Below are 72,089 nucleotides of genomic sequence, written 5' to 3'. Positions count from 1 at the left end.
ACAAACTGGATAATGGGTCTAAGTTAGCAATCCAAACAACAACAAGAAGAAGACGAAAAAAGGAAAAACCCAGAAAAGCTGAGACTAATGAAGACATCTTGGTGCCATTACATGACGGCCCTAGGGAACAACTTGATGAAATCTAAGTCAATTTTAATTTCATCTCCCCACATCCTTTTCTCTGTTCCCTTAATTTAAAATAGATATTAACATTTGTGCTGGAGAAAGCATTTCTTAAAAGAGCTAAAAATCCTCTTCGGACTTCAGATTCACTTTGCATAATTTGTTTTTTGGCTTACTGGAAGTTTTACTGAGTTATGGACAAGACATTTGGGCTGCTTTTCCGAAGAAAATGACTTAGTATACATTAAGGGAGTACAGATAAGGCAAAACAGTAAAGTTACTGATGCCCAAACACTCAGCAAGTGGGTAACAGCTCTGATGATGAATGGTTCTTCTGGAAATCTCTAGTATTCACAGCCTACTGAAGGTTATAGACACACTATTCTTCAGGATATCAGGAGGATTCCAATCAGCATAAATTGTTACTGATTTTTCCAGACCTCTCTGAAAGGGTGACATGTATGTGGTTGATTGTTTTTACATATGTAACATCTGTAATCATATCAAATGTGTGTATACGTATGTACAAATCATACATACTCTCTATATGGATACCTGTCATGTACACTTTGAAAATTTGCCACTCATTGCCCTCCATAACATTCCTGCATTTCCATAATCCCTACTCTTCTTTTCTTTTTAGATGACTCAGTCTTCTTCCTTCCTCACAAATGTGAATCTTTTCTTTTTAAATCTTTATTGTTGAAAGTATTACACATGTCCCCCTTTTTCCCCATTGACCTCTTCTAGCCCGCCCTGCCCCCGCCCCAGGCCTTCACCACCCTATTGTCTGTGTCCATGGTTATGCATATATGCATACAAGTTCTCTGGTTTATCTCTTCCCACCCACCCACCCTCCCCTGCCTTCCCTCTGAGATTCCACAGTCTGTTCCATGCTACAAATGCGATTCTTTCCACATTTTCCATAATTTAGTTATTTGCTGTCTCTTCCATCTACATTCTTCATAGACCTCATTTTAAATTATAGCTTCAACTATCACTTTTATGGGAATGAAGTTCATATATAAATGTATTCATTCAGTCAACCAATATCTACTAAATATTATACTCTGAGCTCTGAGCTAGTGTGGGAATAGAAGTTTAATAAAAAATGGTGTATTTCTGTCCATGGTCTCTATCCCAGGCTCCAGTCAACTGGAAGGTAGAGGTTTTCTCATCGTTTCAGTATCAACATGTTTGTCTTAAAGTCTATTTTGTCTAGTATTGGTATAGTCACTCCAACTGTCTTTTGGTCAAAATTTGCCTAAAATATTTTTCTCTTTTTTCAAATTTTCAGTCTGGCTTTGTGCTTGACTCTAAAGGTAGTCTTTTGTTAACAGCATATAATTGGTATTGCTTTTTAAATCCATTCACCAAACTCTCCCTTTTAATTGGAGAGTTTAATCATTAACATTTAATGTAGTTACTGTGTCTGCCATTTTGCTTTTTGTGTTCTACATGTTTTATGTCTGTTTTTCCCTCAATTCCTCCATTATGTACTTTCTTAAGCAAGTTAGTAGATAAATGTTAAATATGTCCTAGTGTAACATTTTAATTTCCTTGTAGTTTCTTTTAAAATATAATTTTGAGTTACTTTCTTAGTGATTTCCTTGAGAATTACAAATACCACCTTAATGTATAACAAATTATTTCAGATTAATACCAATTTATTTCAACAGTAAACAAAAACTTTGCTCCTACATGTCTCCATCCCCTTTTATACTGTATAAGTTACATCTTTACACATATGTGCCCATCAACTTAGATTTACAATCATTGCATCATATACTTGTCTTTTAACTAAAATTGGAAAAAAGAGGAATAACAAATAAAAGCACATGAAGCTGCCTTTTATATTTACCGATGCAGTTATCTGAACTGGTGTCCTCCATTGCTTTGTGTTGGTTCGAATTACTATCAAATGTCCTTTCATTTAAGCTGGAAGGACTCCTTTAAGCATGTCTCAGAGGGCAGATTTACTGGCAACGAACTCCCTCCATTTCTGTTTATGTGGCAATGTCTTAATTTCTCCTTCCTTTATTAAAAAGCAATTTTGTCAGATATACAGTTCTTGGTTGAGAGGGTTTCCCTCTTTGAATATGTCATTCCATTGCCTGCTGGCCTCCATGGTTTTGATGAGAAATCAGATGTTAATTTTTTTGACAATCTTTTTTACATGAGCCTTTTGCTGCTTTCAAGATTCTTCATCTTTGGCTTTTGACTGTTTGATTATAAGTGTGGATCTCTTTGAGTTTTTCCAACTTGGAGTTCATCGAGCTTCTTGGAGGTGTTCATTCATGTCTCTAATCAAATTTGGAAAGTATTTGGTCATTATTTCTTCAAACATTTTTTCTGTCCCTTTCTCTCTCTCTCTACTCTCCTTTGGGGGGGTCTCATTACTTATATGTTAGTATGCTTGATGATATCACAGAGGTCTTTCAGGATGCATTAATTTTTAATTCATGTTTCTTTATGCTCCTCAGACTAAATAATTGTAACTGATCTATCTTTACGTCTACCAATTCTTTCCCTGCCTACTCAAATTTACTGTTGAATTCCTCTAGTGAATTTTTCATTCCAATTATCATATTTTTCAACTTCGGAACTTTCATTTAGGTCCATTTTAGAATTTCTTTCTCTTTATTTATATTTCCTATATCAGTTGAAGGTGTCCTCATGTCACCTTGGGAAGTTTCTTAATCTCTGTGAGGCTGAAATTATTTAGTGATATAATGGGAATACTACCATTGATCTCACTGGATTGTCATGAGAATTCAATGAGAATATGTATGTAAAGTTAGTGCAGTCCCAGGTACAAAGTTAAGGCTTAATAAATTTCTCCTGCTCTTGTCAATTCTCAAAGCAACAGAGGCACTTTCAGTATCAACTTATCACCTGTCATATGCTATCTTTATGCCAATTGAGTGCAAAGGGTCTCACTCAATATTTGATTTGGTTTTAAAAACATGGCTATGAAAGAGGTATTAACAGTATTAATTAACAGAGACAGATCATAGAGAGCAGGCAGACAGTTCTTGTGGGGGGAGTGTTAGGGTGGAGGGATTGAGCAAAAAAGAAAAAACAAACAACTAATGGACATGGACAACAGTGTGGTGATGGCAGAGGGGAGCGGGCTGGTGGAGATGGAAGAGGGCAAGGGGGGTAAGTGGTGATGGAGAGAAAGAAAGAAAGAAAGGAAGGAAGGAAGGAAGAAAGGAAGAAAGAAAGAAAGAATTTCAATCTTTATTAGTTCTCTCAAAAGGAAAGCCCACTGTACTAATTCATTAATATAAGTAGTAAGTATTAATAGTAAAATTGAAAGTGGCTCAAAGAAATTAAACAATCTGTAAAGCCACACAATTCCTAAAACAAGGTTGAGAATTTGAATTCAGGCTTCCTTCCGTCCAGTACCTACGTCCTTAACCTCTTCCTGCATCTCTGCTAATCCCAGCACGTCCTTCACAAGATGCCACAGGCCGCACATCCCTGAGGAAGTGGTTCCAGACCAGGGAACCTCAGCAAGGAGCACTGCTCCACCGCCCGTGGCCGCAGGGGGCAGCAGTGAGCCAGATGGTGAAAAGGGCGAGCCCTCCACAGTGTGGAATCAGGCTTACCTTCTCCACTGCTGCTGTTTCTAGGCTATGTTCATCTGCACGGTGCAAACTTACACGGGCCTAAAACTGCGGCATGCGTCCTGGGAAACTGGGCCAGATGGATAGGGTTTTCCAATTTTAGTTATTATTTATTTATTTACCTACAGTTTTTTTTTTTTAAAGAATATTCCTCCTTTTATTTCAGAGAGAGAAAGCAAATCTGAGCCAAAAAGATAAGCCGATAACAGTCCATGTGTGGTGAAGAACGCTCCCCTCAGTCGCCATTTGAAAAGTCAGCCCTTTTGTAGCGTAGCTCTTAGAACGAAGAGTTTAAGGTCGTATTTTCCAGCTAAGGTTTACAGGCGATGGAGCTATTTTGTGGCTCTGTTTCCCCTGTAGATGTCGGGGGGGGGGGGGGGCAGGACCAGTGCACCTGCCACAGCCCAGGCCTAGGGCGCGGCCGGCTCCGTCCTGCAGAGCGCCCCCTGCAGGAAGCTGGCCCGTGGCCCCAGCGCCCCCTTAGACCTGGGACCCTGTGCGCACGTGAGCTCCTCGCTCCTGAAACGCTTTTCTCTTTAATGACTTTAAAGGTATTTAGGAAAGTAACACCAGACGTGGGTCAGACTTGTGTTTTAAGGAGTAAAAATATAATTGCTAAAATTTTAAGTTTCTAAAAGTATTGATAAAGAAAATAAAGTCCAAGATCAGAATATGTCCTTGTACTGAATGTTTAAAGTACCATTTCTGGACGGTAAAATCATGAACTTCAGAATATAATGAGCCTGAGCCTTCCGGCAACAGACTGGATTGTAAGGTTGTCAATGGTGAAGGGATGATCAGAACCACCCTCGTCGAGTTGGTGGTCTAGGGGGTCAAGGCCACAGCTGCGGACTTCGATCCTCTGGTCCAGGGGTCCTCGTCACCACGGCTGCGTGGCTGTCGCCTCGGGCTCCTTGGGAGGCTGAGGATGAGAGCCCGTGCGGGAGGCTCCTTAAGGAGTGCTTTGGGCATCGGCCCCACGGGAAGAAAGGGCAGAAAGGAACACTGAATAGGGGAGGTTGAGCTCAGTGATCCCACGAGACACTCTGAGGTGACGTCTGGTGGAGGCGTGCCCCTGGGGACCGGGCATGGAGGTGGTGCCCTGCAGAGAGGGCATGGCCCTGGGCGAGGCTCCCAGGCCACACTCCCAGCAGGCGCGGGAGTAAGTCCGTTCCTAGGGGATTGGAAGGTCCCGTCCAGCTTCCACCTCCATGACCTCAGATCATTGTTTCACTTTGTTGACCCTCATTGTCTTCATTTGTAAAACAAGCATTTAAATATGTCTGTACAGGGTGCACAGGAGGCTTAACTCTGACAGTCTTTGGAGTCAGCACATTGCAGCTGCGGGGGAGAGCCAGGCCGCCTACCCGGTGGGAACTGCAGCTGAGGCAGGGAGAGGGAGGGGATGGGGTGGGAACTGCAGCTGAGGCAGGGAGAGGGAGGAGCAGGGGTGGGAACTGCAGCTGAGGCAGGGAGAGGGAGGGGATGGGGTGGGAACTGCAGCTGAGGCAGGGAGAGGGAGGGGGTGGGGTGGGAACTGCAGCTGAGGCAGGGAGTGGGAGGAGCAGGGGTGGGAACTGCAGCTGAGGCAGGGAGAGGGAGGGGTAGGGGTGGGACCTGCAGCTGAGTGGGAGGAGCAGGGGTGGGAACTGTAGCTGAGGCAGGGAGAGGGAGGAGCAGGGGCCATCCGGAGGGGTTCCACTGCTGTGCCCCTGTGCTCACAGTGAGGAGTGTCCGTTCCCATCAGCCAGGGACCAGTGATCCTAAATCACCGGCAGGGCCTCCTCGCTCAGACACCCCAGTTCCCTGGGAAGGATGGTACCTGAGGGCTGGGGTGGGCTAAACATTTTTTAAAAAGGAAAATATGGAGGAAAGGGGAAGCCTTTTACTTTTTTTTTCAAAATAAGGTGACACGAAATGATTAAACCGACCACTTTTAGAAAACTAGCTGAAATAGGAAAAGGAGCTAAGGAAGAGGAAAACTTTCTGTGAAGGAATACACTAGGGCGCAGTTCAGGTGGAACCACTCAGGTCCTTGAAAACAGACTCCCTTCCGCGCTGTGTACCTGGCTTCCTAGTGAAACAGGTAAGACAATAGAAACAAGTGGATTGAAAAGCTGGTTACCGTTCAAAAATAGTTGATAACGACATTGAGCCTTTCAGCTATAACAGTGGGTCGGGCGAGGGTCTATTCATGCTCCTACCTTATGAAGGTAAAGGGGAAACTTCACAAAATACAGTAAATGACTATACGCCAGCTGAGGCCGCCTGAGCGCTATTCTGCTGAGCTGGGAAGCTTCCTTAGACGAGGGAGGACACGCCTCTCTGGGATGTGCCTCCCTGACTGACAGCCTGGGGGACGCAGCCCGGTTCGGGTGCGGCTTTCCTGACACCCCTGGTGGTTTCCCGGCCGAGCAGCACCAAGTGCTGGCACCCGTCGCGGCCACTAGGGCGCGCTCTGAGCTCACCGTAAGTACAAGTTCCCGCGCCCCTAAAATCTGCCAGAACAGTGTGGATTCTATTAATTGAAATTTTAAAATGGAAACTTGTTCTTTATAAACCAGACGACAAGGCAGGCCGCATGCTTTAACGGCGCCCGAGAGGCAGGCGTGTTCGGAACCCTTGCTTTTGCTGCGTCTCCCTCTGGTGCCTCCCGGACAGTCCCAGGTGGCTGTGCACCCGGGCCCTGCCTCCCCGGGGGCAGGGGGCCCTTTGGGGACTGTGGTACCCGGGAGAGCCGACTGCTACTTAGGAAGGCACTTACAGGACCCAATGACCTCGCTCGGCCACTCGCGTGCAAGCCTGCGTGTGGGGGCGGCACCTGGACCCGCGGTGAGGGCTGCGCAGAGGCTACGCGGTGGGTGGACTCGAAGGACATGGAACCCCGAGCAGCAAGCGCCGCGCTAGAGCAGCGGGTCCCAGCCCTTTCATCTCACGGCACACACAACTCTTACTAAAATTCTGCAGCACTCCAAAAAATATAGTATATTTCTGCTGACCTGACCCCCCAAAAAAGGTGTAATTTCGATTTATTCACACCGGATGGCTATTGTGTTGGCTGGCATCATTTTTTTAAAAAATTAGCCGTATATTTTTAAAAATATATTTTTGTAGATTGCAGAGAGGAAGGGAGAGATAGAAACATCACTGATGAGAGAGAATCACAGATTGGCTGCCTCCTGCAGGCCCCCCACTGGGGCTCCAGCTTACAACGCAGGCATGTGCCCTTGACGGAATCGAACCTGGGACCTTTCAGTCTGCAGGCTGATGCTTTATCCACTGAGCCACACCGGCTAGGGCTGCCACCATCTTTTTATTTGAGAGGCTAAGGGAAAAGAGGTCAGAGGCCCCGACTAAGTAGTCAGGTATTGCATGTTTGAAAATGTTTGCGGCACACCATTGAACGTTGCCGCACTGGAGGATGTGCACGGAGATGTGGGCCAACTTTCTGGGCATCCTCTGGGAGCACCACGCCCAGAGCGGGGACACAGCACGTCTGCGGGCAGGCTCCTGGCGGGATGGCAGACCAGCGGGCGTGAAGGGCCTTGCTCAGCCGCTCAGGAGGTGGCCAGGGCTGAGGGACGCCGATGACACAGCCCTGGGCCGTTGAAAGCGATGCCTAAGACATCCGACCTCTTTCTGTTGACAGAGCCAAGGCCAGCACAGGCTGTCTTTGTTGCCATATTTTTCCAGAAAGTTCATGGACTTGGGCAGGAATCTCAGCATGGATGGGGGTTTACTGATTGCATTTAAAGACATTCCTATTTCCCTATCTCAAAATGCAACCTCTCAGCGTGTTTCTCCTTCTACTTCAGCAGCAGCGTGTGAAAAAAATAATGTTTTCTTTCAAACATTTCCAGGTGTCAAGCTCTCTGTGTAATTGGATGAGGAACCAACCAAGGCGCAGGCACACACGTTGTCACGGTGACAGTGAATTTAGGAAGTGGCTTCCATGTCACCTGTGGATGCCCGGACAGCACAATGCATCAATATTATTCCTTTGACGTATTTGAGATGTGAGATGGAGTTAAAAGAAAAAATGTTCCCAAGAACAAGTTTCAGGGAATTTGATGTCTGACCACCAGGAGGTCAGCTTCCTTATTTCCCTCTTTCTTTGCGTCTTACATAACATGCCTGTGTGTTCCATGCATGTGCACTGGAGTTTCACTGGGACTTTCAGTGTTCATACCCGATCTGCAGGCTGCCCTCAGGAAACAAGATCTTTGGAAGGACTGCACAGCAGGACGCTGAGGGCTCCTTGCTTACGTTGGCTCGGTCCTGCTACTGAAGGACACGCAGGGGGGTGCGGCTGGCAGGCTGCGAGGTGGGGGAGCTTTGGGAACATTCCATGAACTGAGAAAGGCTCAAATGGCTGGTGAGTGACGGGGAGGGAGTGATGCCGGAGGTTGAAGACGCGAGCTCCAGTGTCCGGTCACCTTGTGTGCAGTGAAAATGCACTTCCCGGGGATACTCCATCAGGCCGGCCCTCACTAAGACCGTGAAGGCAGGAGTGCGGAGGGTTCTGTCTGCAGGTGGCTCTTTCCTCTCTTCAGGCTCCCCCCCGGGACTGAGCAGTTATCACCTTACAACAGCGTGGTGGGCACTGACAGGCACACACCTTCCCGTGTGCACAGAGCGTGGTGGGCACTGACAGGCACGCACCTTCCCGTGTGCACAGAGCGTGGTGGGCACTGACAGGCACACACCTTCCCGTGTGCACAGAGCGTGGTGGGCACTGACAGGCACGCACCTTCCCGTGTGCACAGAGCGTGGTGGGCACTGACAGACACACACCTTCATGGTGCACAGAGCGTGGTGGGCACTGACAGACACACACCTTCATGGTGCACAGAGCGTGGTGGGCACTGACAGGCACGCACCTTCCCGTGTGCACAGAGCATGGTGGGCACTGACAGACACACACCTTCATGGTGCACAGAGCGTGCTGGGCACTGATAGGCACACACTGTCCCGTGTGCACAGAGCGTGGTGGGCACTGACAGACACACACCTTCCCGTGTGCACAGAGCGTGGTGGGCACTGACAGGCACACACCTTCCCGTGTGCACAGAGCGTGGTGGGCACTGACAGGCACACACCTTCCCGTGTGCACAGAGCGTGGTGGGCACTGACAGACACACACCTTCCCGTGTGCACAGAGCGTGGTGGGCACTGACAGGCACACACCTTCCCGTGTGCACAGAGCGTGGTGGGCACTGACAGACACACACCTTCCCGTGTGCACAGAGCATGGTGGGCATGACAGGCACACACCTTCCCCTGTGCACAGAGCGTGGTGGGCACTGACAGACACACACCTTCCCATGTGCACAGAGCGTGGTGGGCACTGACAGACATGTGCCTTCATGTGCACAGCCGCACGCGGCCCCTCAGCACCCACGCCCCCATGCTGTCCTGGGCTCCGGTGCTATCCCTGAGCTGTTGCTCGCCCTTCCCCGCGCTCCTGTCCCGGTGGCGCTGTGACTGCCCCGTGGGAAATGAGCTCCGAGGCCCAGAGGGGTGTGAGCTCCCCACTGGGGAGAAGCAGAGCCCCGTCTCCCGCTGGGGCTTGTTCCGTTCAGAAGAGAATTCTGAAATGGAGTTGGATGAAGGGCAGGTGAACTTGGAAGGTTCTGAGGTGCCACGGATTGGAGGAAACAGGAACCGACAGGGGCTATGGCAGTGCAGGAGGCAGACGTGGTGACAGACAGACCGCGGCCACGTCGCTGGGCCACGCAGCGTGGTTGGCGGAATAAAATCATGTTGGGGGCCATGTGACCGGTCTGAGTTCTGTGATATCAAACGCCAGCGGAGACCTTGGAAAGTAAGCAGAGAAAAAACATGATAGGATTTCGGTGTTTCAAAAAGAGCCCCTGGCTGCACGGGCGGCCAAGCTGGAGGCAGGGACAGCAGAGGACACACTGTGCCAGGGGCTCGCTGGACAGGCTGGCGACCTGGGCCAGGGCGGGGGCGGCGGCGAGGAAGAGAGCTGGAGAGACTCAGGGTGTAAGGAAAGCCGCCTCTCCCCCCCCAGCCCCCCGCACACACTTCGCCGCCGCCGTGCTCCCCCTCTGTGGAGTGCACTCACTGACCCCCACGACCCTGCGCGCTCAGGCCGCCCGGCCCCCCCAGGCACCCGCACACTCCGTCCCCACGCCCCCACCAGAGCTGCGTGGAGACCGCATGTGCGTGCCTGCCTTTGTGTACACTAGCTGCAGCAAGTTTAACTCCCAGTAAGTGTATTGGGAGCGTAAGCAGCCCTGGCTGGATGGGAGAACAGCGGGCCGTTTCCGGGAAGACCGGGCCGATGGCTGGGGAAGAGAGAGCAGAGCCGGAGCCCCAGCGGGAACTGCTTGCTGCACAGACCCTCCTGCTCCCGGCTCCCCCTACGGGAAGCAGCGCTCGGAGCCCATCAGGCTGCGGCCTAGCAAGGAACCGGGGACGCCCTGGGGACGGCACCAAGGAGGGCCTGGGACCCCATCAGACGCTGGGAACGCATCCCCCTGTGCGTGCGTGAAGCCGGAGTGAAACGTGAGGTGCACGTCATGGTCGGAGTTGCTCTTCGCCCCGCCTCGCCAGGTAGGTGGGCGCCGTGGCACTGGGTGAGGGGGAAGGACCGGGGACATTAACGCTTGTCACTCGCAGCGGCGGGGCTGACTCCTGCTCCGCTTGCCGCCTGAGCCACTTTTTAGGAGCCGATAAAGCCCGGGGCTCCTACTTCCTGCCCATCTCTCCCTCCTGGGCGGCCCTGTCGTCTCTGCAGTCTGTCCCGCACGCCTGTTGCCTCTCCCCGATGCGGCACCCCGCGGGCGGACCGGCGGTGTAAAAGCCGGGCCACCCCGGACTCCCTGAAGGGATGGCGGTTGTCACCCAGAGCGACACAGTGGTGCTCCATGTGGCTGAATGAATCAAGGCAGGAATGGGCCATCGGCCGGCATCTGCCCACCTGAGAGATGTCACAAACATCAGTCATGTGACAGCCATCCTATGCTGTTAGGCGGAATGTGTTCCCCCAAAAGCCGTATGTAGAAGCCCGAACCCCCAGTGCATTTGGAAGTGGCCTCTAAAGCAGTAATTTAGGGTCAATGAGGTCTAAGGGTGGGGCCTCAATCCTGGAGGACTGGCGTCCGGAGGAGCCTGCTCTGTGCGCAGCCTGGGAAAGGCCCTGGCACACGGGAGGCGGCCCGCACCCCAGGGAGGCCCCCGGGCCCAGGCCTGCTGGCACCTGGATCTTCCCCCGCCTCCAGAGCCCGGTGGGAGCAGCGTCGCTGTGTGAGCCCGAGCCCGGGGTGTGCTGCAGGGGCCCGAGCAGACGATGCACACACAGAGCAACAGGTCGTTAGTTTTCCTCTTTCTTGTCTCGTTGCCAAAGGAGCCCCAGAAGGAAGCGGCTGCTGGCATGTCAACAGGAGCTGCTCTGCCCTCAAGAAAAACACTCCCCCGTAATGGTAATGGTTTCCTTGCTAACAAAACACGCACCAGCGCCACAGGAGGGCACGCCTCCCCGTCCCCGTCAGCCTGCATTCCAGACGGAGGGAGCTTGGGAGGTGGCACAGCCAACAGAACACGGTCTACAGGGTTTAACCGAGGCTGGGCTCCGACCCATTCCTCCAGCACCGCTCACCCCTGTCTGCCAGGCGGCCTCCACAGTGCTCCGGCCAACACCGAGAGCAAAGCAAGAGGGGGAGGCTCACAGCAGCGTGCCTACCTTCCTACGGGAAAAGCACGCCATTCCAGAACCTTCCAGCAGACTTCCCTTGTCTCATTGGCCCTGGTGACATCGCAGGCTCAACTCTGGTTGCGAGAAGCTGAGAAAAGTACGGTCAACCTTGAACAACACGGGTCCACGCGCACGCCAGATTGTGTCAATAGTGGGCCCCTCCTAGCCATGTGTTTTGTATCTGCAGATTCAACCAACCACGATTGGAGACAGTGTTGTCTATCCAACCTTGCGAATCTGTGGTTACAAATGTGAAAATTCTTTGGTTCTCAGTTGTTTGAATCCATGTGTGGGAAGGGCTGGCTGCAGACTCCAGAGTTATTTGTGAATTTCTGACTGATGGGGTTCAGTGCCCTTGACCCACATTGTTCAAGGGCCAACTGTCCTTAGTTCATCCACTTCCCATTTCAGGGCGATGCAACCTCTGCTGGGCTGGCTCGTCCTTGAGTGGTGTTTGCTGTGCAGCATCTGGAGGCCGGGCCCGCAGGTGAGCTAACTCCAGGGGTCCCCCCGTTATGGCCTTGGTCACCCCAAGGTGTGCTTACATTCCATACTTTAGCAAAGGACTCGCGCCGTCGAGCACCGATACCTTAGGCTGCAGTGAGCGAGGCCGCGCTGTACCTGAGGGTCACACCTGTCCTCGCCTCTGTCACAGGGGAGCCCCGCCTTCACCTCCTGCCAGCGCCTGGCTGTCCTGTTCGGTGGTTTGCTGTGGGGGACGGCAGTCCCTTTGCCAGTGCGCCAGCGGCAGTGGGTCTGCTCTCATGTGAGGCTACGCTGAAAAGCATCGTGGTCACCGCTGCTGTGCCCTGGCCGAGAGCCTGCCGGGCCAAGCCGGCACTGCCACGTCCATTCCGCAGGCTGCTCCGGAAGGTGCTCCGCAGAGCCCGCGAGCTCCGGGCGGGTACTGGCCTCGGTGGCGGTGCAGCGCGTGCTAGGACAGGCTGTGACAAGTTCCCACCGCACGTCGTCTGAACACTCACATCTGGGCTTTGTCAGAACGCAGATACGTATGCTGGAGCAGAGCTTACACAGGGAGGAGACTGGAGTTAAGGGAAGAAGGTAGAAAAAGGCAGTCCCGTCTGCGCACTAGGCTGACTCACGAGGTTGCGGGTCACGAGCTTGTGTGGCTCAGATCCGCCCAGCGCACCAGGAGGGAGGGGACAGCAACAGTCCCCAGATTAAGAGCTGCCCACTGCTCAAGGTTTACGCAGAGCTGAGACCAAGGACTTGCCCGCGAAACACAGCCTTAGCCTCAAGGACACGCCCTGGAGTGCAGCTAGAGCCTGCCTCGCTAGCGGAAGCGACAGCGTGCAAGGAGGGTGAGGCGGACAGGTAGCTGCGAGAATTCAGTGTGTCTTTGTGACAACTCTGTGAAAAGCTCCTGAGGACAAGTTAATTTTGTCTATTTCCTAATCTCCAAATCCCTCTGTTCTTCTAAGTTACCAATCCAAATCCTTCCTAGACTAAGGCCACTGTTCACTACAATATTGCAGACAGTTGAAGCAGACTAGGAAGATGGTTTATCGGAGGAACATGGTTCGCTAGATAAACGTGCTTAAGATGGCTAATGTCAGCATGGCAGACGAACGAGCGTTTAAAATGCTACGTTTCATGGTGGTACTACCTATACGTTAAGTGAATTTTTCGAGGGTTAAAAGATCACCCAGGGACGAGCTGTTTCAGTTTTGTTCAGTCTTTTATTAACCTGGGGACATTTGAAGCGCCTCCCACCTTTTCACGAAGACTTGCTATGAAGTGTAAACTGGAAAACACTTTCCCATCGTGGAAAGCAGCCGCTGACTACAACCAAGTTCACACGATGGGCATGGGGAACAGGACGAGGAGGCCGGCGGGGGGGAGGGTATCAACATCGGACACAGCTTCTGTCGCACTGAGAAATAATTTATTAAACAAATATCACACTGGGAATCAAATGCATTACAAAAGTAAAAAAGTAAATTCGATAAAGTGATAGTGGCTGACCTAATTAATGAGAGTTTTCCTTCACTCACCCCAAATTTTAATAACCATCGCCCGAAAGGCCGGATTGTGCAAGCGTGTGGATCACTGTAAACAGATGTGTAGTGTTACAATATCTGGAATTTAGTGTAGGTCATTTCCATTAGAATAGAAATCGTACTAATTTAAACGATTGGTCTCTTTACGCCTTTCTTCGCCTGGAAAAATGTCTGAGACGAGGGAGCAGGTGTCGGTCGCTGCCCCGGCAGAGCACATCAGTGGCCCACTCTGCGGAAAACAGTCCGGGACCGAGCACCCCGGTGGCATTCTGACACAGACTTTTAAAACGTGTGGAACTTGGTTAAAACGCAGTCTCCTTTCCAGATCAAAGGCCAGCAGTAGCCGCTGGATCTGTTCATCTGCGCGAGGGGAATTTTAAATAACCCCGTCTTAGCACAGTCATCGAGACATGGCAACTTCCCGCAGTGAACGGAAACGGGGCTGGCGACTCCATTTCCCAGCAAGTGCCCCTCCGTTTCCAGACAGTATATGGAGTTCAACATACCAACTGGGATCTCAAAATGCTAGCATGAGTACGATGCTTATTGACAGCAATAGGCAAACCAGCAGAAATAAGGTAACTTCTTACTATAAAAATGAAACAAGGCACTCCGACAACTGTCCGCGAAGCTGAAATGAACACCTTTCCTAAAGCTGACTCACAGACCCCAGGAGACGTGTAAAAAGTGCAGGCCCTCACTCTACCCACTAAGGAATTCACCAGTTCAACTTGGCACGGAAGAGTTTAATTACCATAAAGTGCATCACTTGGCTAAATATATTAAAAAGAAAACCGGCCAAGAATAGATTATAGTAACATATGTACACATATGGGAATAAAAAGGCAATGCCAGGAGCCAACACAGTTAGGAACTTTGTAGTATATATATGTCTTTTTTTTTTTTTAATAACTCCCTATTTACTCAGAATCTCTATTTTCAAATGAGTATGCCTTGATTAGCAAAAAGAGGTAGTATTCTGAAAGAGGCAAACTCCTGAATCTACAGGTAAAGATTTAAGATGAAGATTATGTGGAAAATAAACAAGTATAACAATAACCTGGGGTGCTTAGTATAGTATTTTGATATTAATGAATTATAGGCTATTTAAAATAAAGGCTATTTTATGTAATTACAGCTCTTTCAAATAATTTTCCTTTGGTACCAGAAAGTTTTCTACTTATAAATAGCAGTAATGTTCTAAATAAGCAATATCTATTTGGAGATGGTAAACATGTAAATATTTAGAACAATTCTTCACCACTGACGTAAACTGTCAGTGAAACTGTATCATGTCAGAGGCACAAAGGAGTATATGATAGCAACATGCAGTTCCTTTCCATCTGACTAACATAACTGGTAATTTAAACACACATTAGTTTGGAGCAATATACTGGCAAAACACCAAAATAACTTATGCACACTATAAATACAAAGCTTGAATAAAAGACAATTTAAAGCATCAGTGAATATATTTCCTATCCCAATAACCTCTCTTTATGTAAACTTTATACACATGCATTCTTGCTGTTTTCTGTAAATGCTTCAGTCTTTTTGTTTTTCAGCATTGGCCACTCTGCTGGGAAGGGGCCGAGCTGCAGAACGGAGGGAGCGCCACATGGCTCAGTCCTCCTCAGCGTCGTAGGCCACTTCCGCCACCTCCACCTCTGCCGCGCAGGCTTCGGGCGCACTGGGCCGGCAGCGCGGCTGGGCATCAGCTCTGTGAAGAAGAGACGCGTCAGTGTCAGCTGGGTGAATGCTATCACCTTTAAAAATGGAAGAACACTGAAATATTAATCAGAAATGTAACGTTTTTCACGTGTCAGTGCCAGAGAACTTTCTGGAGATGTATTTTTAATTCCTCAGCTCTCCCAACAAACACTTATCAATAATAATTAGTAATTACCCTACAAACAAATTTGTTGTCATAATTATAACTTAACCATTATCACTGAACTATTAATAATTAACTTGAACTTATATGCAATAAAAATTCAATGGGCTTTAAAAAACACGATTTTTTGTCATTCTCGTCGTGTAGGCAGGGTGCTGGCGAGTATAGTGCCCATACTGAGAATGGAAAAAGATTGACATTGTGGGAGATTAAAGTAATTTATCAGGATTTACAAAAAATTAATTATCTGACTCACAGCCCAGTTCATCAGGCAGAGCTTCAGTTTCAGTGATACGAAAACGCGCAGCGGGATGCCCGAGCCTCGTGTTAGGACGGCCCAGAACACCCACCGTCCTCCTGTCTGCTCAGGAGGCTGAGGACGCAATGCGCAGGGAGTCCATAAAGATACCCTATCGAGCCCTGGAACTCTCCCTCCAATGCCTCAGGCTCGGCTGCAACAGACTGAACGTTCCACACCTGGACTCTTCCCCCAGGACTTCTGGCTCAGCCTCGAGCGCAGGGGCCGCCACCTTCGGGACGTGCTCGCCTTCGGTGCCTGACCAGGGCGGCGGCTCCTCGCGGTCTAAACACAGCGCTCTGCAAGGGAATGACAGCCGCAGGTTACCTTCTTACCACCACTCCCGGCTAAGATGCTCACTGCGGGAATACTGCAGCTCTCCTGGCTGACACTGTCAGGTCTGAACGCAGTCACCCGGCTCACGAACTGCTGACTGGGAGGCCACAGAAACATTAGTGTTCATGCTTAATTTAGAACGAGTTTAGCACCAATACATGGTGACGAGCAGGCAAACTGGAAGTTCTGCATGTGAAAATTTGGCATACATGCCTGGAAACAAAGATACCATTTACATAGTTAAAATGAATAATGTTTATCCTGTTGAACAGATAGTGGCTTATTATCCTGATGTTTCCCATCCTTCAAATGTTCAGGCTCCTAAATAAATAATCAAAAGACAATTTTCTCAATCTACAAGGAAGTACGCCTGAAGTCTATGACTTTGGGATTAGAAATTTCCTACATCATACGAAAATATAAGGCATCTACCCCAGAGTATTGCGAGCTGACTTGGTCTGGCTACAAGCACAGGTATGGCAACACACCTGATCCTGCTCTCTAGCGTGTCTATACGAAGTTGCTTCTCACCGAGCAGTTTCTTCAGCGATTCCACCTCTTTTTGTTTTTCAAGTAATTCTTTCTGAAAACGGTAGTTTGTGTCCTCTAAAGTTTCGCAGAAAGCCTTAGAAACAAACAAACAAAAATCATGTGCAGGAAAAGAAGTTAATTACGTATAGAGTGTCTTTCTAAAGATCATGAGAAGTCAAGGAACATGGACAATCAAGATAATAGTTTGCAACCTAAACAGCTTGTCTGTACCTTTTCTGGTCTCTGCTATCTTAGCTCTCCGTCTGAGGAGAATATGTGGTAGATCCCTCAGTGTAGAATGAACAATTACTAACCACCACTGTATGAGTTTCTAGTCTCCTTAGTCTATTTTTGCCCCGTCCTAAATAATTATATATTTTAAAAAACCTGAGGCTATTGATTCCATTTGTATTAGTTTGGTAATAGTAAACAGAAATAGTAAACAGTAAATCCAAAAGAATATATAAACTAATGAGGATTTTAATTCCTCAGCACTATTAACCAAGGATGTGACATATAAAATAAATATACAAAAATCAATAATATAAAAGCAATAAATCAGAATATAATAAAAATATCAATTATGATATAAAAACATGAGAATAAATCCTATAGCTTCCCTTAGAAGTTTAAGGAAAAAATTTAAACCTTTACTGAAGGACTTAAAAAAAAGACCTAAGTAAGCAAAGATCTCACAGGAAGATTCACTCCTATGAAGGCAGCACTCCTCAAAATTATGGAAGAGCATGTAGTCAACCTAAAGAACAAGGCAGGAACCCTTACCTGCCAGACACGGAGATGCTAAAGCCACAGAATGAACAAACCATGGACTGAACAAACAGACAACCTCAACAAAAAACAGAGTGACGAGAGAGAGAGAGAGAGAGAGAGAGAGAGAGAGAGAGAGAGAGAGAGAGGAAAATTCTGGATTTGAAAAGTACAATAATTGAAATGAAAAATCAGAGATGTCAGATTGAATCAGTGAGCTTGAAGATGGATCAACATAGAAACTGTCCAACCTGAAGAACAGAGGAAAAGAAATGACTGAAGAAAAACGAACAGCTCCTCAGAAACATGAAGTACAATATAGATTGTACAGACAGACACGTCACAGGAATCCCAGAATGAGAAGGACTGAAAAACAAATCATGGCCAACAACTTTCCAGGTCTGATGTTGAGCATTAATCTGCCAAATCCAAGAAGCTCAATGAGCCGAAGTATGATAAACACAGAGAGAGCCGTACCGCAATACATCATAATCAAGCTGCTGGAAGTGAAAGAAACAAACCACCCGGAAAGCAGCAAGGGCACCGTGACCGTCGTGTACGGAGGACCGAGGATATGATCAAAGGCAGACTTCCGCCAGGAACAGTGGCGTCCAGAGGCACGGGGATGACACAGCACACCGCAGGAAAAGACCTGTCAACACTCTATGCTTCGAAAATGGACCTTCTCAGAAGAACAGAGCCTGGAATTTGCTGCCAGCAGACCTGCCTTACGAGAGATACTACGTGAGTGAAAGCCTCGAAGCGGAAAGGACTGACTGACACCAAACGTAACGCCAACGCGCAGGGAGGAAACAGTAAATCTATGAGGAAAGATAGAAGAGTGTGTAAGTGCTTTTTCTCATTTCTTCTCTTAAGTCCTTCAAAAGACAAAGGATTGTGAAAAGAAGTAATTCCTGCACTGTATTGTTATGCATAGGTTATAAAATATACAACAGCAGCAACACAGAGGGAAAGGCAAAGAGAACAGTCTGGAGCCAAGTGATTAATTCCTTGGAATTAAGTTTTATTCTGAAGTAGACTGCGTTAAGATGGACACTATAATACCTCGAGCAGAAACTAAAAAATAATGAAGAAATAACTAAGAAAAACGTAAAAATTTCTACAGAGGAATCAAAATGGTATACTTATTTGTTTCACACAATTAAATTAGGCAGTTAAGGGGAAGAAGACCCAAACCGATGAGAAAGAGAGGAAACAAATTGCAAAATGGCAGATGTAAAAGGCAGATGTGTCAGAGCGAATAAAAGACCAACACCCAGCCATATGCGATGTACGACAGACAGACTTTAGATTGACAGACACAACAGCTTAAAGCAAAGGATGGAAAAAGCTACGCCATGTAAACAGTAGCCATGAGAGTGGCAGTAAACAGGACTGTGGTGTCGACAGAAGGACAGGGAACCAGATCAATGAAGAAAATTAAAAGTCCTTTTATTTTCATTTGACGTTTGATAAAGGTTTCAACACAAATCAGTCAAGGGAATGACACAATTAGATATCTATAGGAACTTAAGACGCTTACCTCACACCTTACAAAAACATTAGTGTGGGGTTGGGCCAGAGACCTAAACTATAAAACTTCTAAGAGAAAAAGTAGGAAAAAGATCTTTGTGACCCTGTATTAGGCAAAGAGTTCTTATGATACAACACACAAAGCATAAGCCATAAAATAATAAAGTGAACTTCATTAAAATTAAAAAACATTAACACTTCAAAAGACCAATAAGAAGATGAAAAGACACATACAGACTGGGAGAAAATATTTATAAATGATGTATCTGATAAAGGACTTGTCTCCAAAATAAAGAACTCTTACAACTCAATAAGACAAACTAAAAAAATGGGCAAAAGGCTTAAGTAGACAATTCACCAAAGAAAACATGAATGGCTAAAAAGTGATCAACATAAAAACGTCATTAGGGAAATGCAAATTAAAACTATGAAATACCACTACACACCCACGAGAACGGCTGTTATCCAAAGACAGACAGTATAATATTATTTCATCAATGCGCTGGTCATTCAGAGCATGCCCTAGCCTCACTCCTCGCTCTGCAGCCTCCTCTTCCACTCTCTCTGCATACACTTGGTACAGCCCACGTGTAGGGGAATAGGGAGTGGCGGGGATTGGAGGATGCTTGCTCTTTTGAAAAGGGCAGACAGCTCATCTTGAGATACTTGAAGCCTATGGGAAGGGAGACCCAGTGGCGCCAGCTCTACTGATCTTTCAAGAGGAGCTGGGATGTAAATTTTAAATGTAAAATCACCCTAATTTTTAAAGCCTAGAAAAAAAGAAAGAAAAAATATTTGTGAGGAAACTGGAACTTTTTTAAATTTTTATATATTTTATTGATTTTTTACAGAGCGGAAAGGAGAGGGACAGCGAGCTAGAAACATCGATGAGAGAGAAACATCGACCAGCCGCCTCTTGCACACCCCCTACCGGGGATGTGCCCGCAACCAATGTACATGCCCTTGACCGGAATCGAACCTGGGACCCTTCAGTCCGCAGACTGACGCTCTATCCACTGAGCCAAACCGGTTTCGGCGGAAACTGGAACTTCATACACTACTGGAGGGAATGTAAAATGGTACAGACATTTTAGGAAACACTTTGTAAGTTTCCTAAAAAAGTTAAACATGACTTGCCATATAACCAAACATTCCTCTCCTAGGAATCAACTCAAAAGAAATGAAAGCACAAGTCCTCACAAGACTGTTCCTAACAGCGTAAAACTGGAAACAGTCCCACTGTCCCTCAGTGGTGACCGGGTAAGCAAGATGTGGTGTATGTATACAATGGAAAACCACTCAGTAATAAAACAATGACAGAGGCTATAGCGCAGATGACTCTCAAAAACATTATGCTAAGTCAGTGGTCGACAAACTGAGGCTCGCGAGCCACACGCGGCTCTTTGGCCCCTTGAGTGTGGCTCTTCCACAAAATACCACATGCAGGCGCGCACGTACAGTGCGACTGAAACTTCGTGGCCCATGTGCAGAAGTCGGTTTTCGGCTCTCAAAAGAAATTTCAATCGTTGTACTGTTGATATTTGGCTCTGTTGACTAATGAGTTTGCCGACCACTGTGCTAAGTAAAAGAAACTAGATGCAAATATTATGTTTATATGCAGAATGTATATAATGTTATAAATACCGTACATATAAAATTATATAACTGAATACTGATCTTATGTAGGAGCACACACATACATATATATAGTGTGACTGTATTTATATGAAATATCTAGAAAAGGCAAATTTGCAAGTGAAAGCAGACAAGCGGCTGTCAAGGGCTGGATGGAGGCAGACTGACTGTAGGATTTTTCCAGATGATGGGAGTTTCTGAAACTGGATTATGGCAGAGCTCTAAAAATGTACTAAAATTATTAAATTGTACATTCACAATGGAATAGCAAATAGCAACTTTTATGGATAAAGACTTCTAGACAGCCATGGTATTCACTCTAATACAAAGAACTGACTCAGTTTAATTGAAAACATTACAAACCTACCAATTAAATCTCTTCCACTTAAGCACCATTAAACATTTGGGGAAAAACTTAGAGAAAAATTCTAGCTAATCTATTATTACCAAATCTGCTTGGATAATCTAGCCAATTGCTTCAAGAAATAGGCCACTTTACCACGTCAATTAGTGTAATCTGAGCAGCATCAAGCTCGGGCTGAACTGATAATAAGACAATACCTTCTCCCTCTGAAAGTAAGTTTTCACTTTGATTTTCACTGTAGGTTCTTGACTTTGATACTCAGACGGAAGAAAACTCAACATACAAATAGCCCCTTTAAATGCAGTAAAACAAATTTGCAAATAATTTTTTTTTTGAATCAGTATAAATAAAGGATAAAATGCAGGACTTAGTTTTAGAGCTACACTGATGATGTGACATGTATGAGTTTTATGTTTTCACTGAACCAGGCCCATGCATTTCATTGAAAGAAACCTCTGGCTCAAACACTAGAAAGCTTTCTGTGCAAAACCACCACGGTCTGCAGTTATGATATTTGCTGTGTGCTATTCCAATCCAGGACAATGCAGTCACTGTGCTGAGTTATTGTTCCCGCTTCATGTGACAGAGAACACGGCACTCACCCTGCTTTCTTCCAGGCTATCGAATGGACCCGGTGGATCGTCCAGACAAAGAAACTCTCTCACCGCCAGGCTTTTCAGAGGGAAAAGAAAATTAGCTGGGGTACAAATAAGTTTACTAACGACTGCAAAAAGCGAGTGACGTTGAAGCTAGACAGTGTTTTAAGCAAGTGGCTGCTGATATACCAAAATAAACGAGCTGGGTTACGTGGCTTCATACAAGTAATCAAACATAAACATAAAATATATAGAAGCTGTAGAGATTTTAAACTATTTTCTACGATCTTATGATCACACATAGAGATGGGGAATTTATACGACTTAAAAACTACAGGATATAAAACATAATTCGGAATAATGCTAAAGGGACCAATCTAAGTGGTGAATAGATAAGAGATGTCAGCTGAAGCAGTCTAAAAAGGCATTCTCCTGTTAGGGAGAAATACCATTCTAACTTACATGTCATTTGCTTCTTTTTAGGAGATACACCTACAGTAACATCTAAAGTATTTACTCTGAAAAAAGTTAAGAACTTTCTTGCAATCTTTTTTGTTATATTAATTTACTTAAAATATTTTCCCTTAAAGAGTTCAAGGGAAAAATTCTGACCAGGCCATTGCTGAATTACCATAACTTTTGAAATAATGAAATATGGTATAGTTGTGTTTATACTCTGGAATTATCAGAAATAGGTTAAGAGAGTAGGAGATTAAGCTCCCTTTTTACAAAAATAGTCCACTCTCTAAAAGCAATTTTGGACAGAGACAACTCTGTGCATGTTAAAACAAAAATGTGGATATTTACCTTTTAAGGCATAACGGACAGGAATGTAATTTCTAATGCACTTTATAAAGGAGACGCTGACCTATGCTGAAAAGGGAATGGGGACTTTGGGTTCAGTTCAGGACAGATAGGTTGATGATGACAGGGGATGGCCATGAAGAGAAAAATGGAATTTTTAGTGAAATCTTCCCAAAGAAAAATAACATGAATTAATACAGAGGAGTAGTGTCAAGAAAGCAATCCAGAAGATCCGAAAGAGTAGCAAATTTCTGGGCTGTAAAATCTTGACAATGTAAGTAATAAAACACACACACACACACACACAGTCCAGGAAACAGAGGAAGCTGGAGGTCCCATACCCATGGAGGAACAGAGACGGAGGGATCTTAATGTGGTGGAGCTTTGAGCTCCATGGCTTGCTTTCCAACCTTTAACATGTTCGGCCAAGAAACACGTCCCGAAATGGGGACTATTCCTTCCTGTTTGAACCACTGCAACGTATCCTTTCCCTGAGCTGCAACTTGCCTCCCGGCAGCTTCTATTCAGGAGTCAAGTTCTGCTTCTTGGGACCCTTCAAGATAAATCTAAGTCCTTTTTCTCATGATTACCCTAAAATATGTCAACAGTGTTATATTTCCTCTAACCTCAGTCTCCACGAAGCAATACTGATACACTAACATTTCCTTTCCTTTTCAGATCACAAACTTAATTGACTACTTAAAGCTTACAGGGTCTCTGCATTCATGAAGCCAACATTTTCCCCAGATTTACTGAGGTATAATTACAAATGCACACATTTAAAATGTACAGCTTGATTTGATATATGCACATGCTGTGAATGGCAATCAAGCTAATTAACATTTACATTACCTCACATTTTCCAAGTACGTTGTACACACAGGGCAACATATCTTACTTTATTTAATTTTCACAACAATCATGTACAGTGAGGATGGGCACTATTTCCAATTTTACAAATGATACCAAAGTTCAGAGAGGTAAAATGACTCACTCAAGGTCACACAGCACAATGTGGTAGAGGCAGCTCTTAAATCTCTTCTGAGTATAAACATGTGCCTTTTCTACCTTTAAATTCTCTTCTCTTCTATTTTGGTTCATTTGGATTCTCTGCCCTTGCCAGGCACCTCTCTCACCACACTCAACCAGCCTGTGTCCCTCATTGATCGAGGTTTCTGGAACACTGCCGGTGATCTGACAGCACAGAGAACAGGACCACCTTCGTTCTTTTGGTTTAGATATTATACTTCCCACCTACCCGTTATTTATATCGGAAAACCATCTATTAGGCAGAAATGAGCTACAGGAAATAAATTATCTCGAGATTGAGAAGTCCAAAGTTTGGATAAACCCTGAGATAATGGCTTTTAAGATTGAAAAGCAAAGTGCTGAGCAGCGTGGGGAAGGGCCTTTTTAATATTTCAGTGTTTGGCAACCTAACATGAGACATTATTTTCTCATGGGCTTAGACCCCGGATGTCCTCATCCTTTAGTAACAGTTTTATGTTCACAAATTACTCTAATTACTGGAAAGCTGCTGGAGGAAAAGAAAACGTGAGTAAGGAAATTCACGTCTCTTTTTATACCTTTAGTTTATAGTAGCAATTCAGCCACGATCAGCAGTGATGCCCACAGGGACTTGGCTGTAGGAATCTGTTTTTGGAGAGGTTTTCCATTTCATTCTCCTTCCCTAAAAATCCTCATGACCTAGGGCTCACCAGAGCTCTACTCAGGTGAAACCCAATGGACTCCCTAAGTTGTTTTTTTAACATCACCTGAGGATATGTTTATTGATATTTTAGAGAGAGAAAGGTAGGAACGAAGGGAGAGAAAGAGAGAGAGAGAGAGAGAGAGAGAGAGAGAGAGAGAGAGAGAGAGAGAGAGAGAGAGACTCACTCCAATCAACTGAACCACCTGGCCAGGGCTATGGGGATAAGTTTTTTTTTCAATATAGCTCTGAGTTCTATTCCATGCCCTGCTTTCTCTAATCTGCAGCATTAAGGATGAAATGTAAACTGGTTTTACAACTCTGACTTACAAAACACTTTTCAGTGGCTCACATATGTTCCTTCTGCTTCAAAGGCCTGGGAAAGGCGCGTCAGACTCGCCAGCTGGCCCTGCCAAGCAGAGGGACAGGCGCTCCCGGAGACCGTGCTGGAGAAAGTCCCTCCTCAGAAAGCCCGATGCCCTCCTCCCTAGCGGAGCCCTTCCCTGCGTGCTGACTGGAGAACCTTTAGACCTGACCGGTGTCTGACTGCCACGTGCCCGGCTCTGCTCAGTGACTTCCCGTATGTTAGCAACGTGTGCTTTACAATAAGTGAAGTGGGTTCAAATCAAATACACCAGAGTCTAAGTTATCACAGAGTCTATGGCTTAAACAGAAGTCATTTTATTTATTTTTAATGGAATTCATTAAAAAAAGGTCTTATACTTAAAAAAAAAATTTCCACTGACAGGTTCAACTCCATCCCTAATCTCTGTCCTGTGTTCAACCTTTACACTGTGCTTCTGCTGGACCTGATGATGCAGTAAGTCAAGCGCCAGGACAGGAGGAAAGCACCTGACTGAGGGAACACCCAACCCCTGGAACTAAAGGCGGGCAAGCTCAGCAAGTCCTGGTCCCCTTTGTTACCTAGAGCAGCGGTCGCCAACCGGTGGTCCGTGAGGTCCAAAAGGCTGGCGACCGCTGACCTAGAACCTAGAACCGTCTTAGGACTGGGAAACCGGAGGTAAATCAGGACCAGTGCTGCCTCCCCTGGCCTGAAGAGGAGCCACAGGTGGCCTCCTTCCGCCTGTCTATCATCCCGGCAAATGTGCCTTAACCTAAACTCCTCCTCCGATCCTCTTAAAAGTTTTACTGTGTTTTCAACTTCTTAAAAAACTGCTTCATCTAGTGAACCCTCACCTTCTATTTATGCTTTATTTTCCTTTTTTCTCTCAAAGGTATGTATCAGTTTACATTTCACAATTAAAAAAAAAGACCCTCCAAAACCGGTTTGGCTCAGTGGATAGAGCGTCGGTCTGCGGGCTGAAAGGTCCCAGGTTCGATTCCGGTCAAGGGCATGTACATTGGTTGCGGGCACATCCCCGGTAAGGGGTGTGCAGGAGGCAGCTGGTTGATGTTTCTCTCTCATCGATGTTTCTAGCTCTCTATCCCTCTACCTTCCTCTCTGTAAAAAATCAATAAAAATATATAAAATGTAAAAAAAAATAAAAATAAAAAAAGACCCGTCATTTAATAGCTAAATGTGCTCTTTATCCTAAATATTATACTTTAAAAATAAAATACACCCCTAAAGCTAATGCTGACAATTCATTAAGAGGTCAATTAAAAATTAGGTAGAAAAATGTACTAAAAATACTGGATATTAATTCTGTCAAACCAAGATTAGGCACCAAAGACCACTGCATGAAAATATTACTGAGGGATTTCAGACAGAAAGATATCAGTTAGCATTTCCCATTGTTCTCCACAGTTAAAATAAATATTTTAAAAAATGACATTAAACGCCACCCCGAGGATAGGCATCGGGACTGGGGGCCGAGGCTGGCGACAGTGGGGGTCACAGTGTGGGAGCTGGCTTGTGGGTGCGGAGCTCACGTTTGGCTTCCCGTGGGGGCCTAGTTCAGACCTTAGTTATCTCACCTGGTCACTCTTAGCCCACATGTGCCCCGATGCTCAGCCTTATTCCTTCTAATCCAGAACAGCACTCCCAACCCCAATGCTATTTCAAACCCAGCTGAAACCCACCTCGCCTCCTGCAGCAAGAGGGAGCACAGCCGAGATCTTGGTGCGGCATAAAGCACCGCGGGTGTCAGGAGAGCAGGCCCCTGAGGAAGTGGAGTTTTTATTGGGCGCTGAAGGGTGTATGGGAGTTGTCTAGGCCAGGGTGGATGGGCAGGAGTGTGAAGCATTGCCTCTCCAGGGAGGCCTAAGGGACAATGGAGCAAGGTGACTGTGCTGACGGACAGAGGATGACAACGAAACACAAAGTCAGAAAGACAGGCAGGGAGGCAAGGAGCAGGATGAGTTAAACTGCATTACAAAAGATCACTGTGCTGCCAATGTGGAGTCCCAGTGGATGAGGGAGACCAGGGGAAAGCTTCCGCAATAAGCAAGGTGAGATACCAACACTCATCAATAACTCGGGTGCTGATGGAGGGATGGGGGACAGTAGACAGAGTTGAGTGGAATTTAAAACATAAAGGAAGGGATAAGGGGCTTTGGGTAGACAGCTGCTGAATTTTGGGGGGGATTCTGGAGAGTCAGCTGTTAAGTCTGTTTTCAGTTCAGGTCACTGTGAGATACCAGCTGTCGAGGAGGCAACTGCATGTGGACCTGAGGGGTCTGGCTGGCAGTTCCTTTCTTCAGGAAGTGCGGGCGGTGGGCAGAGGCCTCAGGCAGCCATCACGCCTGGCAGCACACATAAGAAGCACACTGTGCATTACGTATACCAGGTGATATAAAAATGGGTCATGCTTTTTTAGATCCTAGAAAAAAGGGTAGACCAAGACAGGCTGGCTTTGTTTCCCATCCTTATGTGACAAACTATTAGAGTTACAGAGATAGGTATCTGTATATGCTACCGCTGCCTTGCAAATGCTCTCTACTTTTTTTCAAAATAGTTTTAATTTACTTGATAATGTAAGTTCCAAAATTAGATACCCAGCTGGTATTAAATCACAAAGCAATTTTCTTGTAAATATATTGAGAAGCAAAAACCCATATAGATCCTTTCTCTCTCGTTATAATGGTTTTTGGTATTTTCGATTTACCTTCTATATAAATTAACCCAATTTCACAATTTTCATATTTTTACATTACTTTGAAAAAACAAAGAATATATTACCCTAAAAATTATATAGTGTCATATTAGCCAAAAATGTGAAGGCCATTTTAAGTGATTGCTAAAATACTAAAAACTAAAAATCCAGTTAACAGTTGAGTAGTCTGAATAGATGATATACTGAATTTTTAACTTTGCTGACTTTGTAAAAGTGTTAATACAAATCAAACACCAAATAAAGTCCTTATTGAAAAAAAGCAAGAAAATTCCAGGCCCTGTTTGTTAGTGGACAAGTTATTATACTTGTTTTATAGGTTTTGTTCCCCTGTGCGTGGTCCTAGACTTATTCTTTGGTTTTAACTAGTTGCTGCAATGCATTTATAACCTTATTTCAGTTTGTTACATACCAGTGCGCAATGTCCTTGTGAGCCACTAAATTTTGAAGAAATGCTTGCAATCCTAATTTTCTATCTTCTAAAAAGTCGGCATTGTAATTATCTTTAAACCAGCGTTTTGGTGGAAGTGCTAATCGAAAGCCTGGAAACATCTCTTTTAACTGAAAAAGAAGAAAAAAGAATATACATTGTTCAACTTCATTATACCAAGTCTACAAAATCTACCCTGTTGACTAGGTGTAACTGTTCATGAAATAAGCTTAAAACAAAACAATTGAATCCAACAAAGCTTTCTGCACCTTGTTTTAGTTCTTGATTCTCGCAGTTGTGTGTACACAGGAGTTACAGTTGCTCCACCTCCTTGTCAACACTTGCATTGTCTGTCTTTTTAACAGAGCCATTCTAGTGGGTGTGAAGTAGTGTTTCACCTTGGTTTTAATGTGCACGGCTCTGTTGACAAATGGTGCTTATGTGCATCTGTACTAGTATATCTTCTTTGGTGAATTATCTATTCACATCTTTAGACCCTTCACTTCTTAGAAAAAATTTTAGTTATTTGTATTTTTATTAAGTTACTAGAGGCCCGGTGCACGAAATTCGTGCACAGGGGTCCCTCAGCCCAACTGCACCCTCTACAATCCAGGAGCTCTCAGGAGATGTCCTACTGATGGCTTAGGCCCACTCCCCACGGTTCTCTGCTCTCTGCAGGGCCTGGAGGTTTCCCTGCAGCCATGGAGATGAAGCCCCCATGCCATGCTGTCCGCTCTCTGCCTGCTGCTGCCATGCGCCATGTAAAGGAAGCCCCAATGCCCTGCAGTGTGCTCTGTCTGCCAGGCCTGGGGGCTTCGCTGACAGGGACACACTAAGGAAGCCCCCAAGCTCTGCTGTCTGGGCTCTGTCTGCTGGGCCTGGGGGTGTTCCCACTGCCTCTGCTCTAAGGAAGCCGCCATGCTCTGCTCTCTGGGCTCTGTTTGCAGGGCCTGGGGCTTCCCCACTGCCACGCTTAGGAAGCCAACATGCCCTGCTGTCCCGGCTCTGTTTGCAGGGCCTGGGGCTTCCCCGCTGCCTCGCTGAGGAAGCCTCCATGCCCTGCTCTCTGGGCTCTGTAAAGCTGCTGCCCCGCTGAGGAAGCTGCCATGCCCTGCTCTCCGGCCTCTGTCAGCAGGGCCTGGCGGCTTCCCCGCTGCCACGCTGAGGAAGCCGCCATGCCCTGCTCTCCGGCCTCTGTTTGTTGGTCGGATAGGCCAGACACTCCAGCAGCGGGGCTGAGGTGACTGGGTGCTGCAATCTTGTGGCTATGGGGGCCGCCATTTTTGTTGCGGAAGTATGGTTAATTTGCATATTACTCTATTATTAGATAGGATAAGAGTTCTTTTAATACTCCAGATATGTCTTTTATCCTATGTATGACAAATATTTTCTCCCAGATTGTGACCCATTTTAACACTCTTCACAGAGCATATATTTAAAATTTAATGTTATCGAATTCACCCACTTTTGTCTTTTATGGGTCATGCTTTTTTAGATCCTAAGAAATCTTTGCTCATTGCTCACTTGAAGGTTGCAAGGATATTCTTGTATGTTTTCTCCTGGACATTTATAGTTTTAGCTCCTATATTTTGGTTTATGATCCATTTTGCATGTTTGGCTTAAATTTTACTTTCTTAGGGAGAGACTTTTCCAACCTGCTAAGCTGTGTTAGATTTGCCTTTATACACTCTGTTCAAGTAACTAACTGTGAAACAACAAGTCACCTCAAAACACAGTGCCATAAAGAACCATCTATCAGGCCATGGACTCTGTGGGCACAGTAAGGCTGGCTTATCTCTGTTCCACAATGAGCTGGGAACTCAGCTGGAAGATCCGAAGGTGGGAGCTGGAATCACCCGAAGGTCACGCCCACATGTGTAGAAAATGATGCTGGTTGCTGGCTGTGACCTTGGCTGTGGTATCAGCCACAATCTTAACGTGGACTGTCTTGGACTTTCTCACAGCACAGAGGCTGGGCTTCAAGGGGAAACATCCCAAGACAGGAAGTCAGGATGAAGCTGTGTACTTCGAATGACCTGGCCTAGACAGGCAGCATCAGTGCCTCTGTCCTTTATTGGTTGAGTAGCCCAAGCTCACCAGGTTCAAGGGGTAGGGGATATAGATTCAACCTCCTGATGGTCAGTGGCAAGATTCTGGAAGAGCATGTTGGACTTAAAGTATTGCTGTGAACATTTTTAGAAAAGACAACCTACCACAAATTTGCAAATCACCAACTTATTTTTGAATGCCATTTATCACAATGTAAACAGTGTTTATTTAATTTTGGACTCTCCTAGGCCAGTGATTCTAAACCTTGGCTGCACACTGCAATCACCCAAGGAGCTGTGAAAGGTATTAATGACCACGTCCTACTCTGACAGGTTTGCATTTAATTAGCTGGGGTGTGGCCTGGGAACTAATTTTAAGAGGCCTCCTGGGAAGTCCAAAGGACAGCTGAGGTTGAAAGCCATGTGACTGCTCTGCGATGATTCTGTCGTACTCACTGCTGCGTCCCTCAGGCCCAGCACGGTGCTGCTGCACTAGAGCAGTCAGTGGACTATGTTCTTTAAGTGCATGAACGAAATAAAACCATGTACATTCACGTTTCTGTTCTGATCCCAGTGTGCAGCCACAAGGTAAGAAAAAAACTGACCAAAGGGAAAAATCCACAGCGTAAAATGTTAAGTAAAAACATAAAAAATCATGTTTTGTCTATATTTCTATAAATATGTGAAGATAAAACAAACAAGATAAAAACCAGAAAGCAACCTGGACTATTGAAAACCATGATTTGATTTCAAGATGTAATTAGATATTTTTTGTCTTGGAATTTTATTATTTAATGTTTGTAGTGAAAATAATAAAAGTCGTGAAGAGGAAATAAAAAGTTTTTTTTTTATTAAGTTTGAGCATTAAAATTTAAATGTCCCATATGACCACATGCATAGTTAGGTGTTTTTCCTCCTTAAAAATTATCCTTAGAGGAAGAAGATGTCCCACAATTAACTCCTCACAAAGTGTTTATATTATGGGTACTTTGTATTGTACATTATGGGTAATTAACAACTTTATTTTGAATAAAGTACAATTTGGAAACTATACATTAGCTTGAAATAACTTGAATAAATGCTAGTTTTTATCTTTCATTATATTAAAACAACTCATTTCCTGCAAAAATGACATCATAACAGGCAGTTGATGTTTCTATAAACAAGTCTCCAAAAAGGACCCATGACTTCTGCCCCGGTGCTGCTGCTGTGATTTCACCACCTTTCCCAGTAAAAGGGATTGTGCAGCTGTAATTGGCATCGCTGGTGGCTGACCTGAGCACAGGGACATTATCTGTGAGCCTAATCTTATCACAGGAGCACTTTAGGTTGAGCTTCCTTGTGCTGGTGGCAGAGGAGAAAGTCTGAGACGCCAGCGGGAGGGCCGGGCTCCCTGCTGCTGGCTGGGAAGCTGGCACACCTGCACAGGGACTGGAGAGCGGCTCCCAGAGCTAAGCACCACCTCTGGCTGACAACCAGCAAGGACGCAGGGACCTCAGTCTTACAACCCCGAGAAAGTGAACTCTGCCAACAGCCTGAATAAGCCTGGAAGCGGGTTCTTTCCTGGAGCCTCCGGATAAGAGTCCAGTGGAGCCAAGAGCTTAATACTGACCATGTTTGAGCCTCAGCAGCTGACCCAGCGGAGCCCACCCAAATCACACTGGATAATAAACAGGTGTATCTTAATTATATTTGTGTTAATAAGGTTAAGATTTTCACATTTTTAGTTTTTGTTTTCAAAAAAGAAAGTTACGTGTAGAGGTGGGACTTCAGGCTATTAAAGTGAAATGAAATGGTATTTTCTTAGGAACTAGCAAAGGGTTGTCTTCATTTAAATAATTCACAAGGAAGAAAAAACACAAATATAACAGACGAACTGTCCGAAACAGGTAACAATTCAAAACTGAAAAGCTGGTTTTAGATTTGTTAAGTACTTACTTTATCATTAAGCCTGGAGAAGTCAGTGTATCTTCTGAAAACTACCCAGCTTTCTTCTGGGTTTTTCTTCACTTGTATCTTATATACCTACAAGGGGGAGAGTGAAAGATATATGCAAAGATACTTAAACATGCAAATCAAGTATCTAAAAAACTTCTACTTGACAATCTAGGTCCTAACAATTACTATGTAAAAAATATCAGAAATAATTTAAAACATGAAATGTACTAATATTTGATGTAGGCACCAAAAGCAAGATTTTTTTCTTAAGAAACAAGACTATGATAAATTTGTGACAAAATGCCTTTTTTGGTGCTCACTAATAATAAATGAACTTATCAGTTTCCAATATATTTTATTGCCACATATTTTAAAACTAATAAAAAGAATAACTCATGCCTAAAAAAGCTATGAAACACAGCCACTCTTGTCTTATACAATCAAATTAATTTTTAAACTCAACACTTCAAGGCAAAATTTTGAAACTTGATGTTTTAATCTTCAGAGCTGAAATACAAGCTAAAAAATATCTACATTAGATAAGACTTACATTTCTATAATTATGCACAATTATCTAGGCTATTGAATAGAAAAACTTGTTTGAAGCATGTCATTATTTTACAAAGCTTACAGTAAGAAAAACTAGATTCTATTTTTCATAAGTATAATTTTAGAGTTTATTATAAGGAAGTACTTTTTATAACAGAATCGCGAGGAAAGTGTGGTAGTTTCTGGTACAGTATTTTGGGCTAAGCTATGAAGACGACAACATCGCCAAATGACTGACACTCTTCTAAAGGGTAACTTGTCCTGAAGTCGGCTGTGCAATCACTTTCCACTGTGGCTCTGAAGCTGCACTTCAGTGTGAGGCTACTGACCACCTGAAACATGACTAGTCCACGTCGACAGGGTTGACTTACAGGGACCGCACACCACCCTTGAGTCTCCCCCCTTACAGACTGACTTCTCTTCTGGCTTTTAAGGGGAGAACATCAAGGGTTACGGATGAATCCTTTAGCGTTGAAGTAAAACACAAGTAATTTATCTGTGTAACATATAAAAGTGAGGACCCTTTAAAGTGTCCAGAAAGTCCTGATCTGTGATAATCATAAGGGGGATCAAAGGTCATAATGCCTGGCACTCAACAGATACTCAAAAAATGTTAAATTAATGACTAAATGGACAGGACTAATCTTGTATCTGTTGATACTCTTTGAGGTCTTGAAAGACTTTATATGTCACTGCCTTAAATTTGCCTGTGAATTTGCATTTTCACACACATCACCTCGATGAGTCAATGCGAGGATATGAATCTCGAGTTTATTATAATTTCGAAAATCACTCTAAAAAAGGTCAGGCCCGACCGGCTTGGCTCAGTGGAAGAACATCGACCTAATGAACCAGGAGTTAATGGTTTGATTCTCAGTAAGGGCGCATACCCGGGTTGTGGGTTTGATCCTTAGTGTGGGGTGTGCAGGGGGCAGCTGATCAATGATTCTCTCTCATCATTGATGTTTCTATCTCTCCCTCTCCTTTCCTCTTTGAAATCAATAAAAATATAGTAAAAAAATTTTTTTTAAAAACATCAGGTTCATGAAGATTTCTCTATACATCATCACTCTTAAGATAATTTAACTGTAAAGATGGTCTCTTCATGAATTTTCTGAATGATTTTTTTCTTGGAGGTCCTTCTATACTGTTGTAAATCTGCAGCATGAAATGGCATAAACATATTGAAGGATGGTAGCAATCATCTCAGGTAGAAACTGCAGTTTTAACTTTAACTTTAACCCTGCTGTTTGGCTTCTGTACTTATTTGCTTGCTAAAACAATAGAAAAGTTATTTTGATTTTCTGAACTTATGTATGCTATCCCAATAGATTGAATACTACATTGTTGGTGGTTTGAATATCCCATTGATTGTGATCTTACTGGTTATTGAAGCACTTTCTTCTGTACCTGGGAACTTACCTGGGAACCAGGACAGCACAATTACCCTAAATTGTCTCAGTGGCTCCAGATAACGCGTTCCGGTTGACTCAGTGGTCCCAAGACCCAAAACTATAATTAATCTTTATAGATAACTAACTTGCTCAATTTCGCTTCTGTAACTGCTTTGTGCAAAACAGGTTCCTCATTTCAAACCCAAAGATGTAATTGATACCTTTGTGATATTCTACCTATATAAGCCAGATGAAGCCAGCATTTCGGGGCTGCGAGATTTGGAGCGCTGTTGCCCCTCGTAGCTGCCAGCCTTTGAATAAATGACTCCATAATTCGACTTTTTGAGGCGTCCTTTGTGAGATTTGGGGTACACTACAACAATATAAACTCTACCTCAAGGAAATACAAGAGAAAGAACAAGCTATTTCAACTGACATGTGAATTAGCAAAGTTGCTGTATACATAACCACATAAGCTGGAAAAATACAAAGTATCAAAGAACAAAAAAAGAAAAAGCAATTGAGAATATCCAACATCCACACTTACACATAAATCTAACCAAAAGATGACAGACCTCTGCCCTGAACACTACAGACCATCATTATAAAAAACAAATGTCTACGTAAATGGACTGAGTTCACAGATTCAAACTCAGTACTGTAAGATGTCAGTTTTGCCAGGTTGGTCTGAGTTCGACCCAATCCCAAGGCCCAGAGCAGCCACAGTCCTGAAGAACACCACAGCTAGAGCACGAGGGCTGCCCGACAGCAAGGCCTACCAAGAAGCTTTAATAATTAGGGCTGTGGCATTGGCAAAGGAGGGGAAATGGGACCCGGAAACAGACCCACACTTTTAGGGTCATCTGATTTGTGCCAGAAGCAACATGCAAATGCAGAGGAGAAAGAGTGGTCTTCTCAATAAAAGCCTGCTCTCTGAACTCACATGGAGAAGGAAGGTCTGACCCTGCCTCACACCATGGAAAACACTTAATTCCTGATGGTTTTCAGATCTCAGTATGAAAGGTCCAACAATAAAGCTTTCACAAGAAAACACAGGACACTGTCCAGTGGGAGTAGGCAGATTTTAAAAAGTGCTGACCATTTAAGAAAAAGTTAATAGACTGGACTATATTAAAAGTAAGAACTTCTATTTATCAAATGCATCATTAAGGGAGTAAAAAGGCAAAGCAGGGAGTGAGATATGATACATGTTCTGAAAAAAGACTTGTGTCCAAAATGCATAGAAAACTACGAAGTAAAGTGGAAAAGGCTTCCCCGCAGAAAAATGAACAAAGATCTTGAACAGACCCTTCACAAAAGAGAATATCCAAATGGCCAAAAATGCCTTCAATTTAATTAGTCATTAAGAAATGCAAGTTTAGATCACAATGTGATATCACTCTACTCACTAGAATTGCCAAAATGAAAAAGATGGAAAACACCCTATGTTGGGAAGGTGTGGAGTAGCTGGAACTCTCATGTACTGCCTAGAAGAGTGTAAATTAGTACAACCTTTGTAGTACATTGTCCATATCTTCAAAAGCTGGGTATATGGTCCAGCAATTTCAATCTTCAGCTGATATCAAACAGAAATGCATCTATGAGTTTACTGAGTGACAAGTACTAAAAGGTTCATAGCAGTCGTACTTTCAAGAGCCTCAAACTGTTAATTATCCAAGTGCTCTGCAACTGGAGGATGGATAAACATTCACATAAAGGAATAGTATCTATACTAATAATAGAGGAATATGCAAATTGTCCAGGATGCCATCACAGTAACAGTAACGACCAAACAGCAGGCTATGTGGGGAGACCAGGCCAGCAGGAGGGGTTAGTGAGGGACTACCAAACGACTGAACAGCAGGCTGTGTAGGGTGATCAGGCCGGCAGGGGGCGCAGTTGGGGGTGACCAGGTTGGCAGGGGGGCAACCAGGCCGGCAGGGGGGCAGTTGGGGGTGACCAGGTTGGCAGGGGGGCAGTTGGGGGCAACCAGGCTGGCAGGGGGGAAGGTAGTTAGGGGCGATCAGGCCATTAGCAGAGGTGGTTAGGGGTGATCAGGCTGGCAGGGGAGGCAGTTAGGGGCGATCAGGCAAGCAGGCAGATGAGCAGTTAGCAGCCAGCGGTCCTGGATTGTGAGAGGGATGTCCGACTGCCGGTTTAGGCCCAATCCCGGGGATTGGGCCTAAACCGGCAGTCGGACATCCCCTGAGGGGTCCCAGATTGGAGAGGGTGCAGGCTGGGCTGAGGGGACCCCCGTGCATGTATTTCGTGCACTGGACCTCTAGTCAGTAATAAAAAAGTGCTATCTAGGATTATATGCAAGGTCAAGGAGGAGTCTCACAAACACAATGCTGAAGAAACCACACCCAAGAGTATGCGCTCCATGATTCCACTTACGTAAGGTACAGACATAGGCAACATTAAAGTAGCCTGTCACGAAAGAGGGCGCTGACTGGAGGAGAGCTTGGTGGTGGTTCTGGATGCTAGTTACGTTCTTTCTTGACCTGTGTGCTAGTTTCACATATAAATCTGGTTTGTGCCAATTCATTCAAGTAAGACAAAAAGTCTACTACAATGACAGAATTTAGAGTGTAAAAACCACTTGAATTCCATCTTTAAGAAATTAGAAGTACATACTAACATCAATCAATTTAACACAAGTGTAGAATAAGGTGAGTTAGTCTTTCACTTTCTACTGGTGTGCAGCAAAGGCGGATACTCACAGTAAATTTCGCTCTTTCTTCCATCACCTCATAACCCAGAATAGTAGGGGTAGAAGGCCTATCTTCCAAATTCGCTGTTTCAGGATTCTGTTCTTCACTCTCTCTTGGTCTAGTGGAATACTCAATGCAAGAATCTGCATTTGTAAACTTAGTCCTAAGGAGGGGGCTGCTACAGACGGATGAGGCGCTATCCCTTTGGCCGGGTGCACTGGCCTGCTTCACGGCTCCTGTATTTGAGTCTTCCAAGTGGCCTCTGGAAGAGTTTGAGCTTGTTGAGATGCTCCCCAAAGAGGAACTTCTTTGGTTCCTGCTGGTTGCGAAGCTGGAAGCAGAACTCCCTATGGGCATGGGAACTGGGACATAAGGAGTCGCCATCTTCTTTGGGGCTTTGCAACAAATCTGCAAACTGCTGAGTCCAAGCACTTAGAGAACAACTGATGTGCAATCCATTATTTTCTTCTTGGGAGTTTGCTATCTAAACATGAGAAGAACATATTGAAAGATGGGTTTTAATCTGCAGCATTATCCAAAAGAAAACACAATGTTCATATCCATTTCTATTAATTTTGTGGCACTTTACTACTTTATTGGAATGAAAACAGGCCCCAAATCTCTTCTTTTAACTGCACAATGTCAGCTCTAAGGACTCTCATTTGCAAGGCAAAGACAGCGGAACTACTCCGCACCCTTTTTCTCACTATTTCTTTGTGACAGATTTTTGCAATGTTTATTTCAACCTTCCTGAGGCTTTATTTTCTGCTTACAGTCCTGACAGTACTATGCACGGCACAGGGAGGGAAGGAAAATTATTCACATCACCTTTTGACTTAATTAGTGAAATTCTAAAAAAAACCACCCAAAGGAATAAAGTGAGCCAGAAGCTCAGATGCTACAAATATCAACTGCTCTTAAAGTAACAGGTCATTAAGCCCTGGATCGAATGCCATCTGAAAAAACACCACAAACTTGGTCAAATTAAATAATCAAATAAGCCCCAATGAACATGAGGCTTATCGCCACCAAGACGAAATGATTCAAAGTTTAAATGTTCTTCTTAGTTTCCAGATACCCACTGATTCTCTATGCCATAGGCTGAGGGCGCAAACCGCTCTTTACAACGCACACTCTAACTTCTGCTGTCAGCAGACCTAGTTGATCTTATCTCAGAATAATTTCATAATAATACGAAGAAAAGGTTCACCACTAAGATGTTAAATAAACTGAGAGGCGGTCGCAACTGCAGACCAGTGACTGACAGCTGCTGGCAGCGGTGAGGAAAGTGGGGAAGGGCCGCTCGCCCGGGAAAGGTGCTGAAGTGAGAGCACGTGGCTGCGGGCAGCCTTCCCCGTCCGCTGTCAGGACCTGGACTCGGCAGCGTCCCGGTTCCTCCCGGTCCGCAGCCCCAGCCCGCCCACGGCCCGCGGGGCCGCCCGGCGCCCGCCACGCGCCCCCGGAGGCCGCAGACCGGAGGACGCAGGGGCACGGCCGCCAGCACGGACGCTTCCCCGCGCGCTTTCGCCCCGGCGCCCAGACCCACCCGGACACCCTCGGGCAGGTGCGGGACGAGCCCGAGCCGCTCGCCGGTGACAGCAGTGGGCGGCGACGGCAGCGGGGACACCAGGCGCAGCCCGCCCCCGCCGGGGTCCCGGGCCCCACGACGGTCGCGCCCTCGCCGCCCGGCGCCCCGCGGAGTCGGCGGTGGCCCGGGGACCGCGCGGCGCCCTCCCGCCAGCCCGCCGCCCGCCCGCCGCCCGCCCGCCACGGGGCGCAGGTGTCGCCGCGCGAGCGCCCGGGGCATTCCGCGGCCCCGTCCCCACCTGAGCCACTCCGCGGTCCCCTTCCGGCACGCTTCCCGTGACGGTCACCCCGACCTCCGGCACCGAGCTCCCCGTCCCCACCCACGCCGCGCGCGGCCTCACGTGACCCGCAGCCTGCAGCTCCCGCCGCCCGCCGCCTGCCCGGAGCCCACGCCGCGGAGCGAGGGGCGGGGCGACCACGCACCCGGAAGCGACGTCACACGAGCCCCGCCCCCGGAGGCGTTGACAGGAGTTGGGCCAGGGCTCTGGCAGCCGGCTTGACCCTAGTTTTGTGGTAAGAATTCTTTTGCCTCTGCCCTGCTTTATTTGTATACATTTAGAGAAACTCGGGCTCGGGATCTAGTTTGCCCGACAAGGAATGAGAAGGCGACCATTCCCGGGAGGAACTAAGGCCAACAGGGGACTGGGCTCCTGCTTTGCATCATGGGACTTGTAGTCTGCACCAGCTTGGGCTGGTTCTGGTAGGTAATAGGTGGTTTTCCAGATTTAGCAGCGCTTTAAGGGATGGCAGTCTATTCTAAGAGTGGGAGGACACAACTCTGCACTGCAGCCTATTTGTCCTACATAATTCACAGGTTTTCATGGGCAGAGAACTGAAGTTCTTTAGTGCTTGTTTGTTTGACCATTGGAAGCAATTTCAGCTCAAGTGATACAGCCTTGGGCTTGTTAGGCATGCACATCTGAAGAACTGAAAGGTTTTCTGGAAAATTGTTCTTTGATAATCAAATACCAAAATACAGACCAATTTACAGGTCTGTTTATCCTTAGAAGTGTGCAATTTGATATAAATTTGATCTAATGATTTCCAAGGCTTTGTAATATTCCCAAGACTGGAAAAAATTGATAGTTGTTATTACATAATGAATGTACGAAGATCATCTGGCTTGTGGCATGGAAATGGTTTTGGGTTGATAATATTGTTCTTCCAGTGTGAATGGGATATACAAAGAGAATTCTATAGAAACAGTAGACTAAAACATGAGGTAGTTTTTGAGATAGGTTTGGCAGTCTTGCCCAGAGGTGGCAGTTGTATCCCTGAGTTCTGTAAGTAAAGAAGGGTGCAGAGAGAAAAGAAAAGATAAATGAGCCTTAGAACATTTCCATCACTGTGGTTGCAAAAGATAACTGTGACGAGGAAAACCTGATAGGCCAAAATCAAGTAAGCCAAGGAAAACGAAACTTTCAAGAAGTAAAGGTATACAGATACCCCTGGAGGAAGAGAACGATATAGAAAAGGTCATTGAAATTGTTCAAGAAGAACTTTCTTCACAGATTATTAAAAGGCGCATACAGGATATACATACTATATGGGTCCTTCACCTACCAGAATATCTGCTATTAGTAAATGTCTAGATTTTACTTTCAGAAAATGAACTGAACATCTTTTTTAAAAATTAAAATTGTTTTAAAAATTGTGGTGTAACTGACATATAACATTATCTTAGTTTCAGGTGTACAACATAAGCATTCTATGTTTGCACATATTACAAATTGATCACAGTAAGTCTCGTTAACATTCGTCACCACACGTAGTCACAGGCATTTTTTTTCATGTGATAAGGACATTTAAGATTTACTCTCTTAGCAACTTTCAAGTATGCAATGCACACCTCATCCCAGGACTTATTTATATTTTACCTGGAAGTTGTACCTTTTGACCCCCTTCATTCACTTCACTCACCCTCTACACCTTGCCTCTGGCAACCACCAATCTATTCTCTGTTTCTGTGAGCTTAGTATTTTGTTTTGTTTTTTAAATTCCACATGTAAGTGAAATCACACGGTATTTGTCTTTCTCTGTCCAACTTATTTCACTTAGCATAATGCCCTCAAAGTCCATCCATGTTGTCACATATGGCAAGATTTCATTATTTTTATGGCTGCATAGTATTTCATTTGAGTGTGTGTGTGTGTGTGTGCGTGTGTGTGTGTGTGTGTGTGTGTGTGTGTGTGTGTGACAATTCCTTTATCCATTCATCCTTTGATGGACACTTAGAATGGTTATTATAAAAAAGACAAGAAATAATAAGTGTTGGTGAGAACATAGACAAAAGGAAATCCCTGTTTGTGCACTGTTGGTAGGATTGCAAATGGGCACAACTACTGTGAAAAACAGTATGGAAGTTCCTCAAAAAACTTAAAAAATAACTGCAAATGATCCAATATTCTCACTTCTGGGTATTTATTCAAAGGAAATAAAAATATGAATTTGAAAAGATATATGCACGCCATGTTCCTTGTAGCATTATTTATAATAGACAACAGATGGAAAAGATATGAAAACAAAGCCTTGGAAATCATGAGATGAAATTTGTATCAAATTTTTGTATCCGTTCATCCTTTGATGGGCACTTAGAGTGTTTCCATATATTGTCTATTATAAATAATACTGCAATGACCATGGCTTGCATATAGCTTTTTGAATTAATATTTTCATTTCCTTTGAATAAATACCCAGAAGTGAGAATATTGGATCATATGTAGTTATTTTTTAAGTTTTTTAGGAACTTCCATACTGTTTTCCATAGTAGCTGTGCCCATTTGCAATCCCACCAACAGTGCACAAACAACGATTTCCTTTTGTCTATGTTCTCACCAACACTTACTATTTCTTGTCTTTTTGATAATAACCATTCTAATAGGTATGAGGAGATATCTTATTGTGGTTTTGATTTGCATTTCCATGATGATTAATGATGTTGAGCATCTTTTCATGTATCTGTTGACCACCTGTATGTCTTCTTTGGAAAAGTATCTATTCAGATGCTCAATTTATTTTTAAATCATATTTTTCATTTTTTGCTATTGAGTTGCATGTGTTTTGGATATTCATCTCTTATGAGATATATGATTTGCAGGTATTTTCTTCCATTTAGTAGGTTGCCTTTTCAGTTGTTGATTTCATTTGCTGTGTGATACCTTTTAGTTTGATGTAGGCCCACTTGTTTGTTTTTTCTTTTGTTGCATTTTCTTTTGAAGTCATATCCAAAAAAGTCATTGCCAATACCTCTGTCAAGGAGCTTCTAGGAGTTCTATGATTTCATGTCTTATAATCAAGTCTTTAATCCATTTTGAGTCAACTTTAATATGGTGTGTGATAGTAACCTAGTTTCATTCTTTTGCATGTAGCTGTCCAGTTTTTGAAACACTATTTATAAAAGAGACTAGGGGCCCAGTGCATGAATTCGCGCACCTTGAAAGGAACTGTGGGCCACGAGGCTGCGGTGGGCACAGGGGCAGGTCTTGGCCCATCCTATGCGCCCCTGCCTGGTCCCTCCCACTGTGGCCCCTGGTCCCCTGTCTGCAGGCAGCCCCACTCCCACCTCTGCTGCTCCCACATCCTGATTGCCCTGGCCGTGCTTGCATCTGCTGGACGTGCTGAGCTATTGGGGCTGGCGCTGGGTGCCAGCAGCGAGTGTGAGCGGTGGCTCTGGTGCCAGATGCGGGTGCGAGTGGGGCCATCACCGGCAGCGGGTGCAAAAGGCGGCTGCCAGTCCTGATTGCCCCTCAGGAGCAGGGGGAGATGGAGAAGCTCTGAGGGGCGATTGGGGCCAGCAGCCACCGCTTGCACCCACTGATGGTGCCAAGCGATAGGGGCCGGCGCTGGGTGCCAGCAGCGGGTGTGAGCGGGGCCAACGCTGGTGGCAGGTGGGAGCACCCGGCGGGACTGCAGTGTGTAGGAGCAAAGAATTTTCAGTCACCACCAGAGGCTCACCCTGATGACAGCAACCGGTGCCCTGCCTTGGTCTGGTGCCCCCACTCACCTGCTCCACCATCCCGCCGCAGCCGATGCCTGCCGTAATCCGCGTGCACCCCCTGGTGGTCAGCACACATCATAGTGACTGTTGTTCAGTTGTTTGGTCGTTCTGCCATTCGGTCTATTTGCATATTAGGGTTTTATATATATAGATGGTCTTTTCCCAATTGTATATTCTTGGTTCCTTTGTGGTAAATCAATGACCATATAGACGTGGGTTTATTTCTGGGCTTCTGAACATTTTTAATAATCAAGAAAGAATGCCTGGTGGTTGTCAGAGTAAGTTACATTATCACAGACCATGCCTAATGGCTCGTCTCTTTGTGTGGATTATGTTAGCTAAGCATGGGTGCCTCTATGCAGTGCACACAAATTAAATCATATACATTTAAATTTGTAGAATAACAAAAGACCATTTTTCTGCCCTTCCATTACTTTAATTTTATATAAAATATATACACCTAACAGGACATTTTAAGCTCACTCAAGATACAGTTTTATACAATAATATTTAGATATTGGTAACCGGGGAGAAGGGGCTTTAGGAGAAGAAATGAGGGTAAAAAACACACACCACAGCAGAAGAAAGCATGTGCAATAGGCAGTGATCTCCTGAGGTAGCTTCCTAGATCTCAGTGCGTCCCCCTTCTCTGGAACTGGTCCTTGAGGCCATGTTTATAATTTGTCACTCTTATAACACATGTTTTTAAAAATATATATATTTATTGATTTCAGAGAGGAAGGGAGAGGGATAGATAGATAGAAACATCAATGATGAGAAAGAATCATTGATTGGCTGCCTCCCACAGGTCCCACACTGGGGATCAAGCCAACAACCTGGGCATGTGCCATGATCGGGAATTGAACCATGATCTCCTGATTCATAGTTGGACGCTCAACCTCTGAGCCATGCTAGCCGGGCTAACACATGTTTTTTTTAATGTCATAGATGATTGTGTCCGTCGAGGACATTTGACCCATGCTGTGTCCAAAGATGCTCTCTCCTAGGAAATTAAAAGTGGGTGGGGTAGGGGGGAGACATGGGCTTGGAAGGCCCAGGTGCTGGGGTCAGACTAAGGCGATTCTGTGGTGAGAAGTTCCTCAGTGTCCCGCTGCGGAGGTCCCTGGTGTAGATGTGGTCCTTCCCCGTTCCTGTACTGTTTCTTGGAGTTCTTGAGATACTCTAGCGGAGTTCTGTCAGTGGATTTGCTTTTTGCTTAAATCCAGCCAGAGTTGGTTCTTTTGCTTATAACCAAAAGTACAACTGAAATAGCAAGTTGGAACGAGGCAAACTGAATAGGAGTTGCAAAGGCTGATAAAATGCAAACAATTTCTTCACAATGCTTTATGAATAAAATCACATAAAAAACAACTTGTTCAATTATTATTTTGGTGTCATTTCATAGATTCCTCAATTTATGTATATTGATTTCCATAGACAGTGATTCCATCATCTTACCATTGGGTCTGTGTTTCCCCTGTGCTTCATTTTCTTGCTGCCATGAAATTGTAAGACTGCAGAGAAGGAGCCATGTGATCTACTCTTAGGATACGGGAGGTGACCAATGTAGCAGCAGGGCAACAGGAAAGCCAACGTTATTGCAATGGACCCGTGACCTCTGCAATTCCTAAGTCCGGGGTAGGAATCATATGGCCTTTATAAAGGTGCAGAGAAGACACACTTCAATCCAGCTACTTTGATTCATGATTTTCGACTCATCGTACTACACAAGGAACTTTTTGAAAGCATGCAAAGAAATTCTACGGGAAAGATAACAAAGATATCAAATTTCTTCACAAAATGACACTTACAATCTTGGAACTCAAAGGGACTATAATGATCCTGGGGACAAGGCTCCCTTTTAGAGCAAAGGCGACTAAGGAAAACAGGCAAAAAGATCTGCCTGGAGTCATGGAGCCAATGAGTGCATCCTTGACGCCCACACTGGAAAGCTGCTCACCACACCCAGTAAGACAGCCTTTCCGAGCTCGTCCGCACTGCTGTGCCCTGATGCCTCTTTCAGGAGTGGCGTGCCCCTGGTGCATTCTCAATGAGCATTTGCTACCTGGGCAGTGCGCATGGCTTTGATGCACAAGGAGGGCCTGCATCAGGCTGTTAGGGGTTGGTAGGAATTGGATAAGTGAAGGAGGGAGGCGAGGCACACCTGACAAAGAAAGACTTGAGAGAGGACATGAAAGAGTGTGGGGTGTTGTGGGGCCAGGAGGCGACCAACCTGCTTGGATTGAGAGACGTTCAGGTGTAACTGGAAATAGACGAACTGCTCTTTCCTCAAGTCCATCTCAAATACAATCTCATCAGTAATACCTTCCTGATTCCCTGCGATGGAAGGAGGGGAGCCCCTCCTCTGCGATCACATTGTATTTGGGTTGTGGGTGGAGGCAAACGTCACACTGTACTGTGAGCACCGCGTGCATGTGCAGTCTGAGGGCCAGGATCACCTGTTAGACATCGTGTGCTGACAGTAATTTGCGTGGTACCTGCATAGCCCCCAAATGACTATTTGTTTTACACCTGGCCCACTCCACTTATTAACATTTCCTGTAAGATCCATGTAGACATTTGCATTTTCATCTCCTAGTTTAGAGAATAAAATCCACATTTTTTTGAGTAGGCCTCTTTGTCCTTTCATGAACTGACTTATATAGTCTATTTCCTCCAGATTAATTAATTAGTTAATCAATTAACCAGCTATTTATTGAGTACCTGTCACATGCAATGAATTTCCAAATCCAGCTATGTCAGTTCTTTCCCATTCTGAGCCCTTCATTTTTCTCTCCTGCCGGTATTTGCTGTTCTTTTGCCTGGAATTCTACTTCTCCCATCCTGTATCTGAGGCTCTGCTATGAGTGAGTGACCTTCTCTCACGAAGCTTGTCTGATTCCCCTCCCCCATGTCCTCACAGTCCCCCTGGCAAGCTTCTGCCGTGGCCTGCCTCCTATCCTATGTGCTTGTCCCCGTGTCTGCCTTCCTGACTAGACCTCGCTCTTCTTGAAGCAGAGACTGTGTCTTTTCATCTTTGCCACTGGCTGGCAGGACCTCTGGCCTGTGCTGAGCCTAAAGTGAGTGAATAAATGAACGACAGTGAGCCATTAAAGCTTTCTTATTGGATCAGCTTGGTGGTTCAATATGAACACACACGCATGCACACACGCACATTCTCTGGTGAATTTGGTATCAAAGAAACATTAAATGGAGCTCATTCTATGAAACAAATAAAGTGAACCATCCCTGGTTAAAGAGAAAGGGTTCTTTCATTCACTCAGAGTCATTTGTAAACCACCCGACTAGAAAGGTGATTTCCGAGGTCCACTTCAGAGCTAATGTTTTGTGAGTTTATGTGTATCATTTGAAGCCTGAAGCAGATAATCGAACAAACATCACGGCCTGGTTAGCATTGGTCAGATCTATAAAAGGCATTAGGCAGAGCAAAAGTAAAATTACCACAAAAAAGCCAAAAAGCGAAACTCCTGAAATTAAATAGACCGATGAACCTGGTATTATTGTACAGGTAAGTCTGTCTTAATTAAGTTCCGATATGCTCTAACACCTGGTGTAAACATGGAGAAGGAATTCTGTCTTCTGAGGCCCAAGTGCCAAGTTTCAGCATGCTAGTGTGCAAGAGATCCTTCCCAAAACAAAGTTTTCAGGGGAAAATGTAGTCTGCATTCCAGGATTCCTGCTCCTCCTCTCCGTGAACTTGTTAGCTCTCAGGGAAGGCTTAGTTCATCCGGGTTATCTCTGCTCTTTTGTTTGGATTACATCTGGCTTCTTTTCATCTATAACATGGGAAAATAAGTCCTTCCTCATAGGGTTATCGTGTAAAAGAAAAAGGGTCGTGCTTGTTGCGTGCTTAGTACGGTGCCTGGCAAAATGAACAATAGTTATTATCTGTTGAGTCAACTGAGTAGTTGAACTGCTTTAAAAAGATAGACAATATTAACAATATGTATGTAGATATTTGTTGGATGAATGAATAGTAGTTAACTAGGAGCAGAGAACTGCACTACTGATTTTAGGTGCATTGATTTATTTAATCCTCACAGTCATCCCCTGAGAGGGTGCTAGCATTTTATTGATCCTTTCCAGTTGAGCCTCTGAGAGGCTGATTACGTTGTCCTTTCTGACGGAAGGAGGTGAGCCCCTCCTCTGTGATCACATTGTGTTTGGGCTGTGAGTGGAGGCAGGCATCACCCTGTACTGGGATAACCTCCCTGGGAGCTTATCTGGGCCGGCAAGGTTGGGGCTCAAGGCCAGCCCGGTGGTCTGTGCAGCCTGGGCTCAGATTTCTACTCCACCATCCACCACGCGCTCTCTGTGGTTGCGGGGACCGAGTCCTCAAAGAACCACCTCGCAGGACGTAGGTTGAAACGAAGTCTTTAGCCTTAGCACCAGGAACTCCTGGGTTCCTTACCCCCTTTTAACACTATGTAGCTAGCCCAAAGGATTCCATTTTTTCTTTCTTTCTCTTCGACTATTACCTACCTGTAGGATAAGTTATGCTTCCTAGTTTGGCTCCAAAAAGAATTTGTTTTGAAGAGCTGATGCTATCCTGGGCCTGTTCCATCCTCAGCTTCTCTCTCTTTTTTTCCCTTTGAACTGACAATTATAGTAAATTTCAAAATCTGAGCAGCAACGTGAATGTGTTTCTTGAAAAAAGTACAGAGAACAGGGGCCCGCTGCCCTGCTGCATCCCGGCTCCCATTGGGCTTGGCCCGCTGCCCCGGGCCCCGCGGCTCCCCAGCGGCGAGATAAATAGAATCCAAACCCGGACCTCAACAACGCGCGGACTGCACGTGGCGTCAGGGGCTCACAGGTCAGCTTCTCTTGTTATCCAAGCTGCTCTCTGGTGTTGGTTCTGAAGTCTCGCTTCTTCCATCTTCCTGTTGAAAAAGGACATGACGGCATGACCACAAGGACTGGGAAGGAGTTAAGCAGGTGAAGTGTGTGTCTGGAGGGGAAGCGAGGGGTGCTGTTAGAAGAGGCGCATCCAGGCAGAAAAGGTGTAGAAGATTTTATGTGGAGACTGCTTAGTAACGAGAGACAAAGTTAACTTTTTTGTGAGGAGCCACACCTTCATACATTCAACAACTACTTGCTGAGTGCCTGCCCGATGTGCCAGTTACTGCTTTAAGCCTACAGGAATCAATTCCCAACAACGAGCAAACCCACCCTGCTCATGGCATCCACATTCTGGTGAAAGTCTATGCAGGGACAGACTATAAACAAGAGTACGTTTGAAGAGTTGAGTTATGTCCTTTTTTAAATTTTTTTATTTTTATTGATTTCAGAGAGGAAGGGAGAGGGAGAGAGAGATGGAAACATCAATGATGAGAGAGAATCATTGACTGGATGCCTCCTGCATCCCCGCCACTGGGGATCAAGCTCACAACCCAGGCATGTGCCCTTGACTGGAATCGAACCCAGGACCTGTCAGTCCACAGGTTGACGCTCTATCCACTGAGCCAAACCGGCTAGGGCTAGAGTCATGTTCTTGAAGTAGTGTGATCAGAGTGGCTGGGAGGGGACGCGCAGCAGTCACACATTGGGGCATCAGGTCAGGCTCCCGAGAATGTCCCGAGTGCTGGGATTTGAGCACCCAGAAGACAACAGCTCTGCAGAAATCAGGAGGCAGAGCCTCTGCTCCAGGACGTGGCCTCTGCTCTGTAGGAGGAAAAGGGAAACTAGTTAGCAATGCGCCCCCACTTCCTTCTCCCCAGAGCTCCAATTCCAGGAAATCAGAGGCCAGATGTTTCTCTAATCGCATATGTGACCCATATGGCTCTGGGACATTGGATTTTAACGGTAATACCCAAATTTTGCTAGTTTCAGCTCCTACTTCACATTAAGGAATTCTAGTCTCTTGTAGATCCCCCCCCCCCCCCCCGCCGCTATATATTATTGGAGTCCCTGAGGGACATCTGTGTTGGGGGGGGGGAAGGGGTCCTGTCTGGTTAGTGCTCCCTGTCACTGTTGCTGCATGACCCGCAGTCACTGCCTCATCATGCTGCCTCGACAGCTGCCCACCAGCCCGTCCGCTCAGAGATGAGATATCAGTGTCGCTGAGTCACTCTGACACCCAGATGCAGCTGGAGCTCTTCCAGGGACACCACTTCCCTCCGCGAACCGGAGACCCTGCAGGCTGCTGCCCATTGAGTTCCCCCTCCCCAGCACCACGCTTTGTGGGTCCTGAGCCCGCAGAGTTCACTGCCCTCTCCCCTCCCCAGCACCACGCTTTGTGGGTCCTGAGCCCTCAGAGTTCACTGCCCTCTCCCCTCCCCAGCACCACGCTTTGTGGGTCCTGAGCCCTCAGAGTTCACTGCCCTCTCCCCTCCCCAGCACCACGCTTTGTGGGTCCTGAGCCCTCAGAGTTCACTGCCCTCTCCCCTCCCCAGCACCACGCTATGTGGGTCCTGAGCCCTCAGAGTTCACTGCCCTCTCCCCTCCCCAGCACCACGCTGTGGGTCCTGAGCCCTCAGAGCCTCCCTGACCGCTCTGCAGTGGTGCTTCCTGGCTGCCAGCTTTCTGAATCTCCTTCTGTCTCGGGAATTCCTGTCCTCGGAATCCTGGCGAGAGGTTGGAACCCACTTCCCACTATAAAATTCCAGATTGCCCTGCATTTGCCTCGTCAGCCTCCCGGCGGGGCGGGGCCTGGTGCCTGCCATGCTGGCGGTGCAGGTCAGGCTCTGGCTCAGTGGTAGTCGTATCCACAGGCTGGTTCATGGTTTGGTTCTGGGCCTTGTTCCTGGCCTCACTGTCCCCAAGCTTCCCACAGGTTCTGTGACCTAGTTAATATCTTTTAAAAAATGTTTCTTTATTCTTAAACTGGACAGAGTCAGTTTTGGCTGCTTGCGGGGAGGTGAGTGCAGTGAGGGGTCCACAGAAAGACCAAGCCAAGGGAAGGCCTTGACTCCTGGCTCGGAGGACATCTCTGCTTCTCATCACGGGAATGACCAGGAGGCCCAGAGCCCTGATCGCCTTTGCAGTCACCTTGTCACTGCGAGGGCATTGTTGTGGGATGAAGCCCGTGCAAGGGCGGCAGAGGGAAGGGGTCAAGGCTCTTGATGATATCACTGAGCCTTTGATGTTACTGGGTCTGCTCTGCTTCTGGACTTGAACTTGTCTGAGGTCAGACATTTCCTTATTGATAAGCGAGCTTCTGTTGGGGTGGTCTGTTGATACTACCTTTATACAATAAATACAAATAATAATGTCTAGCCTTAATTATTGAGAGACCCTAAAATGTGGCAGGCACTTTTCATTCATTCAACACATTTTTATTGAGCACCTACATATATTAATTCACTTAATTGCTATGACAACCCCAATGTCACAATATACTGATATGTATGCAGATGGATGTATAGACTTACACATAGACATATATAGATACCACATGTGTATAGATATAGACATAGCATGGATATAGATATAGGTATAGGTATGGCTATGTATATGGCTATGGATATAGATAAAGATTTATATAGAGATAAATATGTGCAACTGGACGATAAATGAGATTTATCTCCTATGGCAGCCAAATCCCAAAGCTGAAAATACAAGCTGTTAAGTCCTCTGTGTTCTAAGGACAGAGTGCACGCATACCTGGAGTCAGCACTCTTCTCCAAAGTTCTTACTGAGGGGCGCCCTGTCAGGGAGATGGACAATCACAGCGTCACCAGGTCACACTGACGTGCGTGGCGTATCCTTCCGGGGAGTGCAGCGTTGGTGAGGAAAGCCTTCCTTTCCCATCCAACAGCGAACGGATTAACCAGCCATTTCTCAACCTCACTGTCCGATGGCAGCTCCTCAGCCTGGGATGCCCCCTGCCCCCTGCTTCTTGCATTCCCCCGTTCCTTGTGAAATGCCAGATCCGGGGCGAGTCTGACTGGGGGTATAAATAATAGAAAACATGGCTCACACTTGCTGAAACATCAGTAAGAACATGTGTTGGCACAGTTATGTGAAAAGCCAGGAGGAGGACAGATTTTAGGTTCGGGTGATATGATGGGTTAATGGTTCTGTCTGTTTCCTGTGGTACCAAGCTAGTCAGACGTACGGTATAGCACGGTCGCCCGGACTAATCAAGTATATACGTTTCCTTGTGGGAAAGAGAATTTCCATCTCAATATGGACTGTGTAAGTCACATGCCCAGTGATCCACCCGCGACTGTGGCCAGCAGAATGCAACATCTTTGCTGGCTTAGGTCAGCCAAGGTTTACCCCCGAGATAGGAGACTTTGAGCCAGCTTGACCCAGAGTACACAGGTTGTGTGGGGGATGCGGTGTGTATCTCAACACAGATCTGGATGCTCTTAGGAAGGGAGAAGGGAACGTGGATGCTGGGAAACAATCCACAGTGTTCTCTGTAAGGAGTGAATGACCTGGTGAGAGGTGAGCCAGGGGATATATGCAGACCCCAGGGAGGAGGCAGAAGAACGTGGATGGTGTCCCAGTTAACAGGGAAAGACGGACAGCTTTTACAAAGGTTGGGATGGTTTTGAAGAATTCTTTGTCCAGAGATCAGCTTATACTTCCTTTGGGGTCTGTCTTTATTTGAGGAAAGTGAGGTTAGTGTCTAGTGCAGATTGTGGAGGAGGGAGAGGCACCGGCTTCCCCGTGGCTGCTTAGTGGAGGGGAGCATCTGCCTGTGGACAGCAGTCCTGCTGAGAGATGGCCAGGTTGACCCCCACCCGCAGGTTCCCCATCCCTAGAAGTGAAGAGACACACTCTGTGGAACAGAAACGGAAGGAGCAGATGTCTCGGGCTTATTCCCAATAGCTGGTTGAATCTTCCTTCTCGAATGTTCCACCAGCATTTTAAAGGCATCATGTCTCCTGTCTACCCTGATGTTCCCTTCCCCTCTCTGCTATGGTTAGTGATGGGATTCCTATCAAGCAGATCATCCAAAGCAGAAAACTGAGATTTTCTCTCCATTCCTTATGCTTGTCAGAAGCAGTCTCTGTCAACTGTTTTATGTTTCGAAACTTTTCCATCGTCACTACAGGCCTTTCTTCAGGTACTCACCTGTATTGCCCTGGACCAGTAAGGTTAGCCCCAGATCAGTCTCCTTGACTTCAGGCATTCATTTCCACTTTTGCTATTAGAGTGGGCATTCTGGAACAGCAATCTACATGCACCATAATCACCTGCTCAGAATCCTCTATTCTTGCTCAGTCACTTCTGAGATAAAATGCAACAATCCCTTTAGCTAGGCAGCCAGTACCCAAGGACCTTTATGTTCGGGCCCCTGCCTACCACTCTAGCCTCACATTCCTAATGTTCTTTCTCTTTAGTCCACTTGTCATGAATGTGAAATGCCTGCTTTCCTTGGCCCACATGGTTTCTTCCCTATCCTTTGAAAGACTCCATTCATAAAGGTCACATTTTACCTTCTTCATGTGGTTTTCAGCACTTTCCCAAGCTGAGTTGGCATTTCTTCCTCTATGCCTCCATTTGTCCATTGTATTCATCTTGGTCTTGATCACTCTGTATTGGAATTGTTTCCATGTTTGTCTTCTCATTCACTCAGTCGGCCCACATTCCTTGAGTATCTTGTGTGTGTGATGAATAATCCCAAGTGCTGGCCATTTAAAAATAAACACTTTCTGCTTACCGACTTCAGCCAGCACTTAAGTAGAGATGGGCATCAAATCAATGAGTAGGAACGTGTTCTAGATCCTAAGCTGGATCTCTCCACAGTGTACCTGATCAGCATTGAGGAAAGAGAGGTATTTTGCTTGGAGTTGTGGGTTAAGTGTCAGGTTTTCTGCTAGTCACTTTATATGTTACCCCATTTATTCTTTTCACCAACAGCAGATATTTATTGAGCACTTATGGTCGCCACACAATGAACTGAGAGATAGAGTGGTAATCAAACCAGAGTTAGTTATTGCTGTCATGGTATTCAGAGTGTGGTTGGAAGTAGATAGAGCAAACAGACAATGACAATACAGCAGAGTAAGCACAGTAATTGAGTGGCTTAGCGGGTGTTTACACACAGGAGGGGTGCCAACCCAGTGATGGCTCCCTGGAGGCAAGGACATCTAAGTTCAGACCTGAAGGATGTTAGAAGTTAGGCAGGTGAAGGGAATGGGGATAGCAAGTGGGAGGAGGGCAGGCATTCCAGGCAAGACAGTATTTTCTCAGGTCTGGAGGTGAAAAACAGCATGGTAGAGTCAGGTGTATTAGGGGCAAAACATGAATATATGGATCTCTGCAACTTCCCATACACCCTTGACTTTAAGGTGAAGAGAGCAATCTTGCTGTTAGGTTTTCTGCATAATCTAGTAATGAGCTGCTTTTTGTTTTAACTAAGGAATGCAACTGTGAGGGAGCAGAGACTGCCTTCCTCAGCAGGTTCGCGGGTGCTGCTTCCCTTCAGAGGAAATGGGAGGAGTCCAGGAGCCCGAACCAACTGGCTGTCTCAGACCATGCTAGAATGGGTTGCCTTGGCTCTTGGGCTGGAGTGGAAGACTGGGGACCAGGAGTGGTACTGGTAGAGACGGACGGGGCAGAGTGAAGAGTGCAGCCATGTGACACTAAGAGAATGGGATGGAGAGAGCAACGCCAGCTGCTCAGAGTGGGAACCCTTCAGGGCAGGAGAGTTGTATAAAGGGGATGCGCAGGTGGCTTTCTGTGAAATTCTGTGCGATACTCCTGTGTCACCTCTTTGAGACCCTCATAGTTAAGATCTACCCTGCCCTTCAAGCTTTTAGGCTCAAGCCTGACATTTCTGTGGCTGGAACACCATGTAGAGACTGGACTCTATGGAACCTTTGGGAACTGTTTGGATTTCAGAAGGAAGTGTAAGAAACGAAGTAGAAAAAGTTCACAGAGCAAATACCACAAGCCATAGAGTCTGGGATGAGCAGAGGAGGCGAAGGAAGACCACAAAGTCTTGAAAGCAAGGTTGAGGAGCTTAGACATTTACTATTGGGGATGGGCAACAGGAAGACAGGGAAAAGAACCCAGGATCAGATTTGCATTTCAGACAGATTACTCTGTCTGATGTCAGAATAAGTAGGAGAGACGCAAGACTCAAGGAAGAGTGGTGACTAGGGTATGGAGCAGGCCTTAGAGGAAAGTGTTCTCCTGATTTCCCAGACAGGAGCCGAGTTCAAGGAGGTATTTGGCAATAAACACAGAGGCCTGGGACTCAGGACTGCCTGACTCCAGAGCCCAGGGTTCTCGGAGTAGATCATACTGTCCCTGTCTATTGGGCTGAATTACTCTTAGAAGGAGGAATGTAGGTCTTCTTTTTTATGGGTTACAGTGTGTTCTTGTTACCTGTTGATGAATGACAAATGGTGACAGAACTTAGTGACTTAAAGCAATAATGTTCATTTTGCTCATGCATTTGCAAGGTGAGCAGGCTTCAGCTCTGCGCTGCTGAGCGGCACTTGGTGTGCAGATGGGGCCTGGAATCACGGTGATGCATTCACACTCAGGTCTGCCAGTGGCCGCTCACTGGTGCCTGGAACCTTAGTTGGGGTTGTTGGCCAGGCACCTCCACGTGGCCTTTCCTATGTCCCGTTCCTTGTTTTCTCACAACGTGGTGCTGGTGACTGGGCTCTAAGGGTGAGCATCCTAGGAAAGAGAGGACCATGAGCTTTTTAAAAACTAGCCTTGGAAGTCACTGCATTCTGCTTGTTGGTAATGCCTCATGAAGGTAAGCTTATGGCTAAAGAAAAGCAATTAGACATATACACCAAGTGGCCAGATTATTATGATCTCTGAACGCATAATAATCTGGCCACTCAGTGTATATCCTATATAATAAAAGGCTAATATGAAAATTGTCCCCTTGACCAGGAGTTCGACCAGCAGGCAGGCAGGCCAACCGCCCATGTCCCCTCCACCTGGCCAGGCTGGCCGGACCCCACCCATGCACGAATTCATGCATCGGGCATCTAATAAATACACACACACAAACACACACACACACACACACACACACACACACACACACACTGAGTGGCCAGATTATTATGCGTTCAGAGATCATAATAATCTGGCCACACACACACACACACACACACACACACACACACACACACAGAAAGAAATATCTATGTGAGAGCACAACATTAAAACATTGATTGGTTCCCTCCTGCATGCTTCCTACTGGGGATCGCACCCACAACCTTCTGGTGCACAGGACAATGCTCAATCTTCTGAGCCACTCCGGCCAGGGCTAGATTCCACATTTTGATGGGAGAAGTGCCAAGGAATTTGCTGATGTGATTTATATCTGCTACAGTGCCTCATAATAATAGCAAACACTTATCAAGCACTTAAACATAGCAAGCACTCCTCTATAATTTTTACTTATATTGTGTTATTTGATCCTCATGAAACCTATATTATTATACCCACTTCACACAAGAGGAAATCCAGGCACAATAAGTTAAGCATTTATCCAAGATGACACAGACAGGAAGGGGCGGAGCCAGCATGGCAACTAGACAACCTGGCCCCGGGGTCTGTGCTCTGCTGTGGTGTCTATTGCAATGCCTGGAACACAGTCGGGGCCAATATATTTTTGTCGAATGAAAGAATGCTTCACTTTTTGGGATCTGTGTAAATGCTAGTAAAGATATCCCTTAAGTGAATGATTTCAAATTCCACCCGGCATCCGACATTGAATGGGATATATACACCTGTGCCAGTGAAAAAGGAGCAATCCTGAATTTCCCAGGAAGCGATGAGAGAACCTGGGTTGGGTGCCTTCCAGATGGGAGGTGCCTTAAAGTGCCACATTCTGCTACAGTTGCTCAGAAGCCTGAGTATCTTTGAAGCAGGCAGTTATTGGAGCAGCCTCTCTTTCTCTTTCTCTGTCTCTCTCTTTCTCTGTCTCTCTCCCCTACACACACGTGCGCAAAATATTGAGAGAGCATTTAGTTGTATATATTATATTGTGCTTAGATTTTTCCTCTTTTTCCCAAACTGTCTTTATCTCAATAGTATTTACTTTAAAAGAACATGCAAGAGATAATATATATTCTCTATGGAAACTGTGTTCTTCAAAGCCGCTCATGTGATAGTTAATTTAGAAGAGCCACCTTGTGGCAAAATCTGGCATTTCACAGGTATATATTTTTAAAGGAAAAATTTTAAGCAGCTGTACAAGAAATGCATTGGACAGCAAAATAAAAGATATTGATATTACATACATCACTTAATATGGTTTCTGAGGTTTATAGATTGATAGTAACATAACCAAATATTATCCAAAGATACTTTTTGAGGATTCAAAAAGTCCAGAATTAAATAAGCTAAAGATATTACATATAGTAATGACTTTGTATTTAAAATGCTCATTTCAAGGTTCCACTTGTCTCCTAGTACACCTAGTTTCAGCACTAATTTGGACCTTAAAAATGAAATGTAAGTCCCTGGCTGGGTAGCTCAGTTGGTTAGAGCATTGTCCTAATACGCCAAGGTTGCAGGTTCAATTTCAGGTCAGGGCACATACAAGAAGCAACCAATAAATGCCTGAATAAGTGGAACAACAAATCTCTCTCTAAAATTAATTAAAGAATTTAAACAAAAGGAGTGAAACGGAAAAAGCATATTCAATTAGATTCTTCTTGATATTTAATTATAATTAAATTTTCTTACATTTTTATTATATATTTAATACAGCTTCAATTTTCTAGATCTTAACATATTTGCATAAAATTAGTTGTAATCATCTATCAGCAATCAAGAATACTACATTTCTTTCTTTGTTCAGTTATCACACGGACACCTTTGCGGTTTCTCTTGCGTTTCTTCCTTGCAGTTTGGCAAGTCACTGAATTCTCCTCCTCCCAGTCGACCCCTATGTTTTCATGTCTCCATCTCGCTGAATGTGGTGGTAAATTTTTAAGTCTCAATGAGTCCTCGTAAAGTCTGCTGAGGTCTGAACCTCCACTCCACGGAGAGCCCCCTTTTCTCTCCCCCTTCTCCCCGGGCGCTTTGAGCACTTACTGGGAGCTAAGAAGCGAACTCAGCATCTAACTTTTCTTCCACGCTCCTGCCACTTCTTATAACCTTCATTCCCGTGGTGGCGCGGTCCAGGTAGGTGGTGATGGGTGAGTGTTGGTGTGGAAATGGGCAGGGAGATCTAGATCTCGTGGAGAAGAGTGGGTGTGTTGGGTGGAAGGAGGGAGGGAAAACACGGGGCATGCTCGGCCTCCCCTGAGCCCCTCTCTCTGGCTCCTGCTTCCTTTCCCATTTCCACGTGTGTTTCTCCCTCTGACACCTCCAAGGGCGTACGGCTTTTGATTTGGCTCCTTTTGCATCTCTTGGCACCACTGGGTTGCCAGTTCTTCAACTGCAAAACTGGGACACGTGAGGTGAAAAGAAAAAGACTGTCGGCCACCTCATGGCCGCGTGGGGTCTGTGTCCCTGGTTGGCCTTCTTTCCACTTTGAGAGCCGTCTCCATTTGTTTCATGGACAGGGTCAGGGGTTTTAGTTGTACTTACTGGGAGAAACAGGAAAGCAGGTCTACATTTTTCTTCTCGGGCACAGAAGTTTTAAATTATTTTTTTCAAATCACTTTTTAGAAATCGTTTTTGCTAGCCTGTGAAAAGCAGACTCAGGAGAAGCTGGGTGGCCGGGTAAAAGTAGTTTCCATCAGTCAGTGACGGGATGACGGTGACCTGCATGAAGGAGGTGGCGGTGGGCGTGCGGCAGCGCTGTTTCGGCTCACACAGCGGCGCACCTGTTTACGCATTTATTTGTTTCCATTTCATCCGGCATATTAACTGAGCACATGCCAGGTGTGCAGCCAGATGGTGAGCGACATTAGTATTTTCCCTGACTCTTATGGAACTTACTGTCTAATTGGGAAAGATATATAATAAACAAGTAAACAAAGAGCGAATTATAGCTGCCACCTGAGACAGTGCTGTGAATGGAGTGCTATGTTAGCCCACAGCATCAGACCTACTGCCCAGCCTGGTCTGAGAGGACCTTCGAGAAAATGATCATTGAGGTGAGGCCGGAGGAGGGAGAGGGAACCAGGCATGTGCAGATCTGGGGCTTAGGTAGAAGGAGAAATGATGGGTTTGGATCACATTAGAGCAGTGGTCGGCAAACTGCGGCTTGCGAGCCACATGAGGCTCTTTGGCCCCTTGAGTGTGGCTCTTCCACAAAATACCACGTGTGGGCGTGCACGTATAGTGCGATTGAAACTTCGTGGCCCATGCGCAGAAGTCGGTTTTCGGCTCTCAAAAGAAATTTCAATCGTTGTACTGTTGATATTTGGCTCTGTTGACTAATGAGTTTGCCGACCACTGCATTAGATGTAAAAAGCAGTTTGGTTATGAGGTGGTGACAGGGCGGCTTGGACTTCGGGGAGGACTTGAGTAAGTAGGGATGTAGGACAAAATGGAGTGGGTCTGCTAGGCCCTTGGGGGGTGGTGTGTACACTTAGCCCCTGGGCTGGGAATTCGGAGTACTTTCCTAAGCGGTGAGGAGTTTTCAGTGCTGTCTCGGGCAGCAGGAGCGTGGTAGGAAGGGGTGTCGCTCATTCAAGATCAACGGGGATTTGAACCTGAGGAGCCACTTGACTCCCTAGGGAGCAGGCCTGGAACTTGTGGAAAGCTCGTCTGATACTTTTCATTTGCACTAATCTGTTTTTACCGAATCACATTAAAAACCAAACTTTATTGTTGAGACTATTACAGGTGTCCCTCTTTTACCTCCCCCTTCCCCCCATCCACCCAGTTCCCACCCCTGGCCTTCCCCACCCTGTTGTCTGTGTCCATGTGTAATGCATATATGCATAAAAGAGCTTTGATTAATCTCTTCTCACCCCTCCTTCCCTCTGAGATTCGTCAGCCTGTTCCATGCTTCCATGCCCCTGATTCTATTTTATTCACCAGTTTATTTTGTTCATTAGATTTCTTGCTCATTTATTTTGATTTTTAGATTCAATTGTTGATAGCTATGTATTTATTGCCATTTTATTGTTCATATTTTTAATCTTTTTTTTTTTTTCTCTTCTCCTTCCTCTTAAAGAATACCTTTCAACATTTCATGTAATACTGGTTTGGTGGTGATGAACTCCTTTAGCTCTTTCTTGTCTGTGAAGCTCTTTATCTGACCCTCAATTCTAAATGAGAGCTTTGCTGGGTAGAGTAATGTTGGTTGTAGGTCCTTGCTATTCATCACTCTAAATATTTCTTGCCACTCCCTTCTGGCTGGCAGAGTTTCTGTTGAGAAATCAGCTAATAGTCATATGGTGCTCCTTTGTAGGTAACTAACTGCTTTTCTCTTGCTGCTTTTAAGATTCTCTCTTTGTCTTTAACCCTTGACATTTTAATTATGCTGTGTCTTGGTGTGGTCCTCTTTAAGTTCCTCCTGTTTGGGACTTTCTGTACTTCCTGGACTTGTAAGTCTATTTCTTTTACCAGGTAGGGGGAAGTTTTCTGTCATTATTTCTTCAAATAGGTTTTCAATATCTTGTTCTCTCTCTCCTCCTTCTGGCAACTCCATATCGTGAATGTTGGTATGCTTGAAGTTGTCCCAGAGGTTCCTTACACTATTTTCATATTTTTGAATTTTTTTTCTTTTTTCTTTTCTGATTGGGTGGTTTTTGCTTCCTTATATTCCACATCATTGATTTGATTCTCAGAATCCTCTACTCTGCTGTTGAATCCCTGTGAATTATTCTTTATTTCAGCCAGGGTATGCTTAATTTCTGACTGGTCTTTTTCATGTCCTTGACATTCTCACTAAGATCCTTGAAAGTCTCACTAAGTCCCTTGAAGCTCCCATGAAGATCCTTGAGTAACCTCATTACCGTAGTTTGCTTGCTTCCATTTCTTTCATTTGTGACATGTTTTTTGTTTCCCCATTTTGGCTACTTCCCTGTGTTTGTTTCTATGTATTAGGTAGAGCTGCTATGTCCTCTGGAATTGGTAGAGTGGCCTTGTGTAGTAGGTGTCCTGTAGGGCCGAGTGGCTCAGCCTCCCCAGTCACCTGAGCTGGGCCCTCTAGGTGTAATCCTGTGTGGGCTGTGTGCACAGACTTGTTGTAGTTGAGCCTTGGTTGCTGTTGCTTTATTGCCTGTTTAGCAAGTATTTATTAAGTTTATGTGAACAGCAATCTGTGCACTCTAATACCCATACCCCTATGTAAATAAATAAATACCATGTTTATTTAACTTTATTCATTGACTAAGGAGAAGGCAAATGGATAGACTTGAACTACTGTGTTGAGTGCCATATTTACTGTTGCTGAAATTGATGATAAGACAAGATAATGTAAGTTATTAGAGAAGAATATAAATGTAAATTGAAGATGAATTAAGGTATAATGTAATTGTTTTAAAATTTGACTACTTAAACTAAAACAGTTTTATGTAAGCAAAATAGTAAGGATGTTTTGGAAGAAGAAAGAACTCAAAAGGAACAAAAGGACTTTCATGTGTTCTAGCTTTAGAGTGTAAATATTCAAATGTAGAGATTGTGTAGAATGTATCATTGAGTTATTAGTATCTACCCAGCACCTGGCATGTACAGGTGCTGAGTAAAGGTCTGTACATGAATGAATGAATGAGTGAACAGAAAAAATGAAATGTTTAAGCTGATGCTCTGAATACCAACTAGCAGCTATCTGAGCACACAAGAAATAATGACAGAAAACTTCCCCCTACCTGGTGGAAAAAATAGGCTTACAAGTCCAGGAAGTTTAGAGAATAGTGAATTTGTGTGTGTGTGTGTGTGTGGGGGTGGGGTTGGGAGGGGGGGGGTTATACAAGTACATATTGCCCTAGGTGAGAACAGAAGAATTAGAAAGCAGGTTCATCACAGAGGAGGTTTGTCTGCCTTATCCACTCTTGGCTAGTTCATTCACTCCCTTCTTTTCTGTCAATTCCTGCCTTCAGAATTGAAGTTCACAGAAAGGACTAGGGATGTACAAAGTGCTTGCCAAAAGCTACCTCACTCCCCACACTACAGGCTTGGTTAGTTCTGGAATATCTGCTGCGGTGCAGTTTCAGAATGGGGCTTGACTTTTCTACCGGGGGTGGTAAGAGGAGAGGAGAGGAGAGGGGGCAGGATGGTGTGGGATGGAGCAGAGGAGAGTCTGAGGGGGACTAACATGGTAACAGCAATTTCCAGTTAGTATCTGCAGGGTGCGGGCACTTCCAAAACAACCTTCCGAATACTGTTCTTATTTTTTCTTTCCAGATGAGGCAGCTGAGTGTTCCAGTTCCTATAGTTTTACATCAAAACAACCATTTATTTACTCATGGACCAGGAATTCAGAAGGGCGGTCTCGTCTCTCCCCACGACGGTGAGGCCTCAGCTGGAGGGCTTGAAGGCCGGGCTGCGGTCATCCGAAGGCTCCTCTCTCACCGCACAGAGGTTGCCGTCAAGGTGCTGACGCTGGCCTGCACTTCCTAAGACATGGCGGGTGGATTTCGAAGGTGAGTGGAGAGAGAGAAGTTACTTTTATGCCTTTGGAAAACAGTTTACCACACAGAGGCTCAGAGAGGTTAAAAACACTCCCAGCCAAAAAGCTAGAAAGTGGAGCATCTCCTCAGATCAGTGGTCGGCAAACGGCGGCTCGCGAGCCACATGCGGCTCTTTGGCCCCTTGAGTGTTCTAACGCCACTTCTTCAAAATAGACTCGCCCAGGCCGAAAACCGACTTCTGCGCATGGGCCACGAAGTTTCAATCGCACTGTATGTGCGCGCCCGCACGTTGTATTTTGTGGAAGAGCCACACTCAAGGGGACAAAGAGCCGCATGTGGCTCGCGAGCCGCGGTTTGCCGACCACTGCCTCAGATGATCAGAGTGGCTTGTCTCCAGCCTTTTGAGGCTTGCCCGGGGATCCCCTTGCACAGTAGGATGTTATAGGATCAGTAAGGTCTTGAAAGAACTGTTGTGAATAACTAAGCAAAGAGTTTTGAATCTTACAGAAAGCCCCAGGTTTCAAGATGGGCAGATCTTTGAGACAATGGTTTGCACCTGTTTTCACCTTTCCACTGTCTCCTATTCACTTTTTACCTTAAACGATGTTATTTGTGCACAAATAACTCACCACCCCTCCCACAGCATACACTCTGGTTGCTTGCTTTATTCTGGGCAGGATTTTGTCTATTTCAATTAGTCTTTCTACCCTGATAACACCTGTTATGAGAAGCTAACTTACAGTAAGTCCTCAGTCAGTTCCCATCACATGAATAAATATGGTTCACACTAGCAGAAAGTAACAGAATCATGTAACTTGGTTATCATTGAACGGCTCTGGGATACGCAGCTTACAGGTGTTGTGAGGACCAGGTTAGGCATTCCAATGAAAGTGCTTTAAAATGGTAAATGTTAGATGAGCCTGTGATGAGTATGGGGGTGGTGGGTTCAGTCCTGGTCTCTGATAGATTGTGCGGAGGACGTGGGGACATTTTGTTCTTGGTCCTGACCTGTGGTACTGGCTGGTTTTGTAGGAATAAGATAAATCGGGTCACAAGGTAAAAATAAACACAGCATTGGATGGTTGAAGGCCTCTTTCTCAATATGTCACATCATCTATCGTCTATCTTCCATCCAAATATGTCTATTTTAATTTTAACGTAACTCCTAACATCAGGTTATTTGTAATATTCTATTTTGCTTTTACTCTTAAAATATATGTTAGAGATATTTTCATGTAAGTACATGTGGATTTATCACACTCACATCACTAAATAAAATTCTGGTGTGGGCACACTGTATTGTATTGAAGTAATTCCCTATACATGGGCATTAGGTTGATCCTATTCTTTCCTTGTTACTGAAATTATAGATAATGTTGCAATGACATACAAGTAAATAGATTATACACGTAAATAGATTAAGATCAGAAACATTCTACTTACCCTAATATACTATATTATACCAGTAGCTCGCTGCTGCCCTCCTGTGGCTCTCCCCATCCCATCTCCCCCCCCCCCACCCCGCCCCTCCTCATAGCTTGCTGCCCTGCCCCCTCCTGTAGCTCTCTGCTGCCCGCTTGTAGCTAGTATCTCTTGGCCGTCATGGAGCCACCATGGACTATAAGCTTAACTGTGCATAGCAAGAATTTTTATAGGATGTATTCCTGAGAGTTACTGGGGAAAAGGTTATGCTTTTTTGGTTGTTGTTGTTGTTTAAAATTTTGGTAGATACTAGTAAATTACTCTCTAAAATGGCTGTGTGGATATATGCCTACCAATATATCCCTACATCTTTTCAATGCTGACTTTGATGTGATTGAGCTAGGGAATTTGTAGCTCAGCAGATTAAAGAATCCTCATGTGAATAAAGGAAAGATTTTGGATTGACATCTGGTTTGAAATTTTTTCTCAGCCACTAACTAATTGTGTGATCTTGGGTAAATGACTGTTCTTTTTCAGCCTCAGTGTCTTCATCCATAAAACACAAGCAATGCTAGCAGCCTTTCTGGATACACCTGGTATCTATATGTGTCAAGTGCTTGGTGAAATTCTTGGAACTAAGAAATATTGTTAAATTCCTTTTTCCTTTCCTTCATCAAAATTTTATTTAAATATATTACCTCAAAATATAAGCCTCATTTTGGCCTTTCTACATCTTATAACATCTTATTACCAAGTCCAGCTTGATTACTGCATTTTTAGAAGAATAGCATTTCTTCTGAAATTATAGTTTAACTTTCAAAAAATATATATTTAAAAGAATGCATTTTGATTTTGCTGACTTTAAAAATCCACATACTTGGTAATGTAGCTTAAAAAAAACCCCGTCCTTTTAATTGCTCTCTTTGACCATCATTGTTTCTTGATATATTTGCATCTTATAAAATATATTTTAACAGTGTGATATTATACTAATCCTGCAGAAAAGCCACAGGTTGTCTAGTTTTCTTTTGATAACAAATGTGCTACCTTAAGGAAACATTTTAAAAAAGCTGGAGTTTCTACCCCTTAATGTAAAAAGTCCCCAAGAAATAGATAAGGACCACATTAAAACTTCACAATTATACTATAACCCTTGATTGTGTTTCCAGAAGCTGCATGGTCTGAATAAAATTATTTGGTTTGTAATGAGTTTTAGAAGAACTGAAGAGAATGGAGGCGTTGGAAAATAAAGTATGTCTCTTAATTGAAAAGAGATGATGATTGTTTCTTTCCAATCTAAATCAAATTATTATGACAATGTTTTCAAGCAATTGGAAAAGGGAATTATTCTCTGGAAATAATGACTTCATTATATAACCTAAGAAATATAAGTTAAAAAACCCCATTAGTTATCTTTCTGTTGAAATAAATGATTTGAAAGTGAAATATTTCTTACTGTTTTCATCTGTAGAATTTGTTTTCCCTTAAAATAATATGTACGCATTAGAAGACAGGTATCTTATTCTTTACTGCAATGTTCATTATAACCTTAACTAGGCAAAAGAAGTGAAATTCTGCATCTGATATATAATATATATTAGGGTAAGTAGAATGTTTCTGATTTTAATCTATTTACTTGTATAGAGGTTTCCGGCCATTACTTTTTAAATTTACTATTTGAGATGACTATAATATAAATTTTCAAGAATATAATTTGCATTTTTATATTGGACACACAGGCACATACACAGTCTCAGTATATGAGAAAACACTGCATTGGATGTGGGGTGCTCCAGATGTTGATGTTTATCAAGGAAACACAATGCACACAGTTTCCTCCCATGCTGAGGGAAGGAACACGTTCCTGTATGTATTTTTTACCTCTTAGGGAAAATAATCTCCCCAAATTTCAACCCTCACTGGATCTTTAATAATGTGAAATACTACCCAATTTTAAGCTCAAGAACAAATAGTAATTGTCCAAATCCAGATGTTTGAAAGCATTACTAAAGCCTTCCATCATTTTCCGTTTCCCATTTGCTGGTACATGGACCATGGAAATCATTATTCCGGCAGAGCCTTCAACTCTTTGAGTCTGGTCTTGGTTGGGTTTCCATATTTTGGAAGCTGGGAAATTTACCTGCCTGTCTGTCTAGCTAGTTATCTGTTTATCTGGTTAGTACCTACCTGTCTATTCTGCCAATCTATCTGTCCATCTCACATCATTTTACCCATAGTATATATACTGTCAGTTACATTTTTTTTACTTTCTCATTTTTTAAAATAACATTCAATAGATTGGACTTTTAAAACAGAGGCGTTTGGGATCAAATGTTTATAGAAATCACATCGTCTGTTCACTCTTGGATAGTTGTAACTGTTAGGAAATGTTTTCTTGTTTTGAACGAAACTCATGCCCCTGGGCTCACCTTCACCAAGAAGCGACAGGCCCGTCCCTGCTGGAGCACCGCCTCGCTTCCTAGCCCCTGCCCCGGCCGCTCTCTCCACTCAGCCTCTCGCGCTCTCACACTCAGCTCGGCCTTGGTTTTAGATACTTATCCCTGCAAGAAAGACTTGTTTGTGCAAATATATGTCTGCATCCCCCTCCCTGGATACTTTCTTTTCCCGAATTCTGAATATTAATGTGATTATCCACAAATCTTAGTGGCAAACAATTCTTAAAGATGTCACCAATGTGCGGAGTAAGGGAGAAAAAGAAAATAAAACTGAGCGTATAAACCAGTGTGATTAAAACAGCCTCATAAGTCTAATTCTGATTCCTTCTGTATGCTCTTCGTGTAGATAAATCTGAAAATATGCCTCACTCATGTGAATCTCTCAAAACCCTTCGCTAAGTCTCTGCTGCTTAAAGAGGGAGGTGCAGATGCTGACCGGGCACTGTGCACCCCTTAATCCATCTTGCAAACTCCATCTGTTACTATTTTCTCATAAAAACTTGACCAAAATAAGCAGCCTGCTTCTTGTTCTCTGACTGGCAGTGTACCGTGGGGGTCAGGGGTCGGGGGCGGGGGGCAGCTGTCTGTTCAGCTCCTCTGCCTCCTCCTCAGGGTGTGGTTGGGAAAATCAGCGACGCTCTCTGTGCCTCACACGAAAAGGACTAGTCAGAGTGCTATTCCGTAGGGTTACGAGGAGTAAAGTATTCATACATGTAAAATCACCGAAAAACGTGCACGGCACGTGGAAAGCATTAAATACATATCAGCAAAAATGGCAGATACGCCTCATTGAGTCTATTTCCCCATAATCTTTTCTTTCCTATCAAATCATTACTTTTTCTCTCTCTTTATTCAAGCTCTTCCTTCAAGACACATTTCCGATCTGATCTTCCTCCTTCAGCGACGTCTCCCCTTCTGAAGTTGCGTGTCTTTTTCTGTCATCAGTGCAGTGCTTAGTTCGGGGGACCATGGTATTTACTCTCCGGTAGTAAAATGAATATTCTTGATGCTTGATAATTGCACGGGGGCAGCTGCCATAACTCGGGATTGGCCTGGGCAAAGGGACAGGTGGTTTCCTTATGACTAGTGGAGCCGTAAGTTATCAAATCTGTTACGATCAAATCAAAGCAAACTTTATATTTATAAGCATATTGTTGTAGCAAAGCTCCCATCAACGTCACTGTCGGGAAATGAGGGCCATGGAAGTGAACCGAAGCCGTTTCTGGCCATCCCCGGAGCCCCTCGGTCCTTCGGTTCAGTTTTCTTCACATGATCCTCACTCTGCTTCTGCCTTCCTGGCCGCTGAGCCTTCGAGACGAGACAGCCACCCACCTGCGCTCCTGCCTTGCCCAACTCCATGCCTCCGCCCGTCCCCGCACTCATATCCCCATCTAGGCGTTGGAAGGGAGGAACGGCTGCCCCTTGTATTATTCCTTCCCAAAGCGTACGCACCAGTTCTTACCTAATGATCCAGAACACAACCAACACCACTGGAATCCCTGCCTCGGCTTTGCTGACGCACAGCATTCCTCACAACCACTGCCCCAACCTCTGCTCACTCCGATGGGCACGTTTAGGCTCATTATTTGCCGTGATTTCAGCCTGTCTCCTCCAGCCAGGGCAGTTCAAACCTCCCCATTTGAACCACTCCAGGATGCTCAGTCATTTTTGTGCATCAAATGCCCCTGCTCAGGGAGTGACAAGTGTTAAAATAAAACAGACAACAGGCCCCAAATGGAGTCACTTATACTAAGACCCAGAGACAGCAAACAGAGACTTAGTACCCAACCTAATTGTAGTTTCATTCTGTCCCAGGAATGTAACCTTTAACCAGTCAGTCTGGAATCCTGGTCAACCCTCGTGAGTAATCTGCTGGCTACACCCCTGCCTTCCCCCTAAGGAAGGTGTCCTGGCCTGGACAATCCGCTCTTTGCTAGAATAACTTCCTTGTCCCGCCTCCTTCACCTACAGAAGTCATCCCTTTCCACGGCAACGTGGACCTCCTTTCTGTTTGCTAGATGGGGTGCTGCTTGATTCATGAATCATTGAATAAAGTCAATAGACAGTTGGATTTACTCAGTCAAATTTCGTTTTTTTTTTAATACAGGTTTCCTCTATACCCAAGTTTCTCACCACCCATCTTCTGGTTTAGCCTCTTTTAGGATGATTGACAATAGGAAAACTTTGATCTGAGGAAATTTACCCCAATTCCCAAGGATGTGGTCTGGTCCTATTCTCTCATAATAGCCAGACATTGGTATATTTCTCAAAAACGGAAATATTTAATTTTTTCATCATCACCTGTTACATAGTATCTGCTACATTATTTGCATTTTCTTAAATGTGTTCCATATCCTTAACTAGATTGTGTGGGAACAGATATTTCCTTTCCTAGCAAAGATCCCGACGCAGAGGGTTTCCTGTGTAGAACTTCCCGTGAGTCTCCGGTTCTCCTGGCAGAGCCGTGCTGCCTCCTGATCTACCTGGTGCCTTCTTCTTCAGGGGCTCATGTTGCAGCCCAGCTTCCCTCCTGGGACCAGTCAGTCTTGTACTCTTGGCAGCGTGCGCAGGCTAGCTCAAACGTTGGTGAAAGGAGGGTTTGTTTGGGAGGTGAAGTTCACAGGAGATGTGTGTCGCAAAACCAGCAATCCTAATGCTGGGTTCGTGGTAATTGTGTTAGAAAATTTCCCCACCAGCATCTTGTTCTGAACACATCTATCCTCCTTTCCGTTCTTCCTGACACTACCCATCGTCATATTCGACCCATTTACGTTGTCTCCTTCCAGCCTTTCTGTCCTCAGCCTCTTCATTATTCCACTGGATTCTTTTCTCATCTATAAACCAAATTATATTGCTCTCCTGCTAAGAATTACTTTCCATTACCTCCGAGAGGATTCTTTTTCTAATCTATAAACCAAATTATATTGCTCTCCTGCTTAGAATTACTTTCCATTACCTAGGAGAGGAGGCCAGAACTTCTTGTCATGAGCGAAAAGGTCTTCACAACCTGATCCCAACCTCTTTTGAGAATTATACCGGAGAAATCCCCCCTTCTTCATGTCCCCTGTTCTGGTCATCCAGTCATTGGATATTTCTCATTCTTGCTGGTGTTTCACTTCTCTGTGTAGTTACTTTTTCCTTAGGCCCTGCATTTTATTTCTTCTTTTCACTGTCCTTCATCTAATACTAGTAACTTCTTTCATATCTTTTAGAGCCTGGCTCAAAATCACCTCTTCTAAAAGGACCTCAAAGTTTTCCCAGGCAGAATTAATCATTTCTAAAACTATTCTTAAAAGATTATGTATATAAATCAATCATGGTATTTTTAAATTATATTTAAAATTTTTCCCATGTGTCTTTGTGCCTTTTGATTGTAAACTCCAATGAGGTAGTTAGGGTTGGCACATAATAAATATTGAGTTTGAGTGAAAATTTCAAGATACCATGGGAAAGGGTAAACAAATTTTAAGTAAAAATAGTAAACAATTTTAAAATAATATACAATATAAATTAAAGTAACAGCCTTGCTACAACCTAATTTTCAATATCATAAAATTGTTCTTCATCAAAAGGATAGTAATATGTGGAATTACTTAAATTATATTATTGCACCAGAGTGTCTCATATCATTCGCTCCAAAGAAAAGTTAGGGCATAGTAATGACATAAATTCCAAACTGATTGAATATTTTATATGCATTTTTTTCTTCTTGTTCTCTTTTACTTTATTGTCAACCCTCTTAATCAGAGGCAAAAATAATCAATACAAGTAAAGAAAACCAAAATGTAATTGAGTGTACTTGTCAATTTTGAACTAAATTACTAGACAAATACAAAAACTGTGCATGTAGCTGATAAATCATCGACATCTGCTACAAGCAACATTAATGAAACACTCATACTGAGTACAGATTCATCTTAGCAACGTCTTAGTTGTTCTTGCTGAAGGTGGGGAGAAGGTGTGTGTCCTCTCGGGGTCTGTGTCCTCAGTTGTAAAATAAAAGAATTGGACGAGGCTCATTCATTTGTTCAAAGTGTTTCTGTACCGATGCTAGTGCTGGGGATACAGTGATGAGCAAGATAGAGCTCCTGTCTTCAGAGACGTAGGAAACAGGTGCCTTTAAAAGTCTTTGCTTTCTAGGGTCTCATAAATGGGATATGATGGTATAAATTAAAGGAGATGGATAATGAAATGTTAATCCATATTTGCTATTTAATTCAGAAGCCCATTTTACTGATGTTTATATGATTGAAACTTATAATTGGAAAACAAGCTTATTTGTTTTTCATTTACAGTTGACATGCAATATTCTATTAGTTTCAGGTGTACAACATAGTGATTAGACGTTTATATAACTTATGAAGTGATCACCTGATAAGTCTAGTACCCATCTGGCACTGTACATAGTTATGACAGTGTTACTGACTATATTCCCTATGCTGTACTTTACATCCCGTGATGGTTTTTATAACTGACAATTTGTACTTCTTAATCCCTTCACCTTTTTCATCCATCCCTCCTACCCACCTCCCATCTGGCATCCATCAAAATGGGAAAACAAACAAGCTTTATATTGTGTAGTAATTGGCTCTTGACTTTGAACCATAGAAATCTGGTCAATGTATTGATGACATACAGAGTTGAGTTCAGTCAGACATATGCACTTTAATTACCAGAATCCCCTTTGCACACCAACTCCTGCTCCATTCTAGATTGGCATGTTGTCTATGGCCTTGCACATGACTTGGCAATGGGGGTGGTGCATTCTTCTATTGCTTTAACTGTTGTGCAGAGGGGACAATGGATTCAAAAATATGAATTAATTAGCCCACCTTTAAAATGGACGATGGACGATGGATGATGAATAAAGAGGACAAAGAAATAAACAAATATTCACTGTCTTAGTAGATCTTACCCTTGGAGGGTTTGGGGATTAACCTGCATGACATAAAGACACTCAGAGGAAGATAGTGATTTTGAATCCATGTTATAAACGATCCTAATAGTGAAGCCATATTATGTTTCTACTGAGTGAAGATGTGTGATAAACAAGTTAGTGGTAAAGCCGGTAGCTTTCTGCTCACATTTCCATTTACAGATTGGAAAAATGTAATATTTCTCAGGGCCACAGGAATGATGTGTTCATGGTATTAAACCAACAAGGATTATTTTTCTAACAGTAATTTGTGGCTTCTGCACGAAGAACCCTGCATGGTTCTCATGTCATACATTTATTCCTTGGAGAAGAGGCCTCTTCTGTTATGGAGGCTGAGAATGGGGCTTTGCTGTCTTCTGGAAGGAGGGAGATATAGTGCAGGAGAAGTCTTTGCTAGAGAGATCAGAAGCGGGAGTTGGGGAAGGAGAAGAGGGAGGTGTGGCAAGGAGGTCAGATTTCCACATCCTCCTCTTCCTCCTCTCGAGAACAGAACCCCGTGCATGTGGTGGGCACTTCCAGACCGTGTTGAGGAATCTGACCACATGGTCGGGTCGAGAGGAAGCAAGTTCAAGGTGAAGCTCCTCCTGGCCCTGTCCAGGACGGAGGTGGACCCGCAGCAGAGGGGAGGGAGGAGGCCGGTAGGAGCAGAGCAGGGCTCAGACCACAGTTCTCATGGTGGACTTCAGCCATCATGATGCTTCCACAGACATCACACAGAGGAGGCGCCGTTCAGGAATTAGACTGTTCACATCACAACAGAAACTGGAAAGGACCCAGAGGACCACGAGTCCCGGTAATCCATGTGTAATGGCTCCCAGGAGTGGAGGGTGTGCCCAGACCTGTCAGTGTCCCGAAGGGCAAGATCTGTCAGCACCTCAGTCAGCTGATTGGCAGCCAGACCCTCAGTGTGAATGTACCCAGTCCCAGGGACTGAAGCATAAGCCCCGCTGGCCACCAGAGCTAGGCCTATGGACATGTCCCCTGTGGACAGCCTCCAAACCCCGGGCACCAGAGAGTGGACAGAATGCCCTTTGGAAGACACTGGTGCTCTGGAGCACGCAGAGGAGAGGGAATACAAAGATGTTGCCCACCCATCTTCACCCCTGGAGGCCACCCCAGCAGCCCCCAAGTATGTGTCAACCCAGGTGCCTGCCCCTCAGGCCTGATGCTCCAAGACAAGCAAATGAGCCTCTTTCACACAAAGTTTAGGTCCACCTTGATCAGCCCTGGTCCCTGGGGTGGGTGAAGCCAAGCAGTAAGCCTTTTAAGAACTGTTTCACAGCCCTAACTGGTTTGATTCAGTAGAAAGAGTGTCAGCCTGCGGACCAAAAGGTCCCAGGCTCGATTCCGGTCAAGGGCACATATTTTGGTTGCAGGCTCCTCCTGTCCAGGCCCTGGTTGGGGCTCATGCAGGAGGCAACCAATCCATGTGTTTCTCTCACATCGATATTTCTCTGTCTTTCCCTCTCTCTTCCACTCTCCCTAAAAAGATCAATGGAAATATTTATTATAGTCAAACAGTCTCTTTAGTCCCTCAGAATGATGATTGCCTATTTCTTGGGGTGCTCAAAGTTCCTTACCTTAAATATCCTCGGGTGAGGATTAACAACAACAACAACAACAAAAGAACTGTTTCTCAGATCACTCTAGTCCTGTGGGTCCACGGCCCTGTGCTTTTCAAAGCCAGATGTTTTAGGGATTAAAAGCTGGAATACCGGATGTGGGGTTCAAACCCTTCCCTCTCAGGGCAAAGCTCTGGCTTTTGAGTTTCCTTCCCGCTGTCAGACTCTGGGGTGGTCCCTGTGCTGGGGTGAGCTTGATGCGGAGATTGTGTCTCAGCCTCACCCACTCCCTTCCACGTGGGTGGCCTTCCCTCATTGGTCCATGGGGAGGAGCTGCCCATCCAGGTGTCAGTGTTTTTCAGAGGAAGTGGCTCCAGGTGCAGCTGTAGATTCGGTGTGTTTAGGGGCGGAGGTGATCAGGACCCTTTTATGTCACCATCTGGAACTGGAACTTTAAGTCACAGTTCATTTTTTAAAAGAGTTAAATGTATTGGGTGACATTGATTAATAGCAGAAGATGGTGTGACTTTGGGTGGTGGGCACGCTGTGCAATGTGCAGATTTTGGACCCCAGTTCTTGATGGAGAATGGCAAGGTCACCTTGTGGGTGAGCAAAGGAATGGGAGATCTGTTCTGGCATCTTTGGAAATGCTGGAGGAATCCATGGAACACATGTGAAAGGGAGGAGACTGGTTTAACCCTCAGTGACTGAGATAACATTAATTGGAAAGTTTAAATTTTCATTCCTCAGTGGAGTGCAGCTCATGGAGACTAGATTTGCTTTCCTTTTCACATATTGTAGTAGAAGATACTTAGTTTGTAATCCTACTGTTAGCCTAATTGATTTGGATTTAATTTGAAACCACCGTGTTCTCTGTCAGTGACATTTTAATAGCTAGGCCATATCTCCAGTGCCTAATCTCGATTTCAGCTGTCTAGGACAAACATCTCTCTCCTGATTATAGTCAAACAGTCTCTTAAGTCCCTCAGAATGATGATTGCCTATTTCTTGGGGTGCTCAAAGTTCCTTACCTTAAATACCATCTCCTGTGCCTTTGAGAATACACGTCACTTTGTGAACAAATCCCTCAGATTAAATGCTGCCTTTATCCATCTTTAAAAATTATTCATTCCTTATTAGAGAGAAGACTGTGTTTTTGTCACAAGTTTGTTATTAAATAAGAAGTTATTTCTTTTTTTTCTGGGCTTTTAGGTTCCTCATGTTATTATTTATTTATTTATTATTTATTTTTTATTTTTTTTAATTTTTTAAATTTTTTAAAATTTCTTTATTGATTAAGGTGTCACATATTTGTCCTCATCCCCCCATTCCCATCCCACACCCCTCCCCATGGATGCCCCAACCCCCTGTTGAACTTAACCATTGGTTAGGCTCATATGCATGCACACAAGACCTTTGGTTGATCTCTCCCCGCTCCCCCCACCCTCCCCTATCCTCCCTCTGAGGCCCGATAGTCCGATCGATGCCTCCTTGCTTCTGGTTCTGTTCTTGTTCATCAGTCTATGTTGTTCATCATTTCCCCTAGATGAGCGAAATCATGTGTCACTAGAGATATACTTATAAGAAT

General features: G+C 44.8%; 1 protein-coding gene across 1 annotated transcript; it reads right to left on the bottom strand.

Moving 5' to 3' along the window:
* Nucleotides 1-14,390: 14,390 nt before the first annotated feature.
* Nucleotides 14,391-38,077, bottom strand: SNX16 (sorting nexin 16). The gene is made up of 8 exons (XM_079796012.1): nucleotides 37,937-38,077; nucleotides 36,120-36,594; nucleotides 31,454-31,540; nucleotides 27,450-27,598; nucleotides 21,458-21,527; nucleotides 16,513-16,649; nucleotides 15,868-15,987; nucleotides 14,391-15,216 (listed from the first exon to the last, which is right to left on the bottom strand). The coding sequence occupies exons 2-8, from the start codon at nucleotides 36,492-36,494 to the stop codon at nucleotides 15,120-15,122; spliced, it is 1,035 nt and encodes a 344-aa protein (XP_079652138.1). The 5' UTR covers nucleotides 36,495-36,594; nucleotides 37,937-38,077; the 3' UTR covers nucleotides 14,391-15,119.
* Nucleotides 38,078-72,089: the final 34,012 nt, after the last annotated feature.

Source organism: Cnephaeus nilssonii, assembly GCF_951640355.1.
Source record: "Cnephaeus nilssonii genome assembly, chromosome: 18".
NCBI lineage: Eukaryota > Metazoa > Chordata > Mammalia > Chiroptera > Vespertilionidae > Cnephaeus > Cnephaeus nilssonii.
This window is presented reverse-complemented; position numbering and strand designations above follow the sequence as displayed.

What these genes read in the sequence shown, in the direction of transcription:
- SNX16 (XM_079796012.1), bottom strand. Translation starts at nt 36,494, where the DNA reads ATGGCGACTCCTTATGTCCCAGTTCCCATGCCCATAGGGAGTTCTGCT. An exon ending in TCTCCAGGCTTAATGATAAA is followed by an intron (nt 27,599 to 31,453) that starts GTAAGTACTTAA and finishes CTTCTTTTTCAG; the next exon opens with TTAAAAGAGATGTTTCCAGG. An exon ending in GTCCTGGGGGAAGAGTCCAG is followed by an intron (nt 15,217 to 15,867) that starts GTGTGGAACGTT and finishes TCTTCTTCACAG; the next exon opens with AGCTGATGCCCAGCCGCGCT.